The sequence below is a fragment of the Myxine glutinosa genome, chromosome 13 (assembly GCF_964187855.1).
Source record: "Myxine glutinosa chromosome 13, kmMyxGlut1.1, whole genome shotgun sequence".
NCBI classification, from domain to species: Eukaryota; Metazoa; Chordata; class Myxini; order Myxiniformes; family Myxinidae; genus Myxine; species Myxine glutinosa.
In genome coordinates this window covers 24,425,622-24,497,710 of record NC_136273.1, presented here as the reverse complement: position 1 = coordinate 24,497,710, position 72,089 = coordinate 24,425,622, and the positions used below count along the sequence as shown (strand labels likewise).

At 42.9% G+C, this 72,089-nt stretch overlaps 1 protein-coding gene across 3 annotated transcripts; it reads right to left on the bottom strand.

The window, feature by feature from the left end:
• Positions 1–14,555: 14,555 nt before the first annotated feature.
• LOC137438323 (coiled-coil domain-containing protein 180) lies at positions 14,556–60,489 on the bottom strand. Of its 3 annotated transcripts, XM_068133442.2 has the most exons (11): positions 60,425–60,489; positions 47,731–47,800; positions 42,370–42,444; positions 37,191–37,257; positions 36,112–36,253; positions 26,950–27,110; positions 26,220–26,357; positions 23,490–23,601; positions 21,008–21,113; positions 19,040–19,175; positions 14,556–15,058 (listed from the first exon to the last, which is right to left on the bottom strand). In XM_068133442.2, exons 1-11 carry the CDS (start codon positions 60,456–60,458, stop codon positions 14,858–14,860), a joined length of 1,242 nt encoding a protein of 413 aa, XP_067989543.2. In that variant the 5' UTR covers positions 60,459–60,489; the 3' UTR covers positions 14,556–14,857. The 3 variants fall into 3 exon arrangements, with proteins under 3 accessions (XP_067989543.2, XP_078623312.1, XP_078623311.1); XM_078767186.1 differs by lacking the exons at positions 42,370–42,444; positions 47,731–47,800; positions 60,425–60,489 and adding an exon at positions 41,829–41,964 and having other exon boundaries at positions 14,726–15,058; XM_078767185.1 differs by lacking the exons at positions 42,370–42,444; positions 47,731–47,800; positions 60,425–60,489 and adding an exon at positions 40,464–40,492 and having other exon boundaries at positions 14,726–15,058.
• Positions 60,490–72,089: the final 11,600 nt, after the last annotated feature.

The window sequence follows — 72,089 nt, the reverse complement described above, 5'->3', positions numbered from 1 at the left end:
GGAGAGCGCGCCCCTCTGCCTTTCATGATAAGGGCAGCGAGTCGCAAAGATGTGGAGACTTGCAAGTACACTTGAATTCAAATTCTGGCAAATCTAAGGCGTTATGAAGCTTTTGTGTCCGCACGTATAACCTTGGAAAAGGGAAGCCGCTGTCTTGGAGAGTCAATGCATTCAATTTGGGTGAAATTGAGGAGTGAGTCTGGTGAGACATAACAAGGCACTGGGAGGATTCAATAGATTGTCGTACTTTTTATCCTGGGTTTCTGTATGATGCTAGAGCTCTACACAACAATCTACACCAGCAACATTAACAACTGAAAAAGAATGTCTCCTTGAAGCAACAATACTTATTTATCCTCGGATTATGGTTCGAAACCCTCCTTTGCTTTAGAGAACATGCAATAATAAAATGTGGCATGCAGTGCACAAGTGGGTTCACAGCAGGTTTTTGTCAATATTAATTCAATCACAGTGAACAAAAGCCTGGAGGATTCCCTTTTAATAAAAAAAACCTCAAAAAAAACATGTTTCCTAGTGATCGGGGGCAATGCATACATAGATCGATCGCACAATGTCCTTTCTGGGCAAACTCTGTAATACCGACCATCACAGCTACTGTATAATAACAGACTCGCAGCAACACTAAAATACAGATTACAATTCGGTTTTAAGTGTGACTTGCCTCCATAATAACTATATAATCTTATAATCTTACTATAATTCACCAAATGTCTGTCTGTCTGTCTGTCTGTCTGTCCGTTCCCAGGTACCGCAAAAACGGCTGAACCGATCGCAACGAAATTTTGAGTGGGCAATCCTGGGACCCCCTGGAGTAAAATGGGCCATATTGTTTTTCCAATTTTTTGTTCCAATTTTCCAAACACGATGGAATAATATTTACCGACATGAACAGTGATGTGGCATTCGCGTTCGCATAACGTTCATTGTGACAATATTTTCATTGTGACGATGTTGTTTTCCCGGGTGCTGCACAAACGGCTGCACCGATCTCTGCACAGCTGCACCGTTTCAGATAAACCGGTAAAATGCCTCCCAAACAGAAAGCCTCATTAACGAAAACGTCCAAGGAAGTTGTTGCAAGACAGAAAGCGTACATTTGATATCACGATTTGAAACACTAGGGCATGCCCGTACTATATATATATCTAAAATTATATCCCCCCCCCTCTATTTACATGAAATGGTTTGGTCCATTCGCAAAGCCAAAGCGAACGGCTTGCGAGTACGGTGACAATCCCCCCCCTCTATTTACATGAAATGGTTTGGTCCATTCGCAAAGCCAAAGCGAACGGCTTGCGAGTACGGTGACAATCCCCCCCCCTCTATTTACATGAAATGGTTTGGTCCATTCGCAAAGCCAAAGCGAACGGCTTGCGGAGTTTGGTAAATAAATCGCCATAGCTCGGTAACTACTTCTCCGATTAATATGAAACCTTGAAAAGGCACATCCTCGGGTCCCCAGCAATATACCTGGCAAGTTTCAAGTATATCGGACCCGTGGTTGTCGAGAAACAGCGGTCACAGACACACAGACACACAGACACACATACACACACACATACACACAGAGATTACTGGAATTATAGATAGATGATAGAATAATATTTACTGATATGAACAGTGATGTGGCTTTTATTGAAATTCTACAGATACTGTTTAGATTTTGATGATTTGCATGTGATATGATTTAACGGATGTTTATATAAATCGTTTAAAATAAGAAAAAGCCTTAAATTTCTGATATTTTGCCTTTTCATTTGGGCCTCCCAATTGAAGCCCAGCCCATGGGGCGGGTACCGTTGCTGGTAAATATAATACACCAATTATTGCAGGTGCCGATACCGTAATGTAGCATCACAAGATTAGAGCCCAGTGCAAATGTCACACTCACCGTTCCTTGGCCAGGCTGTACTCTGGGGAGAATGAATTTTTATTACGATTTGGTGTGCACACCTGTCAGCTTTTGTGCGTAGCACGCCAAATCGGTGTTGCATTAATCCCTACATTCAAAAGCAGGAAAGAGAAAGAGTGCGAACGTACCCTTTCTCTTGGTCAGTTGCTACATTTCCTTACAGAAAACGGTACCATTTTCAGAGGAGACATGGAAAATCTGCTGCATGTTTAATCTGAATACAGTGGCGATGAAAGAAAGGTGAAGGTCAACGGCACTGCAATGTTGATGCAGGTAATGTTCCAAAACTAGGGTACTCATGGTGAAAAAGAAGTGCCTAAAATCATTGGTTTGATTAATGTTTTGTAGAACACGAAACCAGGTAAATAATAAATGATAATGTAATATTAGCTTCCGGGAAGGAGGGAGGGGTCAATTTAATATCAGATTTATCTTCACGTATATAAAATTAATTAGGAAATTGAAAAAGTTTTGGATAAGTTACGTGGATACGTGGATAAGTGAAATTTACGTGGATATTTATGTGGAAACCACAATAAAAATGACAAATTAGTGAATATGTGAAATTAGTTTTCATCACCTTGTTCTGGTGCTTGAAAGTCTATGAGTGGGTTCAGAATGGCGCCAAGGAAGCAACTTTCAACAGAACAGCGTGTGAAGATCCAAACTCTGGGAGAAGGGCACACTAAGACGAAAATAACAGAAAAGCCAAAGAGCCCCCCTTCCAATAGTGTGAGGTACATTTGCAACGCCTGAAAGAAACTGGCTCGGTACAAGACAAGGAAAGACCAGGAAGAACCTTCCCAAGGCAAGACAAGCAATTTGAAGTTGCTCACATTACGAGATTGAAGGAAATCAAGTCAGCAGCTGTCAAATGAAATGAGAGCAGGCCACAACATCAACACCTCGTTGAGCACTGTGCACAGAAGGTTGATACCACAGAATAAGGTGAAAAACTGAGATTTGCAAAAAAGGAATCGTGTATGCTGGTCTGATTAATCAGAGTTTAAACTTTTTGGATCTAAGAGACGCCAGTTCGTTCGCAGAAAACCTGGAGAATGTTCGACATGCAATGTGTATGCAGCCTACTGTTAAACACGGGGGAAGCTCTGTGGCTGGCTGGGAGTTGTATCTCAGCTTTTGGTGTAGGAAAAATTGTTGAAATCAATGGAACGCTACCAACAGAGAAGTACAAGCAGATACTGCATCACCACTTCCTATTGGAAATCGTTCATCACAGGAGGATTCATTTTCCAAAAATATAATGATCCAAAACACACTTCCAATAAAGTAAAACAATATTTTGAGAATGTTAGAATGGACCAACTGTTAGAATGGCCACTCCAGAATCCTGCCATTAGTCCCATCAAAGAATATGGGATTGCTTGGAAACAGAGAACAGGAGCGACCCAACTAACCTTACAGAACTGTGGAATGAACACAATATTTGACACAATATTCCTGCAAGAATGCTTCAGTCGTTTTCAGGAAGCATAGGTAAAAAGTCTGATGGTCCTCAAGAAGGCAAAGGGCGGACACAAAGTATTGACTGATACTATAAAATGATACTGTTCTTGTTATTTACTTTAGCAGTTTTTTCACATGCATTTGTAAAGGTTGTTAATTTACAATAATAACCACAAATGAGTGTTGTCATTTATAACACTGGTCAACAGCCAAATTGGTTCTGGCTTATTTTCAACTGTTTCTAACTAATTTGGTGCCCACGAATCCGAATCTGACCTTAAAATTTCGCTATCACGTAACCTTGACGTAGTGCATCATAAGTGTGGAAAAAATATTCAGAGCATGCGAATTTCTTGATCAAGTCTCAATAAGTCTATTTATTGTCACAAAAAAATAATATGAACTTAAAGTTTTTATTTACATCACATAAAAAAATGTAAATTTCCAAAAATAATATGAACTTAATAAAATATCACAAAAAATTATATGAACTTTAAGTTTTTATTTACATCACATAAAAAAATGTAAATCTCCAAAAATAATGTGAGCTTTATAAAATATCACAAAAAATAATATGAACTTTAAGTTTTTATTTACATCACATAAAAAAATGTAAATCTCCAAAAATAATATGAAAATAATATAAAATATCACAAAAAATAATATGAACTTAAAGTTTTTATTTACATCACATAAAAAGTGCTTCTGAACTTTACTTTTGCGTTTGTAGGAGCAATCACTTTCACGCTGTAAAGTCCAACAGTAGTCGCCCATCATGTTTGGATTGAATCGGCCTTGATATCGAGTCTCCATGATGGCAATTTATTGGTGAAACCTTTCTCCATGTTCATCACTGACATCGCCAAGATTTTGTGGAAAGAAGTCCAGATGAGAATGGAACAAATGTGTCTTGAGTGACATTCGAGTACCGAGTGCCTGGTAACTCTTCAACATCTTGTCCACAAGCTCTTCATAATTTGGTGCTCGAAAATTTCCAAGGTAATTGTTAGCAAGAGCCACAAAGCTATCCCAAGCAACGCTTTCCAGCTCAGAATATACCAGAACCATAAAACTTTAAAAAATTTGTTGACCAGTGTAATTTGATGAATTTACCCTAAATTATAAACATTATTGGAATAGCTCAAACTTTTGCACACGACTGTAAATATACACATATATGTAACAAACGCCTCTTAATTGAAATGGTTGTTGTTCTTTTTCCTATGCAGCCTGTGGCTGCTGGTTGCATCATTTCTCTTTAAAGTGCGTTTGTGCCACTGTTGCAGTGCCCCAATTACCAGTGAGCTGGTACTCAATTTGCCAACCTTGGAAGGATGACAGACTGAGTCAACCCCCCTGGCGTTAATTCAACAATCGACCGGGATTCAAACTCAGGATCCAAGGATCCCAAGCCAGCACCCTAACCGCTAAGCCAACACCAGGCTACTGTAATTGTGGCCCTGAAACGCTGTGCTACACCAGCACTTGTTGCAACACTCCTGACCAATAGCGGGTGTCGATCACACATCCACCCTGTTCACTCCACCTCGCATTGTGCAGCTATTGTCAAAATGTGGAAGTTGTTGTTAAAAAACCTGTATACGAGACCACTACCTTTACTGAGACCTTTTGTATTGTCGATATTACCAAGTGTGTCTCAAATGGTCTCATGAGTGCTTGTGGCCCCATGAACATTCATTAAAAGTGCACAGGACGTCGGTGGGAGTTCAGCGAATTAGTTATCCTTGTGTATATCATGCTTCCTCATTCCCCTTCCCCAATGCCTTTGATAGTCTGTAAACCTGCTGCCCTTTGATGTTTAGCTCCTCCATGAGCCTTGACCCTTGTATAAAAAAGTGAAATGATTGTAGCCAGGATAGATTCCATATTTGTCTTGTAACAATCTACCCATCATTCATCGAATGCGCAATTATAAAAATTAATTCCATAAATAAATAAATTCATAAAAATAAATAAAAATAAAATAAATATTATAATAACACTTTGTTATTACACCAAATATACTGTAATGTTTAGTGTTTAGCACTAAATACTGTAATAAAAATACAAAGTCAAATAAATAATATTAATAATAAATAATAATAAAAAATAACAATTAAATTAATGATAAATAAATAAATAATAAATAATATTACAAAGCACTAAATATTCAATAAATAAATTATAATAACAAGTCATAAATTATAAAACGTTTCTTTGTGTCATTGTACCCCTAAAGTTGGGGCATCTCAGTTGCCTTCATTATAATAAATCAAATAAAGAGATAATAGGCATCATGACGTTGTCATTTGTGATCCCTCTGTAGTAATCTTTGGGAAACAATCAATGTGGCAGGAACGCAACGAAATCCGTGCAACAGGGGTGTCAGAAATGCAATTACGCATTCGCAATAAAAAGGGCACGTGATGATTTATTTACATAATTTAAACAGCACAGCATAATTTCATACGATATAAATATCCCTCAATATTTTGTGGGTTTTAAGATGCCTCGTTTTTCTCTGCATGTTCGTCATAAAACAGGTAAAATTGTTATTCGGAAGATTTTGCTTCTGGGCCCAGATAATTAGGCCGTGATTCTGCAGTTGTCTGCGGGCGGATTGCAAAATTCAGATTATTTGTCTGTTTTAATAAGAACAATATGGCTGGTGCTAATTTGAGCTTTGGCTGTGTTGGGAGAGAACCTTGTTCAAACAACAGCAATAATTAGCATCACATCATATTTGGGGAGAAACAAAGAAATAAGCAAATATTGACTGCGATGTCAGTGAAGTTTGCATGTGGCTTTAGCATTCTGACCTCTACCTCGCTCCTCTTAGATAATGAAAGGGGAAGAAGAAGAACAAAGAAAGAAAGAAACTTTGCTCCTCTGACTCAAATACCCCACAGCTTCCCATTACCCCACCATAAAACATTTACATCAGCATGGTATTATACCAGGGTGTTTTAAAAAGTCTTGCTCCTGTACTATTTCAATGTTCTATTTTGAAAAGGTACACAACATTCAAAATTAACGACTACCCATGATAAAGTAGAGACTTTTGAGATTTTTTGGCACTGATAAGAGAGCTGTTGGTCTGTCTGCCTGTGTGTGTGTGGCGCCATGTAGAGAATGTGTCGCCATTTTTCTCAGAGATGGCTGAACGGGTCTTCGTCTAACTTTCAGAGGTTCATCAGTGAGTGCTTGGGAGTGTGTTAGGCAAAACCAAAAAAAATTCGGAAATTAAAAAAAGTTCGTTTTTTTGGATTAAAAAGAAAATCTCTCGATAGTGCCTAAGCCTTTTTAAAATTAATGACAGTTATATACAAGTACACATTCGCATAAATAAATACAAAACAATCACCAGACATTTGAACACAAATAAATCAAACAATTCCGGAAGTGTACGAAGTTGGTAGTACGGCTTCTTCTTCTTCTCCCTGATCGGCTTCACACTCAACTCAGAAACGTGATGAACGGCACATTCAACAGCATACAATCCCATATATTCAACGAAAAGGTGATGAACACCCTTCCACTCCCCCCACTCCCTTCCTCACCCCTCCCTCTCCTGCCTCCTCCCCTCCGCCCGGCAACGCCAGGTACTCCTGCTAGTTTACAATAAGAGAATGGCATGGATGACATGTTTGAAGTGACATCCACGGAGTGCGAGGCAAGCGTTCATTCTGACAGGGAAGCTTTGTGTCATCCTTTTGCATGTCAAAGGTGAGATGGATCTTACACACTCCCCAATAGCTCTCTTGAGCTGCTGGATGTTACGAGGGTTGTCTTTGTAAACACTGTCCTCTGCGAAGCCCCACAGAAGGAAGTCCAGCAGGTTGAGGTCTGGGAATGGGGAGACTATCTTGAAGGAGATTACCCTGTCGCCGAATTTCTCTGCTTTGTCAGTGTCGGTGAGTGTTTCATCGGCATTTGTATGGATAAAGTTTCCCCCTCTGCAGAAAGACAGAAGTGTGTGAAAGACCAAGCTCCTGTGAGTGCCAGCAAGAAGATCCTCCAAGGACTTTGAGTCCCATATTGTCTCAATGCCTCAATATTCTCTTCTGAATGTCCTGTCTTCTTTCTCGCTGAATTATTTGTGAACAGTGTCTTCTTTCTGGAACTTCTTGATATTGTGCAGAATATCGTTCTTGCTGGATGTGTCTCACACTTGAGTCTTGATCGCAGACTTTGTCTCACGGTACCAATCTATCATTTGACTTTATTGTTATGCAGTCTACGACATATTTACTCCGGTACTATTAAAGCTTGGTGGAGACAATTTCACAACTTCGTAGAACAGAACCTGAAAAATAAATAATAATTACAATTAATAATGTTCAAGAGAGACAAAAATCCAATTAGTACCAAGACTTTTGAAACACTCTGTATAGGACAGCAAAGGTGCGTCCATTCTCAATAGAAAGAGAGAGAACTGTATACCTCAACATGTGAGAAGAGGATTTAGAAAATGAAGAGTGGATTCGTCTGTTGGCATTCCCATCTGAGCACACAGCTTGAAATGTTGGGATGTTGCCTTTGTAATCCATGTAAAATTATACCGACATCTCTTGATGTTCTTGCCCTACATGTAAGTATACGTATGATGTGCCAGCTCCTCGATGACCTTTAGTTAATGTGGGAACAGAATAAAATAATTCAGGTGAGGGAATGAAGGAGGGCAGGGTGGTGTGGCTTTGTGTATATATTTGTAGATGGCTACAAATCCCTTTTAAAAATAAACTATAGCAGAAGCCCATGGCAAAAATAACACGATAGAAAACTAGAGCTTCCAAGGAAGCAGAACTCAACTGAACTGACTGGACAACTTTAAAGTAGGTCAGTTGGCGTACTAGATTTGACTTAAGGTTAATTTTCCAAGATGGCGCCCATACCACGTGACCTATGACGTCATAATTATCATAAAAAAATTATACAGGTGGAGTTGCACCTATGGTGGAAATTTCTTGTCAATTCGACCAACGGTTGCAGAGAAAATCATATTTATTCTGTGTGGACAGACAGACAAACGGACCCAAATGCAATATCCTCTCCTCCTGCGAGGGTAACAAGCTAGGCCCTTCTATATGTTCCAGGTAATGTCACCAAGGTGGTTGCCATTTCCGCCATAGCCGTTTTAGTGTCAAAAAACGAGAAAACAAAATGGCGGCCAAAACGACCCATTTGAAATGAATGGGTGTTAATTTTCCCCTTAAACAATTTTGTTTTTCGTGATAATTGTGTCATGTAGGTATTCCTGGTCTCTGATGACAATGGGTACACACTGGAAGGTCTGCAGTCAAAATTGTAGAACTATATCCTACATATCACATTATTCTACTAAAAATAACTTTAAAAAATATGGCGGACTAGGTAATGCCACATTTATTCAGTTATCCCACGCATCATTCGTGTTCATTTATTCATTCATCTATAATCTGTCTACCAACATGGTATTTATAAATTCAATGCATTTCCATATTTTCTGTCATAAGATAAAGGTGCATTCCAATTTCACGACGATTTATTTTCTCTTTTACAGAATGTCTACATGCATACCTGACTGACGGGCAACCATGAAACCTGTTGCTGTATTGAAACGTAAATGGAAATCATCTTTCCCATCTGAAAATGTATGCTTGTTCTGTGAGAAAAGGACCCGCGGACGAGAAACTCCACTACGGAAGGGTACAGAACAGTACATACAGGAAAAGGAATGAGTTCGACAATTTGTAGATGGACGCATATGATTAGGAGAAATATAGTCAACAGACCTTTTGCAAAAGCCAGTAGAACTGACTGGAGATGACTGGTCCGAGGGTGTGTTTGTCTGGCATAGATCAAGTTATGAGAATTTCAGCACGGAAAATAGACGAACGATTGCGTCAGAAATCAAATACGGATTCATCACAAGCTGGAGATTCAGCCATTGAACAGGACCAAGCAGCAATGAGACAATCAAGATCATCTTCCATGTCAGTGATGAACTGGGAACTATGCATGTTCTGCCAGAAACCTGAAAAAAAGATGCAATTCAAAATGTGTCTAGGTTCAGCATGTCCAATAAAGTACTCGATCTGGCATTAAATGATGTCACTATGCGTATCAGATTGGCAGGAGTTGTTGGAGACCTTTGCGCAGCAGAAGGTATATAATCACTTGGAGTGTTAGGTTAGGTTTTAGCGAGGCATTGGAAAACTCCAAGGAACCAACACTGACATTGATGACATTTGCTTGGATGAGAAGTGGCATCGCAAACAGCCTCCACCTGTTTTTGAGTGTTATATTCAGAGGGGATGTCCCACTAGAGGCACGGGATAAGCAAGAAACGACTGACGACTTACAAACGAAGATCTGCAGCATTGCCCAAGATATTATTTTCGTAGCATCTAAGGAGCAGAAAGCTGACACCGACCGAAGCACATTGGTCTTGGTTTAGGCCCTGCATCAAGCGACTCGCTCAGAGAGTTTGGTGAACCTCTTCCATGCTGCTGTACACACCATAGGGATAGATACAGTTCGTCAAATCGACACGACCATCGCCAGTGAAAACTAAGAAAGTATGAACAGGTTTGCTTCATATACAGTCGTGGCCAAAAATATTGGTACCCTTATGCACTTTTTTCAAATAACTCACAATTTTCTCTAAAAATAAGTTGAAATTGACAAAAGTATTTGGTCTCAACAATTCTTTATTTCACTGTTAATATTACAGAACCTTTGTTTTTTGATTCAGAACTTATATATCCTTTTAAATAAAAAAATAAAAAGAAATGGCATTGACAAAATTATTGACACCCGAGACTTAATATTTGGTAGCACGGCCTTTGGACAAAATAACTGCAGTCAAGCGCTTCCTACAAACATGAATGAGCTTCCTAAACATCTCCACTGGCAGTTTGACCCACTCTTCTTGTGCAAACTGCTCCAGTTCTCCCAGATTTGAAGGGTGCCTTCTCCCAACTGCTGTTTTCAGATCTCCCCACAGGTGTTCAATGGGATTTAAATCTGGACTCATTGCTGGCCACTTCAGAACAGTCCAGCGTTTTGTATTGAACCATTCCTGGGTACTTTTTGAAGTGTGTTTGGGGTCATTGTCCTGCTGCAGGACCCATGCCCTTCAACAGAGACCCAGCTTTCTGACACTGGGTTGAACATTGCGCTCCAAAATGCCTTGGTAATCTCCTCATTTTGTGATGCCATGCACACATTCAAGGCACTCAGTGCCAGAGGCAGCACAGCAACCCCAAAACATCACTTAACCTCCTCCATGTTTGACTGGAGGGAAGGTGTTCTTTTCTTTGAAGCTTAATTTTGTTTTCTGTAAACATAGAGATGATGTGCTTTACAAAAAGCTCTAATTTGTTCTCATCTCTAAAAGCTCTAAAAAGCTATAAGTGGGGTCCTCCTGGGTCTCCTACCATAGAGCCCCCTTTCATTGAGTTGGCGGCAGATGGTGCGAGTTGAAACTGTCATACCTTGTGTCTGAATGTCAGCTTGAATCTGTTTGGCAGTTGATTGAGGTGCTTTCTCCACCATTCGAACAATCCTTCACTGCAATCTACGATCAAGTTTTCTCTTGCGGCCACGTCCAGGGAGGTTGGCTGCAGTGTCATGGGCTTTAAACTTCCTGATAACATTGCGTGTAGTGGACACAGGAACATCAAGGTCTCTGGAGATGGACTTATATCCTTGAGATTGTCCATGCTGAGCTACAATCTTGTGTCTGACCTCCTCAGACAATTCTCTGGTTTTCTTTCTTTTCTCCATGCTCATTGCGGTGCACACAGACACAAAACAGCAGAATGACTCCTTTTCTCTATTCAAACTGGTTGAATGAGTGATTTTTATATTTCAGGCACCTGCCACTCACCACAGGCGAGTTCATTATCTATGTAATTCCAAAGTAAAGGAGAATCACCTTCCTGAAATTTTATTATTTCTAACAACTTCTAAAAGGTGCCAATAATATTGTCCGGGCCATTTTCGGATTTCAATAAGCTAAGATTTAGTAATTTATTCAGCTTTTTTGTTTTGTTCCACTGCAAACCAAATAAATATATATGTGGATACGAAAATATTTTTTATTTCAACAATTTTCTGGATGAAACGGTGCATTATTTGAAAGAAGTGCAAGGGTGCCAATATTATTGGCCACGACTGTATATTCCCAGTAGAATAGTTCCCTTTCAACCTGATCGCATTGTCTTGGCAAGCAGAGATGGGAAAAAGAAACAGAAAATGGACTGGAAGTTGTTTGGATGACTCTGCCTGCTGTGCCCACGATCATGCAGTTGCAAGAAGTGCAAAACTGCTGCCTGCAAATGTACAAAATCACAGCAAATATGCACCTCCTATCTGTGGATGCAATGCAGAAGAATGCTGCAATCTTGCAGCAAGTTGTTGATACACCTTGAAGTGGTACTCAGAGACTCGAATAGGGCCAATATTATGGATGAGAACATTCATACTGAGACATTTTTGCAAATCTAAGATATAAGAGAGCCGTTGGTCTGTGTGTCGCCATTTTTCTCAGTGATGGCTGAACAGATCTTCATCAAACTTTCAGAGGTTCATCAGTGAGTGCCTGGGAGTGTTCTAGGGGGAAAAAACCGATTTTGGAAAAAAAAAGTTGTTGTTTTTGGGGATAAAAGAAAAATCGCTCTATAGTGCCTAAGCCTTTTTGATTAAAGACAGTTATATACAAGTAGTACACATTTGCATAAATAAATACAAAACAATCACCAGACATTTGAACACAAATAATAAAACAATTCCGGAAGAGGTCGAAGTTGGTGGAAAGGCTTTTTCTTCTTCCTGAACGTCATCATACTTAATGCAGAAACATGATGAACGGCACATGCAGCAGCATATATTCAACGAAAAGGTAAAATGATGATTTGACATTTGTGATGGATTCTGATTTGGATGTAATTGCTTTTCCATTATATTTGCCCTCATTTCAAATATGTTAATGTTTTGCTTGAGTAATGCTGGGTACTCCAGCTATAAACACTTATATACTTTACTTGGGGTACGAATACAAATAAAACTTTGTCTGGGGGGTAACATAGGCTATGTGGTCTCTCCGAAAAGACCGACTGGACAACCCTCCCATCTACTTTCTGAATAATCCTCTCCAAGAAATTCTGTCATTTAAGCTTTTGGGTCTCACTATCTGCCATGATCTTTTCTGGGAAAACCACATTCCCAAGCTGGCCTCCAAAGCCAGTCACTGGCCAAGCCAAAGCCAAAACTGGGCATCCTCCGTCGTGTGAAGTCCTTCCTTGGCACACCTGAGCTCCTCACCACAAACAAGGCTTTCATCCGCAGCTCAATGGAATACTGCTCTCCCCTCTGGGTGGGTGCTCCTGCCTCACACCTAGCTCGTCTTCACGCTGTTGAAACCAAAGCGTTCAGAATCATTGGAATCTCCCGCGATGAAGCTATATCCGAGGGCCTTTCACTTACTCACCGCAGGCAGGTTGGTGGTCTTTCCGTCTTCTACCGACTCCTCTCCGGCCTTGCTCCCCCAGCTCTCTCTGGGCTCTGTCCCCCAAATATCCCTACAGGTCGCACAAGATCTGCCTGCAACCCTCTGATGGTTAAACTGTCAAAATCAAGACTCTCTGCTCACCTTCACTCCTCTATTCCCCTTTTTTCCCACCTCTGGAACAAACTCCCTCACTCTCTTCAATCCCACTCCTCCCTCCAGTTCTTTAAAACAGCTGTTCACCACCATCTCTTATCTTCCCCCATCCAAAACCTTGATCTTTTCTACCCCTGCTAATTTCACCCCAAATCCACTTTTTTGAAATACCAACTACTTTCCTGGAAGTCCTTGGTGTCCTTGTGTTTTATACCTCTCCCACCCCCCCCCCTCCCCCTTCCCATGCCTCCTCCCCACAAGCCCTCTCCCTCCCACACATCTCCCGATGTCCCTGCTCTCAAATGTCGTGTTTGTGTGCTTCCCCTTCTCTCCCCATCTTGTCTACCGCTCCCTCTTTTTATATATTTTGTTTGTCTGTTTGATTTTTTTTTTTGTGATGAATGTTAGCTCTTTCACGAGCCTCGATTCTGTATACAAAAAAAAAGAAAAAAAAAAGTGTGTTTGATAAATGTTATTCACATTGCAGAACTAGAACTAGAAGGGCCCTTGGTAGAGTGCATCCCTCCGCCAGGCTGAACAGTTTATGGTTTCTATCCCATTGAGAGGCCGAATCTGGATTCGGACCTGAATCAAAATGGAATCGGATTCTTCTTGTCACTTAACCAACTCGTCCACCAAGTTTTGTCATAACTCGTCCACAACTTTTAAAAACTATGTTATATATCACTTTTCGCCCGATCTCTCAATGGTGAAGAATCACTTCAGAAATTAAATAATTCTCACATCTGAATCCGTCCACAACTTTTTGAGATATCTTGTTCAAAAACAAACAGACAAACAGACAGGGGTGAAAACATAATCCACCTTGGGTGGCGGAGGTAATACATTTTTGAACATTTTTATCCCAAAGGGCCGTTTAATATCAGAGGCATTATTGAGGAATATTCACGTTAAGCTTGCGAAAGACTGTGCAAAATGAAGCCTAAATGTAGTGCTGGAGGAGATTAAGATCCATGTTCAGTATCCAAAAGAAGTTCAGCTTAAAGTTCACATTAACCGGAACACAAACCAAGGCTGGCAACTGGTGGATGAAGGAGGCTCCACTTGCTTCCAAAACAGCTCCACAATGACGATAGGAAACGGCATCGCTTATGCGGCCATATTTTTAGAGCAACATTTAAGTACAACACGCAGCTGCATGCTGGGGCATCCTGTTTAGATTGTTCAATACGCAACGGAACAACATTAAAAGTGCAGTGTCATTTCCTCAACAGCATAATAGGCCATCTATTATTATAGAAAGGACACTGTGGATGCTAAATTGAGAAAAGAAAGAGGAGGGAGAATGATGGGAGAGAGAAAGGATGGTGGGTTGTTTGGGAAGAGTGTACGAGTGAGGGGATGGACGAGGAAGGGCACGGATGGAGCATATAAGGAGGTGAGGCAAAATGTCCGCCATATTTGCTGACAAACTATAGATATGCCTCCAATCACCAGATTAATTCCACTACAAGATATTATTTATAACTAAAAACAACAACTGCATTAGGTTATGGATTTATTTTGCAATTGTTAATTCAAATACAGTGTTCTATATAAATTAGAAGGAACACACCTTCACAAGGAATTATTAACTATTGTATCGAATCAGAACTGTAGCTTTGTGCCTGCATATTAAACACTGAGAAAACAAATAAAAGCAGCAAACATTAGACTGTAGTTAGCAATTTGACAGGGTCTAGGTATTTGGCAAGCAATTTATTACTCCTTTCACAGCCCTGGCATGAACATCTCACAAGTGAGGAACATTTCATGCTCGAATCGCCACGGGTCCCTGCCTGGTCTCCTCATGGTTCCTGGGCACTATGAGGATGGTCTTGTGTGCTGTGTGGATGGACAATGGGACCCGCAGGCTCTCGGTTGTGCAAGTTCTTTATAAGTCGGGCTCGGTCATTCCATCGAGTGGCCCAGTGCTGCCCGTCCACCAGCAGTGCTCTATCCTCTTCTACGCAGCCCTCACGGGTACGCTCTAACTCCTCGATGTACTCCTGTCACCAAAATAACATGACGAATAACGGCATGATAATCCCACTGGACAGGAGACCATCCTTTGCAATGTTTTGCCTCATTTCATGTAAAATTTGGTGGGTTTTGTACACTTCGGATAACAGGAAGTGTTTCGGGTCCATAGAGATCTACCAAAGCGATTTCTTTGCTTCAAAATTCCAAACATGAGTCGGCGGATCAAACATCGTACAATTTGCATCGTGGACCTCATCTTGAACTTCAAGCGAGATTATTTTAATCTGCGAAATAAATAAATAAACATCGCATCGCTATGAACCACAGCACGCAGGCATGCTCGTTTTCATTTACATCATTCCCAGTTTTGTTTTCTGGAAAAAGCCAATAATATTTCGAATTCCTTTTACAAGTTCCACATTACGCAATCAAAGCCTTTTGATTTAATTAAATCAATCTCGCTTTGATTTCTAACTATATCCTCTCCCTATAAAATATACAAATGATTAATGATAAAATAAGATGAAAACAACAGATTTATTGAAGTGAGAGGGAGAACAAGTGCTGAGCTTAACTCATCCAAATAAATTAATCAAATTGCTAATTGAAAACTGGTCTTTCTGTGGAATAGAGTACGTCTGCATTGGCAGAAAAAATAAGGACGATGAACCATCTCAACCGAATGTTGACATACAGTCACGTGAAAAAGTAAGTACACCCCATGTAAAGTTTTGACTTTTTCAACATATTTCAACATACAGCTATTTGATCTTCATTTCAGCAATATTGATAGATAAAGGTGATATAATATAACAAATATCATGAAACATTTACATTTTGTCGTCCATTGTATAATTTAAATAAACAATGCAAATTTCGCATGTGGAAAAAGTAAGTACACCCTTGGCTCTAATAGGTGGTATTGCCCCCTTTGGCAGAAACAACTTGAGGTAGCGTTTCTTACAACTGTCTACCAGTCTCTGACATAGACTGGGAGAAATTTTTGCCCACTCCTCCATGAAGAATTCTTTCAGCTGTGCGATGTTTGAGGGGTTTCTTGCATGCACAGCTCGTTTCAAATCCCCCCACAACATCTCGATGGGATTTAGATCCGGGCTTTGACTTGGCCATTCCAGAACCCTCCATTTCTTTCTTTTCAGCCATTCCTTGGTGGATTTACTGGTATGTTTAGGGTCATTGTCATGTTGCAAGGTCCACCTTTGGTTGAGCTTCAACTTTCTGACAGATGGCCTCATATTATCCTCAAGCACCCTCTGGTACAATGAAGAATTCATCGTGGATTCTATGATGGTGAGCTGCCCAGGCCCTGATGCAGCAAAGCTGCCCCAAACCATAATATTTCCGCCACCATGCTTTACAGTTGGTATTAGGTTCTTGTGGTCAAATGCTGTCTTTGGTTTTCACCAAACATGTCTTCTGGTACTGTGGCCAAATAGCTCTACCTTTGACTCATCTGTCCAGAGCACATTGCTCCAGAAGTGCTGGTCTTTGCTGAGGTGTTCATTGGCAAACTTTAGTGTTGCCTTGATGTTCTTTCTGGACAGCAAAGGTCCTCCTGGCACACCTCCTATGTAGATCAAATTTGTGCAGCCTCTTTCTAATGGTAGACTCGTGCACTTTGACATCAACAGCGGCAAGAGCTACCTGTAGGTCCCGTGATGACATTCTGGGGTTCTTAGAGACTTCTTTCAGCATCTTGCGGTCTGCTCTCGGGCTGAACTTGCTGGGGCGGCCTGGCCTGAACAAGTTGGCAGTTGTTTGGAATCTTCTCCACTTGTAGATGATCTTCCGGACAGTCAAATGATTGATTTCAAATTGTTTGGAGATCTTTTTAAATCCCTTCCCAGACTCGTAGGCATCTACAACCTTCTTTCTGAAGGCCTCAGAGAGCTCTTTTGATCTAGGCATGGTGATGCCGCACACTTTTTTTTTTTTTTTTTTTTTTTGTATACAAGATCGAGGCTCGTGAAAGAGCGAAAATTAATCACACAGAAAGACAAACAGACACATAAAACAAATAACATCGGGAGCGGTAGACAAGATGGGGAGAGAGGGGGAAGGACACAAACACAACATTTGAGAGCAGGGACCGAGAGACATGGAGACATCGAGAGATCTGTGGGAGGGAGAGGGCTTTGGGGGGGAGGAATGTGAAGGGGGGGGGGGTGGGAGAGGTATAAACATATGGACACTGCCAGGATATCCAGGAAATAAGTTGGAATTTCAAACAAGGTGGATCTGGGGTGAATTAGTGGGGGTAGAAAAGATCAAGGTTATGGATGGGGGAAGATAAGAGATGGTGGTGAACAGCTGTTTTAAAGACCTGGAGGGAGGAGAGGGATTGAAGGGAGTGTGGGAGTTTGTTCCACAGGCGGGAGAAAAGAGGAATGAAAGAGTGAAGGTGAGCAGAGAGCCGAGATTTCGGCAGTTTAACCATCAGAGGGTTGCTGGCAGATCTTGTGCGACCTGTAGGAATATTTGGGGGACAGAGCACGGAGAGAGCTGGGGGAGCAAGGCCGGAGAGGAGTCGGTAGAAGACAGAAAGACCACCTACCTGCCTGCGGTGAGTGAGTGAAAGGCCCTCAGAGATAGCTTCATCGCGGGAGATTCCAATGATTTTGAAAGCTTTGGATTCAACAGCGTGAAGCCGAGCCAGGTGTGAGGCAGGAGCACCAGCCCATAGGGGAGAACAGTATTCCATTGAGCTGCGGATGAAAGCCTTGTATGTGGTGAGGAGCTCAGGTGTGCCGAGGAAGGACTTCGCACGACGGAGGATGCCCAGTCGGCGACTGGCTTTGGAGGCCAGCTTGGAAATGTGGTTTTCCCAAGAAAGATCATGGCAGATAGTGAGACCCAAAAGCTTGAGTGACAGAACTTCTTGGAGAGGATTGTTGAGAAAGTAGATGGGAGGGTTGTCCAGTCGATCTTTTCGGAGAGACATAGTAAGAGAGTGAGATTTGGCAGGATTGAAAGACATGTTCCACTTGTTCCACTTCAACAACAAAGAGCAAACCAAACGAAATGTCTGAGGTTTAAATAAGACAGGTTCCTCCAAGATCCTCTCTAACGATGTTCTAATCATTTGCACCTGAGCTGGTGCACCTGATTCTAATTTTAAGTATTTGAAGGAGTGATAAATGTAGGGGTGTACTTACTTTTTCCACATGCGAAATTTGCATTTATGTTTATTTAAATTATACAATGGATTACAAAATGTAAATGTTTCATGATATTTGTTATATTATATCACCTTTATCTATCAATATTGTTGAAATGAAGATCAAATAGCTGTATGTTGAAATATGTTGAAAATGTCAAAACTTTACATGGGGTGTACTTACTTTTTCACGTGACTGTAGGTGTGCTAACCACAGTGAGGAAGAGAAGCAACATTTCCGGCATAAGTCCTTCTTCAAACCAGAACATCTGTTGCTGTGAATGAAGAAGGCCTCAGGCCCAAAACACATCCCTTCCACCTAGATATATAGTTCTTTAAATATACCTATGTGTTGTAAAAAAAAATTGGGATTTGGGATTTTGGGGAGTAAAAATTTTTTGGGATCCATTGGCATCTTTTTTGGACTATTGAAAGTACCAGGTTCTGACAACATTTTGAACATGCTTTGTATTTCCAACGGTTTTTCAATGTTTTAGCCTTCATTGCTGCAAAACATTCATTCAAGTTGGTCTCGCATTTGATGATGTCTGCAAATGCCCATGGAGAAACCTAATCTATAACATGATTCGATTTTCAAGCCATAGCATGGGATCTGCGTTCCGTGAGGCAAGTTCAGTGACGGCAGGACAAATCTCACCGTCAGGGTTCAGGGAATTTATGATGAATTGCAAATTCTATGGAATCTCCATGCACATGCTGGATATGTCTTTAACCTTTTCTTGTATTTTTTGTTACTGCCTCTCCAGAAACTGCAGCGGGTAATGGCGCAAAATGCTCCATCGAACGCTCCCCCGTAAATATTGCGCACCTGATAGGACCGATCTCGAGCGGCGATGATGCGTAGGTGAGGCTGTGTCGTCTGGGTCGTCACAACAGATGGCGTCATCTCATTGGAAGGCTTGGAAGGGTTCCGGTAGTTTTCAAGAGGTAGACCCGGCCAAACACTGCACGCAGGTTTTTCCCCAGAGGAGTAAAAGAGCAAATGAAATTAATAACGGACAATTAAACCTTTTCACAAGAACATCATCAAATGACACTTGCGACGAGATTGGAAACCACAAGGCCAAGGCAAACCACAAGGATGCACAGACTGTACCCAACATGACCCCAAGTGCCAGGTGATAAGTCTTGGTACCTTGTTTAAAAAATGTGCAACGTTTCAGCTGCAGTTGAAAGTGTTAAACCACTACCGAAAGGTCCAATGGACCAGGGGTCGTTGGGAATAGTCAGAAGGACATGCCAAGTGCTTATGCTTCCTTATGATCTCCACATCCTTAATAAGCGGATGATGCTTTAAACAGCTTTATGGTGATCAACCTTTACGTGTGGGGTCCATGTGAGTTAATGGAACAGGGGGTCTAGCCAGGTTTACAAAGGATAGGAATCCCGGGTTTATCCTCCTATTAAATCTATAAACTCAGGCAATGAATATTTATTGAAAATAACAATTCAGGATGACATTCTCAGCAGGTTGGTAAGGATGGAATATCCATTAACGAGGCATTCAAATTCCAATTGGACACAAACACAAGTAACCAGATGGGAATCCAAATCCAGAGATAATGAATTGTATCAAGGTGTAAACACAGAGGAAATCTGACGAGGTGTGTGTATGGTGCTCGCTTAGCTTACACACATCATCTACACAACAAGGAATCTTACAGTGGGCAGGGATTGAATGAATGAACATTTGCAATTCAGGAATCTAGAGTACGAACGTTCAGCTGCAGCACATTATTTAAATTCTACCGATGATCACAAAACATGGGGAGACTCACAATTACACTCAAACACGGAGAGGAAAAAGGTGAAGCAATTCGTACCAGTTTGCTCAAATGAATTTTATTCAACGCTTCATCAGGAGCTTCAATGTCTACCAATGTAAAGGTGGTTTCTGTGTGCAGAAGAGGAAGAGTTTGGAAATTTTGTCTCAAAGTTTGTACGGAGTACAGAAAGTGTGCCTGGAGGGACAGCAAAAACGATGGACCACCGAGTCCTTCGGGAACTAGGGGCCACAACAGCCCCGAGACACAATGTACACCTGCAGGGACTGTAAATGAGAGAGGTCTGCCAAGGGTGCTTACGCAGTGGCATTCCAACACCCAGCAGGTGGGCAGGCAAGAGTGTGCGCGGTGTACACAGCTAATTCGAACCAGCACAGGCCCAGCGGCGCAAAACACAACCTGAGCAAAACTTGGGGATTTAGAAGCTGCTCTGAAGCAGCAGCCGCTGAACACGAAGGTCGTGCCCAACATTACAACCAGTGCAACGTTCCTCCAGCTGCCCATCCACTCCAACAAAATGCCTCATACAGTACACCTGTTCTAGTTCTAGCCTTATTATACCGTTCCAGCACAAACACTCGCTTCCTTCTCCATCAATCAGATCCATTCGCCAGCACATTGGTGGTGGATCAGAGCTTCGAGGACCACCGGTCTTTCACACCACCAGCCACCTCAACGTGCCTCTAACCGGTGTCCAAAGTATTAGTTGTCGGTCTCTGTTCAGGTGCCTGGATGTCTGGATTTTAAAAATTCAGAAGGCCTCGGATATTGGTTCACGAATTATGTCTAATGTCCATGGCACAACTCCACTCCCAAGGGGTAAAACAGACAAGAAGAAAAGACAGACACACGAGACATCAATAGTGAAAAAGCACAGCAACATCACTGTCAGGTAAGTAAAACAATATTAAATATACAAACTTGGTAAACGTAGTGTGCACTCAATGATGCAACACCTACCTTGCTCTTAGTATTAAGAACCCCATTCTCACCTGCCTCCTGTATCGGACGAGACCTTTAGGTCTGATCTGTCCAAGCCATGAGTTGCACTGTGTTTTTGAAGCAACGAGGTGGTACTCTTTGCTGCCTTTGTCTGCACTGTGAGACGCACAAGGACAGCGGCATATTATGATGATTCAGGCCACAAGGTAGTTGAGAAACATTATATGATGCATGGTTTTTCATAACACCATAAACCTGGGTGCCTCAGCTTTACATAAAAGCTGCCGTACAAGTGAAATTAACTTTACCTTTTTGAAGTGCCATGAGATCAACGAGGCACAAGGACAGGTGTACATGTACAAGGAGTGCCTGTGATTCTGATTTGATTACTCCCTGGATTATTGTGTTTTATGAAATTCTGTTCATTATGAGAGTGATGTAATATAATTATTAATATAATCAGTGAGCACTTAAATGCTGTTTTCCCACTGAGAGATCGGTTTGATTGTCATGACCTGAAAGATTTGACAGAGAGGGAGAGAGGGACAGAGGGAGAGAGTGAGTAAAACAAGAATACCAAGAATGGAGTAATCAGAGATTGCAGACCATCGCCAGGATGTTTTTATGTGGTTTTGTCCTTTGGGTCCTTATGGTCCTTTGGGTCCTTGGGGTATTTTGGATCCTTGGGGTCTTATGGGTCTTTTGGGTCCTTGGAGTCTTTTGAGACCTCTGCGTCCTCTTGGCCTTTTGGTCTTCAGGATCTTTAAGAATCTTTGGGGTCTTTCAGAGTCTTTGGGGTCCTCTGGGCCTTTAAGTGTCTTTTGGATCTTCGGGGTCTTTAGGGTATTTTGGGTCTTCAGGGTCTTTAAGGTTATTTGGGGTATTTTGGATATTCTACTTATTTTGGGTCCTCTGAATCTTTTCAGGTCTTCGGGGTTTTTTTGGGCCTTCTGGGTCTTTTGGGTTATTTGGCTATTTTGAGTCTTCGGGGTCTTGACGGGTCTTTTGTATCTTCAGGGTCTTAGGGTTTCAGAGGATCTTAGGGTTATCAAGGGTCTAAATGGTCTTCTGGGTCTCAAAGGGTCTTTGGGTTAGAAAAGCTCGATCGGTTTTTATGGGTCTTACGAGGTCGAGAGTTTTAGGGATCTTTGTGGTCTTTAGGATCATCGTGGTATTCATGGACCTCAGGGTTGTAAAGGGTCTAAAGGGATTTAGGGTTTTAAGGTGTATTAAAGGGTCTTAGGTTCTCAAGGGTCTAATGTAATTAATAAACATACTCTCGTTTCGTGTGGACAAACAAACAGACCCAAATGCATACCCTCTCCTCTGGCGAAGGTAATAATAGAATTATGATGTTGATGATGCTGATGGTGGTGATGTCATTCCCATCGCCATAGATACATCATGAAGCTTTTCCCTAGCTAACAATTTAGCTTGGACATGTCATTACTCCATTGCATGGTCCTTGCGAAGCAGGCCTCGACCAGGATATGAATTTGGATGGGGTACCAGCACACAATGGCTTGGTCCTTTATAAATGCAGCGTGGAGTATCAATGTGCACAAAGAAATGTTATGGGACAGCCGGCTTAACCTCCCATCCAAGGATTGGTTCATCCGTTTGCGGGATATAATCGGTCATGGCACTGGTCACTTTCACAATTGTATTTCATGCAATCTTAACATGATGACTGCATGTGGGACAGCCATATTTAAGTCTCTTCCCAAGTCACGATGAATGCTCCCACCAAACATTCACAAGAGGTTCAAAAGGTGCACATTGTCTGTACAAAAATAATATCTACAATTCAAATTACTGCCTTCATTGCAGGAAAAGTAAATGGTTAATTATCCGAGTCGTGACAAACGGCCTAATGAATTCCCTCCCAGTTTGTTGCTGCCATGAGTTGATACACCATGGCTGGTGGCATCAGGGCAGAGACATCTGGGGCCATCTATTTAATTACATATGCAAATTAGCAGAATGTGGAAAACCTTCCCTCTCCTCTCCTTACTCTTATAATCAATAGTGCATTCTTTATAGTGCATTCTGCGAGGCTTCTAATGCTACTCTACCCTCATTTCTATCCCATCCATCTCTCCCTTCTTTCCCCACTCTTCTAATGCTACTCTACCCTCATTTCTATTTCCTATGCCCCCTTCCTCCTCTTCCCTTTCCCAATTTTGAATTTATTAATTCAGCCCTCCAACTCCCTGTGGTTCCTTAATGAATAGATGGCACTGATGGCATAAAAACAAAAATAGTTCATTTTGCTCCTCACTCCATCACTATCCTCTGAAATGTTCTTCCTCTTTCCCAAGCCAAACCCTCCCCAATCTCCTTTTCCTTGCACTCTCTCCTCCACTCCTTTAGTGTAAATATTTTCAAGAAAGCAGCAGGGAGTTGTTAGGGTTAGGGTTAGGGTTAGGGCTGTCAGGGTTAGGGACGAGGTGGGTTCGGGACTTCTCTGTCAACCAGGGACGAGGTGGGTAATAACTGCCCCAAACCCCCCCGTGAACATTAGAGACTCACGGCCGGCCTGAAAGTCGTTACGGATGATTAGCTTGTCGCAATCATGTAGCAAGAATTCTGCGAGGCTTGCAAGCTCGTGCACATACGCCTGTGCATGCTTCGTGCAGCACGCCTGTGGGAGGTGTAAGGGGGGGGGGGGGCAGGGGGTGCTTTTAGCATTTTATGGTTCGCAACAACCACATTGAGGCACACAGAGAAAAATAAAATCATGCAGGACATGGAATGACCACCTTTATAGTGCAGCCGATTTTGCCTGAGCGAACTAGTGGCCAGGTAAAACTGGACTGTAATGGTAATCAAGAGGTAATATTTCCCAATAAACAATCAATGTTCACCTTTCAGGCAATCGGTCCAGTAGGAAAAGACCCACACACATTGACCTGCTCTTCATGAGCAATGCAGGAATTGCGTACCACTAACTTGGTCAAATCTTCGGAGATTTTAACCAAAGATGAGACAATTGGATTACAAGCAGAATTGAACGGCACTCGGTAGAGTGCACACCTCCACCAGGCGGAACAGTTTACGTTTTGTATCCCACCGATAGGCCCGATCTGGATTCGGACCTGAACCAAAATCGATTGAACCAATCAAAATGTTGTTGTCACCTTACCAACTCATCCACCAAATTTTGTCATAACTTGTCCACAACCTTTTGAGATATGGTGTATTTATCATTTTTGGCCCCATCACTCAATAGTGAAGAATCACAAAAAAAAAATTTCGTCCTTGTCACACACCCAACCTGTCGACCAAGTTTCGTCTGAATCCGTCCATAACTTTTTGAGATATCCTGCTCGCAGACAAACAGACAGATGAAAAATTACTCACAGAGCGACACTTGGCAAAAGAGAACAAAGCAGAATGGCACTCAGTAGAGCATCCTTTTGACCTCTTAAATAATTGGTGGTTGAATTCAGTTAGCTGACATACAACAACAACAACAACAGGCATTTTAAGGCCATTTTCCCTGCAAGAGCGGGGGTTAGCCTTGCGGTCCCCATGACAATGTTCTCCATTTTGCCCTATTTTCTGCATCTCCCCTTGTTAACCCCCTTGCCCGCATTTCTTCTTCGACCATCTTTAGCCAAGTCTTTCTCGGTCTTCCCCGTCCACTACTTCCTTCTACATTCATTCCCATCACTCTTTTCAACCAGTCATTTTCATCCTTCCTCAACACATGACAAAACCATCTCAACCTGTTCCTCTTCACAGCATCAATCACAGGCTCTATTCCCATCATCTTTCGCAATTCATCATTTGTCTTCCTCTCTCTCAACGATACTCCACACATCCACCGAACCATTCGCATTTCCATTTCCAGTTAGCTGACATGAAATTCCTATTCAAATTTCAAGTCAATCGGATGAAAATTGAGTCTTTTAGAAATTTGAAAAAAGTGGTTGACCGTTGGCCTATTTTGACCTTTTGGCCTATTCTGATCTCAAAAATAGTTGTTGGTTGAATTCAGTTAACTGATATGTAAATCCCATTCAAATTTCAAGTGAATCGGATGAAAATTGAGGTATTTAGAAATTTGAAATTGTTGTTGACCTTTGACCTATGGTGATCTTAAAAATAGTTGGTGGTTGAATTCAGTTAGCTGATATGTAAATCCTCTTCAAATTTCAAGTCAATTGGATGAAAATTGAGGATTTTAAAAATTAAAAAAAAAGTGGTTGACCTTTGGCCTACGTTGACCTTTTGTCCTACGCTGATCTAAAAAATAGTTGGTGGTTGAATTCAGTAAACCGATATGTAAATCCTATTCAAATTTCAAGTCAATCGGATGAAAATTGAGGATTTTAGAAATTCGAAAAAAGTGGTTGACCTTTGGCCTATGTTGACCTTTTGGCCGAAGCTGATATAAAAAAATAGTTGGTGGTTGAATTCATTTCGCCGATATGTAAATCCTATTCAAATTTCAAGTCAATCGGATGAAAATTGAGGATTTTAAAAATTCAAAAAAAAGTGGTTGACCTTTGGCCTACGTTGACCTTTTGTCCTACGCTGATCTAAAAAATAGTTGGTGGTTGAATTCAGTAAACCGATATGTAAATCCTATTCAAATTTCAAGTCAATCGGATGAAAATTGAGGATTTTAAAAATTCAAAAAAAAGTGGTTGACCTTTGGCCTACGTTGACCTTTTGTCCTACGCTGATCTAAAAAATAGTTGGTGGTTGAATTCGGTAAACCGATATGTAAATCCTATTCAAATTTCAAGTCAATCGGATGAAAATTGAGGATTTTAGAAATTAGAACAAAAGTGGTTGACCGTTGGCCTATGTTGACCTTTTGACCTCAAAAATATATAGGATTTTGTCGGATCACGAACTCTACCTACCTTTTGGTGAAGTTTTGTGAAGATCAGTTTAAAATTGTGTCCTGTAGGCAAGTATAAGTGAGCGGGCGGACGGACGGACGCACGCAACGCACCGCACACACACACACACACACACACACACACACACACACACACACACACACACACACACACACACACACACACACACACACACACACAGTGATCAACATACTTGCAATTTTTTTTTTTTTTTTTTTTGCCAAGTAACAAACGGATGAAAACATACCCACCATCTAGCTTCAGTGGTGTAGGCAATTAGGGTTGGCAATTCTAAAGCTGGTGCTGTAGTTGTTTAATGAACAAAGATTTCGTTGTGAGGATGGGTAAAGGAGGCAAGTTTTGTATGTTTACTACAAAGTCCTACCTCAAACGTGCAATAGTGATCTGCCACTGCAACTCTCCAGGACTTCTGACGCTCTTCCTCTTCACTGCACAAGGATGCCAGGCTCTGCACTCTCTCCGGCCGCCCCAGTACAGGTTTCAACAACTTGCTGTGCCTCTCCTATGCAAATTAGGTCACCGAGGGAGGAGGATGTTTGGTGTGATGAGGGAAGGAAGGGGTTATGAAACTGAAACCCCGACATGATATTGCAGAACGAGCACATGGAATTTCAGGGATAAGTGGATCAGCTTTGGACAAAAGTATGACCTGCAGAGTAATGCGTGGCAAGGTGCCTATTTTAGTAAAGGTGGGTCACAGTACACCACCACCATCCCAACCTCAACCCCCCCCTCCAACCCCACCTTTCTTCCTCCAGTATATTGTTCTGTAACCTGAACATCAACACCAGACGGCCCATTGGGTAATCATATAGCAGGCAGTGTGTAATTTAAATGCACAATATCCTGAAAAAAATGACTGACGAGGATGTGTACACGGTCTGAAAGGGAGAGACGAGGGGTGGAAGGCATCTTACCGCAAATGGGCATATTGTCCTGTCTCACTCTCTCTACAACTGTAGTGAAAGATCAAATGTAAAATAAAAAAATAAAAGACATGCAGTTTTTAGAGGAAAGGTGAGAAACACCAACTGCTGAAGAAAGCTAGCACAGGTGGAACAGCATGCAGGAGATGACAATTGGACTGCACACACCTTTTGCTTCTCAAAGGTTTTCAAAACTGTAGAGAAGTTTTTCTTCATTGTGTGCACCATTTGCTGGAGCGTGCTCATATGCTGCCGATGCACCTGCTGGATCAGGAGCTCGGGTAACACTGTGGCGAACTCCTCCATCTTGGCCAGTTGTTCGTAAAAGCCTGCAATTTATGGTGGAGTGTGAATGTAACATTTCATACTGTGTCCTTCTTCACGGTGTACTACACGGAAGCTGTGTTGAGAGAGTCCGTTTGTAACAAATGTATATAAACAGTACATCAAGAAAGACAATTAAAAACTGAACCATAGTTTTGCTGTTCTGGAGCTTATCTGGACTGACTGAAGGATCCTCTGCCTTAAAACTGTCCTTTTTATTTTATTTTTGTATACAAGATCGAGGCTCGTGTAAGAGCTAACACCAATCACAAAAAAAACAAATGGACACACAAAATATACAATAAAAGGAGCGGGAGACAAGATGGGGAGAGAGAGGGAAGCACAGAAGTAAACAGCAGAGAACAGAGACATCGGGAGATCTGTGGGAGGGAGGGGGCAGGGGAAGGGGGATGGGGGGTGGGAGAAGTATAAAACACATGGACACAGCTAGGACCTCCAGGAAAGAAGTCGGTATTTCAAAAAAGTGGATCTGGCGTGAATTAACGGGGGTTGAAAAGATCAAGGTTTTGAATGGGGGAAGATGAGAGATGGTGGTGAACAGCTGTTTTAAAGACCTGGAGGGAGGAGTGGGATTGAAGAGAGTGAGGGAGTTTGTTCCAGAGGCGGGAGTAAAGAGGAATGAAGGAGTGAAGGTGAGCAGAGAGTCTTGATTTTGGCAGTTTAACCATAAGAGGGTTGCAGGCAGATCTTGTGCGACCTGTAGGAATATTTGGGGGACAGAGCACAGAGAGAGCTGGGGGAGCAAAGCCGGAGAGGAGTCGGTAGAAGACGGAAAGACCACCAACCTGCCTGCGGTGAGTGAGTGAAAGGCCCTCGGAGTTAACTTCATCGCGGGAGATTCCAATGATTCTGAAAGCTTTGGTTTCTACAACGTGAACCCGAGCTAGGTGAGAGGCAGGAGCACCAGCCCAGGGGGATAACTTATTATCTTCTTATCTTCTATATTAGTCTCTCATCTTCTTTACCCTCAAGCTATGGCCCCTGCTCATAACACTGTCCACTCTACTGAAAAACTCCACTTCACCTATCTTGTCCGCACTCTTCGTTATTTTAAACATCTCTATCAGATCCCCTCGCAATCGCCTTCTTTCCATGAATGTATAAAGTCCCCGTATCTATATTACCAACCCCAGATCCCTCTCCTGTGTGACACGCTCCAAGATTTCCCCTTGCATCATGTATCCTCTATTTTCATTATTCTTACCCATCCCGAGCACATTATATTTGTTTAGGTTAAACTTCATTTGCCAATCTATATTAAGGTATCTAGTTCTAGACTTTCGTGAATCTCATCACCACCATCTCTGCTATCTACCTTACCTCCAAGTTTTGTGTCATCTGCAAATTTAGAAAGCTGAATCCTAACCCCATTATCCAAATCATTATTGTCAATTATCAATAATATTGGGCCCTGAGTTACCCCACTACTTACATTCTCCCACTCAGTCACTCTTTGTTTGCTCTCACTAAGTTAGTTTCCAATGCAGTCCACAAGCCCGCACCTTGGCTAACAACCTACTATGTGTTACCTTATCAAATGCATAGATAAACTATAACGGCACTTAGTAGAGAACATACCTCCACCTGGTTGGCCATATCACTCAATGGTGAAGAATCACTTAAATAATTATACTGGCTGGATCCGGATCTCCAACAAAATTGAATAGATTCTTCCTTGTCACAAACACAAGTTTCGTCCAAATCCGTCCATAACTTTTTGAGATATCCTGATATGTATCGTTTTTGGCCCAATCTCCCAATGGTGAAGAATCACTCAAAAAATTAAATAATTATCATATCCGAATCCATATTCAGATCTTCACCAAAATCGAATCGTCCTTGTGAGACACCCAACCGGTCCACTAAGTTTTGTCCAAATCCGTCCACATCTTTGAGATATCCTGCAATGTATCGTTTTTGGCCCAATCTCCCAATAGTGAAGAATCACTTTAAAAATTCTCCGAGCCGGATCCGAATCCGGATCTTCACCAAAATGTAATCATTTCGTCCTTGTCACATTCGCTACATCTCTGCCAAATTTCGTTCGAATCCGTCCACAACTTTCTGAGATATTTTGTTCACAAACAAACGGACAGACAGACAGGGGTGAAAACATAATCTCCACCCACCTTTGGTGGCGGAGGTAACTATCTATATCCCATCTGCACTTTCCTCATCTACCCAATCAGAAACTACTTCATAGAACAACACTAAAGTTGTTAAACATGATCTCCCTTTGGCGACTTCCCATGCTGACTGCCTTTAATTAGTTTGGAATTATTCAAATGTTTCCCTATCCGTTCCTCAATTAATGTCTCCAACACCCTTCCCACAACTGAAGTCAAGCTAACACGCCTATACTTCCAGTTCTACAATTCTTCTCTAAATCCTTTTTAAAATAACGGTTTAACATTTGCTACTCTTCAATCCTCTGGTACCCGTCCTGACTCCAACGAGCTATTGAAGATTTCTGCTCACACCACGCTCATCTGCTCTGAGACCTCCCACAATACATTAGGATGCATATTATCTGGCCCTGGAGCTTTATCATCCCTTAATTATTATAGATGCTTCTAGACCTCTTCTGCTTCTGCTTGGATCTCTTCTAAAATCCCTTAATAGATACTCTCTGTTATTGGAAGTTCCTCTGATTGCACATGTGTAAATCTAGAAGCAAATTTTTTTCAATGCCATCTCACCCTCATCATCCACCAGCTTTTCTTGTGCTATTCCTAAATAGAGACATGAATTGTCGTGTCGGAGTAAATTCCATTCAATGTACAATGTGCGCTGAGTGGGTTCATCAAAAATGTAGTGGTTTGAGAGGGTCTTTAACCAGTGTGGCAGCTACATTCAAGTGTAAGGTGTGCACAGAGGGAGCTGCAGATGGAGGAAATGTTGAGTTGGATCTTGGAGATGGCGTGAAGCTGGAAGCTGTGAAAACATTTTGTTACCTAGGAGACATGCTGAATGGAGGTGGATCAGACTCGGCAACGGTTGCTCAAGTGAGATGTGCATGGAAGAAGTTTCGGGAACTGAGTGGCGTGCTGATGAGGAGGGGAGTGTCGTTGAAGCTGAAGGGAAAGGTGCATGTGTGAGAAGTGTTATGATTTATGGGAGCGAGACATGGGTAATGAACGTAGAGCAGCAACGAAGGCTGGAAAGGGTGGAAAGGCGAATGGTTCGGTGGATGTGTGGAGTATCGTTGAGAGAGAGAGAAAGAAAAAAAAACACCTTCAGAGGCCATTTTTCCCCGCAAAGCGGGGGTTGGCCTTTTTCGGGCACCGTGGTTGTTGTTGTTTTTGTTGGTCCCCTTTTTAGAGGAAGACAAATGTGATGAATTGCAAAAGATGATGGGAATAGAGCCTGTGATTGATGCTGTGAAGAGGAACAGGTTGAGATGGTTTGGTCATGTGTTGAGGAAGGATGAAAGTGACTAGTTGAGAAGAGTGATGCAAATGAATGCAGAAGGAAGTAGAGGATGGGGAAGACCAAGAAAGACTTGGCTAAAGATGGTGGAAGAAGAAATGCGGGCAAGGGGGTTAACAAGGGGAGATGCAGAAAATAGGGCAAATGGAGAAGATTGTCATGGGGACCACAAGGCTAACCCCCGCTCTTGCAGGGAAAATGGCCTTAAAATGCATGTTGTTTTGTTGTGTATTCCTAAATGGACCCACTCTCCTATAAGACCTTTCCTTATCCCTGATATCCTCACTATAGTTTGTAACTTGCGAAAATCGAAAAATTTCAAGTTTATTGGTTCGTCTTGTGAGTTATTCTTTGTGTGTATGTCAATCGTCTATAGGTCAAAATATGTTGTTTTTTTTTTTTTAGGTCTAAAGGTCAAAAGGTCAACATAGACGAGATTTCTAAAATTGTCAATTTTCATCTGATTGACTCGAAATTTGAAGAGGATTTGCATGTCAGCTCACTGAATTCAACCACCAATTATGTTTAGGGTCAACATAGACCAAAAGGTAAACATAGCTCAAATGTCAACAACTTAGGTGTAATTTCTACAATCCTCAATTTTCATCTGATTGACTTGAAATGTGAACAGGATTTGCATATTTGGTCTTTGAATTAAACTGCCAATTATTTTTAAGGTCAACATTTTTTTGTGATTTCGCAAGTATCATCTTCATTGTTTGTTTGTTTGTTTGTCACTCTACACCTCCTATAGTTCTGGGCCGATTACATCCAGACTTGCTACATCAGATCAGCATGACCCCAACTAGTGTATAGGAGTGTTTTTATTTTTGTCGGTGGTCTATGGGGGACGGGTGGTGGAGGGGGTGGGGGAGAGGGGGGTGAAAGCAAATTCTCTATGGAGGTGTGTATCGTGCAGTGCCACCTCCAGGTGGGAGAGGGTATTACAAGTCCCTATCTTTACAGTACAGCATTCCTATCCCCACGTTTTCCAGTCCAGTGAGATGATTTGAATTGTATGCAATGGGCATGTTTTTGCTTCAGCTTCATGCACGTAAACCGGGTTATACACCGGGTATAAACCGTAAACCGGGTTATATTTATTTTATTTTCGGGAGCGATAGAGGCAGCTATCAGTTGCCTGCATACCACCCAAATCAAGGTATTCATCAAGGAACGTGTTGCATGCTTGAAACACGATTGCCGGTAGGGCGGGTACTCTGCTAGTACTTAAAGAATGTCTTGCTGGTTATTTTTTTAAGCTCACCTGGAATGAAGTTCAGGGGAGCTTATGCGATGGCGCGTCATCCGTCCGTCCGTCAGTCCGTAAACACTTGAAACTTCTTCTCCGAAACCGCTGATGGGATTGCGACTAAATTTGTCACAAATTATATTTGTTGTGTTGTGACTAAGGTTGGTTCACGGCATTAAAAGTCTCAGGGGGTATACCGGGGGTCAAATTGCATCGAGGTTTGACAACCCAAAATACGAATTTGCTTTTTCCTCTGAAACTACACACACAATTTTGATGACACTTTACCACAACCTTCATCACCCGTGATGTACCAAAGTTTGTTCACGGCATTAAAAAAATCTGCTCCATTGGGGGTCTACCGGGGGTCAAAGAGGGTCCAGGTTTGAACCCCCAAAATAGATATTTGATTTCTTCTCTGAAACTACACACACGATTTCGATGAAACTTCACCACAACCTTCACCACCCTTGATGTACCAAAGGTTGTTCACGGCATTAAAAAAATCTCCCCCCTTCGGGAGTCTACGAGGAGGGTGGGGTTCCCCCCAAAATCAGTTTGCTTTCTTCTCAGAAACTACGCACGCAATTCCGATGAAACTTGACCAAAACCTTAATTACCCGTGTTGTACCAGAGTTTGTTCCTGGCATTAAAAAAAAATCGCGGTCTAAGGTGGTCTATGGGGGGAAGGGGCATGCCCCCAAAAATAGGTATTTGCTTTTTTCTCAGAACCCACACACACACAATTTTGATGAAACTTCACCACAACCTTCATCATCCGTGATGTAGCAATATTTGTTCAAGGCATTGGAAAAATTGTGGTCTGAGGAGGTACACGAGGTGGACAGGGGGGAGGGGGTGGGTTGCCCCCCAAAATGGGTGTTTTTTGTTTATTTGTTTAAAGTCTTATGATTTTGTTAGTATGATGCTACATGCTGCCCTGTCTTCTAGCAACCATCCGACCGTCCGTCAGTCCGTATAAAAAATCAGCTCTTTCACGAGCCTCGATTTAGTATACCAAAAAAAAACAAAAAAAACAAAAAAAAAAACTAAAATTGGTTTAAAATACCTTTAGTCAGTGCAGTATACTCTTTATTTTACCAGGTGAGCGCGAGGGGTATTGCCCCTATGATTTTATATACATGGTCTTGTCTCATGGAAGAGCGAGTGTTATGTTATGTTTCTTTGATGAGTGTTATGTTATGTTTCTTTGGTATGTTTGGTATTCGTGGAATTCATGTTTCACATTCTTGGTTATCTTTTTCTCCTCCTCTTCTACTAATAAGGAGTGAGGTACAGTGGTACCAAGATTCTGCCCTGCCTTGACCACAATACCCACACCCCCCCCCCTCACTCCGTTATGTTCTCAGCCAACTATCTCCACTCTCCAACCACGCCACCTTACTGATATCTCTCCTCACACAATCCTCCCATCTCAATGGAACTCAATGCATTATCTCCACCACCCTCCCCCTATTGATCCCGCATTCGAACTACCTAGCCGGACCTTGCTTCTGACCGCTGACCGCCTGACAGAGATGGTACCATCTTGAATAATTTGGGGCGTATGTCATTTTTCTATTCCCTTTTTGGCCTGTGGAGCTATTTTATTAACTCGTCTCTGTTTTCTCCAAAACTGATTAGTGTCAGACTCGAGTCTGGTTATTTTGTACTGAATATATGCCTTATGCATATCCTTAATTACACTGAGTACTTCTGTGCTCAACCAACCTTGTCTTTTTCTGCCTCTACCTTTACACCTCACTGGAATATGCCTACTCTGCACCGTACACATTTGCTCCTTCAAGGTTGCCCATTTCTCCGATGCAGACCACTCCCTCATTAACTTTACCCAGTCTTAAGCTCCCAAATCACTTCTCTTACTTCTTAGTTTCAGAGAAAAAAGCAAATTACTATTTTTTTTGGGGGGGGGGGGGGGGGGGTCAAACCTGGATGCACTTTGACCCCCAGTAGACCCCCTTAGACCCCGATTCTTTTTCATGCCGTGAACAAACTTGAGTGGCAACATAGCAAATATCATTTGTGCCAAGTTTGGTCACAATCCCTTCAGCAGTTTTGGAGAAGAAGTTGCAAGTGTTTACGGATGAACTGACAGACGGATGACGCGCCATCACATAAGCTCCACGTAACTATATTCCAGGTGAGTTAAAAACTAGTCTTTCGTGCTGATTCTGACACAACGATAAAGCTCACTCTGTATTCTGTGGTGTAAAATTGTTGGTTTTGCGAAGTCACAAATGGGGTATACACTATTAAGAGCAACAACAGGTCATCAGCAGCAGCAGCACTAATCCACATCCACACCTGCATCATCAATCAAAGTAATCCTTAATGCAAAGGGTTAGGGGTGAAAGTAATATCCTCTAGGTCTAGACGACAGTACATCTCACACTCATGGAAAATGATCCGAATTTGAATTAATGCAATAAAAATGCAAAAATGGAAGACGCAAGGATAGAAGCGGTGTATAATTACATTGCGTAAAATGGTATGAATTAAAATGTATGATAAAACAGGATGGTGAAAAATGGTTGTGAGATATTACTATATCGTAGAGCAATATGTAATGAACAATCGAAGTTTAAAAGAAGAATCATTGCACAATAATGTAATTTAAGTAAGATTTTATGAGTTATATCTAGCCTGAATAATCATGCAGCTACTTGTTAAGTATGCATGGAGTTTGGAACGGGAGGATGGGGGTCAGTCGCTTACTTCTGAAATGAGAACTAAAATTGAGAAACCTCACCTGCACACCCTCCCCAAGTCTAGACTGGTTGCCCACCTGCATTCATCCGTCCACTTATTCTCCCGAATGTGCAATCAACGACTGCATATATGGATCCACCGTCTCGTCTTCACTTCAGTCTTTCAAATGTGTTGCCCATCACGACCTCATGTGCTCACCCATGCACATCTTCCATCATTCCAACATATGCTTTCTTCATCATCATATACCATCATCTTCCATCATATACACATTTCCAAGCTGGTTTTTAAAGCCAGTCGCCGACTGGGCATCCTCCGTCGTGCGAAGCCCTTCCTTGGCACACCTGAGCTCCTCACCACATACAAGGCTTTCATCCGCAGCTCAATGGAATACTGCTCTCCCCTCTGGGCTGGTGCTCCTACCTCACACCTAGCTCGTCTTCACGCTGTTGAAACCAAAGCTTTCAGAAACATTGGAATCTCCCGCGATGAAGCGGATTCTGAGGGCCTTTCACTCACTCACCGCAAGCAGGTTGGTGGTATTTCTGTCTTCTACCGACTCCTCTCCGGCCTAGCTCCCCCAGCCCTGTCTGTGCTCTGTCCCCCAAATATTCCTACAGGTCGCACAAGATCTGCCAGCAACCCTCTTAGTCTTATGGTTAAACTGCCAAAATCAAGACTCTCTGCTCACCTTCACTCTTTCATTCCTCTTTACTCCCACCTCTGGAACAAACTCCCTCACTCTATTCAATCCCACTCCTCCCTCCAGATCTTTAAAACAGCTGTTCACCACCATCTCTTATCTTCCCCCATCCAAAACCTTGATCTTTTCTTCCCCTGTTAATTCACCCCAGATCCATTTTTATGAAACACCGACTTCTTTCCTGGAAGTCCTAGCAATGTCCATGTGTTTTTTACCTCTCACACCCCCCACCCCACTTCCCACGCCTCCTCCCCCCCAAGCCCTCTACCTCCCACAGATCTCCCGATGTCCCTGCTCTCAAATGTTGTACTTGTGTGCTTCTCCCTCTCTCCCCATCTTGTCTCCCGCTCCCTTTATTTCGTCTTATGTGTCAGTTTGTCTTTTTGTGATTAATGTTGACTCTTACACACGAGCCTCGATCTTGTATATAAAAAATAAAAAAAAGAAGCTCATTCTTTCCCATTCTGTTCCTCTGTGGGATGTTTTTTACTCGTTTTTGTGATCCATTGCGCCTTTTCCTGCTTCTGTATGCTTCCTTCTCCCCCATACCATTCGGTAGATTGTGAACCTGCTACCCTTCGTTGTTTAGCTTCTCCATGAGCCTCGAGACTCTGAGAGAAAGGAGGTGAGGAGTGTGTGTTCGGAGTGGGGAGAGAAGGGAAAGAAAGGAAAGGGAAGGAGCACGTATGCAGCATAGGAGGGTGGGGTCAAAATTTCCACCGCATTTGCATAATTACCAGATGGCTCTTTATATGTAAAGATGCATCGGAATGTTATATCAAATGAACAGAAGTGGTTAAAAAAAATCAGGAAGTTCGCTCAAGATCCCAAATATAAAATTTCAAATCCTAAGAGAATGAGCTATCCTCACTTTGTGTGACGATTGTGTTGCTCTCCAAAGCCTTTGCTTGATAGTCCAACAGAGTGTCCAGGATCATGTTCGCACATTGGTTGAATGTGCTCCCCACTTTCAACTTCAACAACACTTGCCTTGACTTTGTCTGGTAGAAATCCTTGGTGGAGAATTGAGATAGACAATCACAAACATCCCAAATGTTAAAAAAATGGTTGTCGATTCAAGATTTTATATTTTAAATGAATAATCATGAAACTACAAACTGTCTAGCCTGAGTTCAAATGTCGGCACAACTATAAACTGTCATCCCGGTGTTCCGCAGGCATTGTGTGTGCTGTCCCTTGTATGTATATGTATATGTATATATGTATGTATATATATATATATATATATATATATATATATATATATATATATATGTGTGTGTGTGTGTGTGTGTGTGTGTGTGTGTATGTATGTATGTATGTATGTATGTATGTGTATATATATATATATATATATATATATATATATATATATATATATATATATATATATATATATATATATATAGATATATATATACATATATATATATACATATTTTGTATACAAGATGGAGGCTCGTGTAAGAGCTAACATTAATCACAAAAAGACAAATTGACACATAAAACATAAGACAAAGGGAGCGCGAGACAAGATGGGGAGAGAGAGAGGGAAGCACACAAGTACAACATTTGAGAGCAGAGACATCGGGAGATCTGTGGGAGGGAGAGGGCTTGGGGGGGGGGAGGAGGCGTGGGAAGTGGGGTGGGGGTGGGAGAGGTCAAAACCATATGGACACTGCTAGGACTTCCAGGAAAGAAGTCGGTATTTCATAAAAATGGATCTGGGGTGAATTAACAGGGGTAGAAAAGATCAAGGTTTTGGGTGGGGAAAGATGAGAGATGGTGGTGAACAGCTGTTTTAAAGAAATGTTAAATGAGAGAGAGATGGATGGATGTTAAATGGCTGTCTCGTCTGCTGGCATTAGTTGGTGGGTACAGAAAAACTGTAAGGAATTCCCCCAGAACTTCCTCTGTGTATGTATGCCCCCTCGTGAAATGAGCACGTACCTTGGCCATCTGGAATAATTCATCTCTGGTGTCCTTCAGTATCACTCTTACAAATGACTTGAAATTACTGCAAAACAGCAAAACAAGCAGCTCATTGTAAAAGGCTTCACGTCCGATTTAGTGCAATTGTTGAATGATGTATGACTGGTTAATCATTGCAATCCAACAGAGAACAACTATGTGTTACCCTCCCAGCGGAAAGGTACTTGTCCTGGGGTCAACTGGTACGGTATTTAAAGCAACCGAAGGTGCAGCTACTAAACAATTATCTGAGAGTCTCCACATCTTGTTTGCACAGCTAGGAAACATGGCAGGATTGGAAACGAGCGTCGTCACAGACCTCAAGGCACGAGTTATGGCACATTCGGGGAGCACAATAAAATGGCAATTAAGTAACTCATTATTATGCAATGCTGTTCAGATGGCAGGCGTTTGGAAAGCTTGTGTTTCGGCTTGCAGTCTGTGCCCTGGCCTTACCACCTGCAGCAGCATCAGCAGGTATGGTGCGGAGTTCCACTTGTCCTTAATTTCTTGCCACCGAAATTTTACCAACTTCCTTCAACATGGCCCAAAACGACTTCTTCTCTGTTGCCTTGGAAATGGCAAAAGATCAGGTGGTACTGTAAAATACCTTCACTTTCACGTCTATGTGAGGGTAACAGATGGTGCAGCATACTGTATATCTAATAGGCTTTTGTGTCCAAGAAAGAACAAAGGCCTGATCTGTGAATTTTTGTAAAATGAACCATATTGTTTGTTCCGAGCCTTTTGGCTTTTCTCCATGACATGTGCTGCGTTACTACCCTTGCCAGAACAGAGGGTATTGCATTTGAATTCGTTTGTCTGTTTGTCCGCACAGAATCTTCTATATAATAATAGCGTAAGGACTCGACTTTGTTATCCCTTTTACGCCGCACCCAGTGACCCGATGCCCACGGCACGAATGGATTTACGATCTACGAACCGCGCTCTTTGTTTATCACGTACAGACATACTCGAAAAATCTGAATTAGCCGACGTTGGGGCCCAAAAGCATCCGATTAACTGCCGATACGACGCCATCTTACGACGCCATCGTATTGGCGTCTGCTGGGCGAAGGCGAAGCAAGCCGTCCGCTGATTGGACAGGCGAAGGCGAAAGCAAGCCGTCCACTGAGTGGACAATCCAGAGCATGCATTTGTGTCAGCGATCGTTGTTCATATACGCACTCTTCATTCTCATCTTTCTTCCTAACGCTTACTCGGACAAGCAAATCCCCTATGCCATCCATAATGGTACACTCTATCCATGCACCACATCCTCCCTTCCGTGGATGTTCCACGGGTTTCGGCTAGTAAATATGATTTTCTCTGCAACCGTTGGTCCGATTGACAGGAAATTTTCACCATAGGTGCACCTCCACCTGTAGAATTTTAAAAATAATTATGACGTCATAGGTCCCGTGGTACGGGTGCCATCTTGGAAAAACCGAAAAACGTCGCACCTCTATATCTCCGAAAGCGCTGAATAGAAAAAATGGAGACATGGCTCATTGTAAAGAACTCTCCATGGGAAATAAAATGTCAATGCTGATGTCATAGGTGCCTCCATTATGACGTCATAATTCAACAAGTACAAAACTTCATCCTATCATGATGAAATTTATTGAGCGTCATCTAGGGATAAATTGGTGGAGACAAAAGATAATGATGATGTCATCGGTCACATGGTTCGGCCGCCATGTTTATTTTAACACAAAAGCCTTAAGAACCACTAAAAACATGTCCTGACGAGGGTCTGCAATCTCCGATTGCTCTTTCTTGTAACTGTTGTGTCTTTTCTTTTCTTTATCTCTTACCTTATCCCTGATTACCTATCCATGTTTATATACCGTCCATTAAGTTGCATCTTTATAATTACAGTCGCACCCCACTATTTGCGGGTTCCGCGTATTCACGGTTGATAAAATGTTTCCCTATTTGCAGAAAAGTGTCCCGTGTATTCACGTTTTTTTTTCTATTCGCAGCTGTGTTCCACCAAATCAGGGGGTTTTTTTTTTTTTTTGCTGTTTGCGGCTGTTTTTTTTTCAGGGGCGCAAAAAAAAATGAACGAGCTGCTAGCTTGACACATTTATAAAACCCATTCTTTTATATTGAAACAATATAAAACCCATCTTTCACCAGCCATGCATAAAGCAGGTGGACATACACAAAAAAAATCTTCTACGAGCCACGACCATGACCTGCTTCTACATTCACTGCTGTGTACTTTGCGTTCTCATGGCTTTTGTGGCCGCAAATTTTAGCCGCACTATAATGGAGAGCTTCGCGGGATGTTCCACCAGCTGCATAACACATCATCCACGCGAGTTACTGTACAGAATGAAAACACTCCACAGTATCTATTAGTGCAATTAGCTGTCTCACTTTTCCCCATTGAAACTGGCACGGCATGCATTTACGGATTTTCATCGATATTTGCGGGATTTGCCTCGCCATTTCCGGGATTATCGCCGACATTCGCGGCATTATCGCCGAAGTTCGTTGGATTTGCCTCGCCATTTCCGGGATTATCACTGGCATTCACGGGATTTGCCTCACCATTTCCGGGATTATCACCGACATTCGCGGGTTTTGTCTCGCCATTTCCAGGACTTTCATCGACCTTCGCGGATTACCGTCGACATTCTCGGATTTGTCTCACCATTCGTGGATTTTGCCTCGCCATTCGCGGTTTGGACCTCTCAATTCGTGGATTTTCGCAAATCGGGAACCTATCCCCCCTTTTCTATTGAAACAATGCCCCGCTATTCGCGGTTTCACAATTCGCGGCTTTTCCAGGAATGTATCCCCAGCGAATTGCGGGGTCCCACTGTATTAGGTTCACCCTCTTGGTGGCAGAAGTAAATAAAGTGATTTGTGCTTGCAACTGTTTGTGGCCATTGTTTCCTTCTGTTTGTCTTGTTTGCCATTTCGCTTAACTGCATGCTCTAAGTGTCAATGCTTTTGGATGGTACCATGGCCTCCCATTTTGCCTTCTTGGCGATTGAGACAAACGTTCTCAGACTCACTTGTATGCATCTTGGTCAGAAAGATACCAAGGGCCTTGGTCATAGAACTACTCCTTGCTCACTGCAGACAGGTTAGTGCATGGTCTTGTGGTCCAACACCACGTTTATTCCAGTCTTGCTCCTAACACTCTTTCCTCTCTTCATCTCAACACAGCTCCCATAGGTACATTCAGAAAACAATTTCCTCTGTGCTAACCTCTCCAAGTCTAAGCTTTTTACTTACCTCATCAACTTCATCTCCCTCTTCTCTCACATGTGCAGTCATCTAACCTCGTCTGTCTTCTTGGATTCTTCCAATCAGTCCATAAAATAACTGCAGCCCATCACTGCTCCACAGCCTTTCCCATCCCAATAGATAAGTTCTTATACTCCTATTGAATTCCTTATTTATTTAATTTAAAATAATTAATAATAAAATAATAAAATAATTTAAAAGACCGACTGGAAAACCCTCCCATCGACTTTCTCAACAATCCTCTCCAAGAAGTTCTGTCGCTCAAGCTTTTGGGTCTCACTATCTGCCATGATCTTTCTTGGGAAAACCACATTTCCAAGGTGGCCTCCAAAGCCAGTCGCCGACTTGTGCATCCTCCGTCGTGCGAAGTCCTTCCTTGGCACACCTGAGCTCCTCACCACATACAAGCCTTTCATCCACAGCTCAATGGAAGATTTCAGAATCATTGGAATCTCCTGCGATGAAGCTAACTCCGAGGGCCTTTCACTCACTCACCGCAGGCAGGTTGGTGGTCTTTCTGTCTTCTACCCACTCCTCTCCGGCCATGCTCCCCCAGCTCTCTCTGTGCTCTGCCCCCCAAATATTCCTACAGGTCGCACAATATCTGCCAGCAACCCTCTTATGGTTAAACTGCCAAAATCTAGGCTCTCTGCTCACCTTCACTCATTTATTCCCCCTTTTTCCCACCTATGGAACAAACTCCCCCACTCCCTTCAATCCCACTCCTCCCTCCAGGTCTTTAAAACAGCTGTTCACCACCATCTCTTATCTTCCCCCATCCAAAACCTTGAACTTTTCTACCCCCACTATTTCACCCCAGATACACTTTTTCGAAATTCCAACTTTTTTCCTGGAAGTCCTTGCAGTGTCCATATGTTTTATACCTCTCCCACCTCCCCCCAAGCCCTCTCCCTCCCACAGTTCTCTCTATGTCCCTGCTCTCAAATGTGGTGTTTGTGTCCTTCGCCCTCTCTCCCCATCTTGTCTACCGCTCCCCTTATTTTGTGTTTTATGTGTTGGTTTGTGTCGGTTTGACTTTTTGTGTGATTAATGGATTAATGTGCGATTACTCTTACACGAGCCTCGATCTTGTATCCCCCCCCCCCCCCCCCAAAAAAAAAAATTCCTTGCGACCCCTCCAGACTAAAAACACCTCTGGGCAAGGATCTGTTGCTTGATGAATGAAATGAATTTGACTCCAAGTGGGTTTGAAAATTTGAGCTTATGCTTTGGTGGAAAACAATACTCATCAATAGTACTTGCATCACTTCCAAAGTGATAAATAGTGGTGGAGTTCCACAGAATGACTTGAAAAACAATAAGAACCATTACGGCACTCAGTAGAGCACATACCTCCACCAGGCTGAACAGTTTTTATTTTTTGTATCCCACTGATAGGTCGAATCTGGATTCAGACCTGAAGCAAAATCGAATCGGCTTGTTCTTGTCGACTAACTAACTCATCCACCTAGTTTTGTCATAATCGTTCCACAACTTTTTGAAAAGTCAGCTATATATCGTTTTGGACCTATCATCCAATGGTGAAGAAACAATGATTTTTTAAATTTTAATTCTCGTATCTGGATTCAGATCTTCACCAAAATCGAATTTAATTCGTCCTTGTCACACACCCAACCTGTCCATCAAGTTTCTTTTTATCCGTCCAAAACATTTTGAGATATCCCGTTCACAAATAAACAAAACAGACAAACAAACAAGCAGACAGGGGTGAAAACATAACTTTCATCCACCTTCGGTAACTTTCATCCACACAAAAAAAAGCAAGAAAAAAAAGCACACTGTATGAACCTTTGATGCAAAATATGCACCGTTCTGTTCCTGTGATGGGGTTAAGCGAGTGTTTAAGTGAACAAAAGACAACAGAGGCACCCACTTGGATTCAGTATCTGGATCTGAAAGGAGCTGGTACTTTGTTTTCATGATGTCGTGGTCCTTTTGTCGGGCGATCCTGCAGTCAGGCCATAAATAATGCAGAGTGGTTAGTAAGGAATAAAATGGTCTCTCCATGGAGTTACCTACAAAAAGGACAATAGACAGAGAGAGGTAAACACCAATAGCACAGCTGAAAGATAAAATAGGGGAAGACTTGGCTAAAAATGGGTGTGAGGAAGAATGAGGGGTAAGAGGGATGCCTGGGGCGGACAAGATGGATACAGAAGCAAACTCTCAGGAAGGAAGAACTGGAAATTTGGAAGGGGGTGTGGTTAGGGGTGGGGGCTAACGAGGGTAGAAAAGATAATGGATTGGGGATGATCTGAGATGGTGGTAACAGCTGTTTTTGAAGACTTGGATGGAAGAATGTCATTGGAGAGGATGTGGAAGTTGATTCCACAGGCAGGAACAAAAAGGGACGAATGAGTGGAGATGAGCAGTGATCCTGGATGTAGGTAGTTTCACAAGAAGTGGGTTTATGGTGAACTGTGTGCACCCTGCAGAAACATGGTGGGGCCAAAGCACAGAAAGAGCAGAGGATGGTGTTGGCTTAACGGTGAGGGTGGAGGGTTTCACGGTTAGGGTGGAGGGTTTCACGGTTAGGGTGGAGGGTTTCACGGTGAGGGTGGAGGGTTTCACGGTTAGGGTGGAGGGTTTCACGGTGAGGGTGGAGGGTTTCATGGTTAGGGTGGAGGGTTTCACGGTGAGGGTGGAGGGTTTCACGGTTAGGGTGGAGGGTTTCACGGTTAGGTTGGAGGGTTTCACGGTTAGGGTGGAGGGTTTCACGGTTAGGGTGGAGGGTTTCACGGTTAGGGTGGAGGGTTTCACGGTTAGGGTGGAGGGTTTCACGGTTAGGGTGGAGGGTTTCACGGCTAGGGTGGAGGGTTTCACGGCTAGGGTGGAGGGTTTCACGGTTAGGGTGGAGGGTTTCACGGTTAGGGTGGAGGGTTTCACGGTTAGGGTGGAGAGTTTCACGGTTAGGGTGGAGAGTTTCACGGTTAGGGTGGAGGGTTTCACGGTTAGGGTGGAGGGTTTCACGGTTAGGGTGGAGGGTTTCACGGCTAGGGTGGAGGGTTTCACGGCTAGGGTGGAGGGTTTCACGGTTAGGGTGGAGGGTTTCACGGCTAGGGTGGAGGGTTTCACGGTTAGGGTGGAGGGTTTCACGGTTAGGGTGGAGGGTTTCACGGCTAGGGTGGAGGGTTTCACGGTTAGGGTGGAGGGTTTCACGGTTAGGGTGGAGGGTTTCACGGCTAGGGTGGAGGGTTTCACGGCTAGGGTGGAGGGTTTCACGGTTAGGGTGGAGGGTTTCACGGTTAGGGTGGAGGGTTTCACGGTTAGGGTGGAGAGTTTCACGGTTAGGGTGGAGAGTTTCACGGTTAGGGTGGAGGGTTTCACGGTTAGGGTGGAGGGTTTCACGGTTAGGGTGGAGGGTTTCACGGTTAGGGTGGAGGGTTTCACGGTTAGGGTGGAGGGTTTCACGGCTAGGGTGGAGGGTTTCACGGCTAGGGTGGAGGGTTTCACGGTTAGGGTGGAGGGTTTCACGGTTAGGGTGGAGGGTTTCACGGTTAGGGTGGAGAGTTTCACGGTTAGGGTGGAGAGTTTCACGGTTAGGGTGGAGGGTTTCATGGTTAGGGTGGAGGGTTTCACGGTTAGGGTGGAGCTGCCTCACATCTAACTCTGCTTCACATGGTTGAAACGAAAGCATTCAGAATCATTGGAATCTCCCACGATGAAGCTGATTCTGAGGGCCTTTCACTCACTCACCGCAGGCAGGTTGGTGGTCTTTCTGTCTTCTACCGACTCCTCTCCGGCCTTGCTCCCCCAGCTCTCTCCGTGCTCTGCCCCCCAAATATTCCTACAGGTCGCACAAGATCTGCCAGCAACCCTCTGATGGTTAAACTGCCGAAATCTAGGCTCTCTGCTCACCTTCACTCTTTCATTCCTCTTTTCTCCCTCCTCTAGAGCAATCTCCCACACTCTCTTCAATCCCTCTCCCCCCTCCAGGTGTTTAAAACAGCTGTTCACCACCATCTCTTATCTTCCTCCATCTAAAACCTTGATCTTTTCTACCCCCGTTAAAACACCCCAAATCCGCCTCTTTCAATCCCCAACTTCTTTCCTGAAATTCCTAGTAGTGTTCATTTGCTTTATACTGTGTAACCCTCCCTCCTCCTTCAACAGATCTACCGACATCCATGTTCTCTACTGTTGTTGTGCTTGTGTGCTTCCCTCTCTCCCCCTCTCGTCTCCCGCTCCCTTCATTGTATGTTTTATGTGTCTGTGCATGTTTTCATGTTCAATGTGTTCGCTCTTACACGAGCCTCGATTCTGTATAGAAAAAAAAAAAAAAAAAAAAAAAGAGGATGCAAGACCACAATGGAGGCGGTAGAAGACGGATACCACCGATCTGTCTGTGATTGGAAAGTGATAGTTCCATAGACTCAGCTTCATCTCAGGAGTCTCCAATGAACTTGGAGGCCTTGATTTTGACGGCATTAGGCTGAGCAAGGTGAGAGGCCAGCTCAGCAGGGAAAGCAGTACTCCATCAAGCTGCAGATTAAGGCCTCGTCGGTGGATAGAAGTTCAGGTGAGCCAAGGAAGGATTTTATATGACGCAGGATGTCCAGTCGGTGGCTGTCTTTGGAAGCCAACTTTGAAATGTGGTTTGCCCAAGAGACATCATGGCTGATAGTGAGACCCAGGAGTTTGAGTGACAATTGACAAAATTTCGCTAACAAAATCGAAAGACATATTCCAAGTGTTTGACGAGTTTGTGATTTTCTTCCCAAGGTCTGAAGAGAGGGAAGAGGCTGCAGCCTGCCCGTCTGAAGGATGAGGGACTTCATGGCAAAGGGTGGAGTCACCAGCTAATATGTAAAGTGGATTTTCCAGAGAGTCAGAGAGATCATTGATGAAGATTAGGAATAGGACTGGGCCACTGCCATGCACTGCCTTGGAGCACTCCAGCTTTGATCGGGAGAGGAGATGAAAGGATTCCGTTAAGAGCCACACGTTGGCTACGAGAGTAGAGGAAGTCAGTAAGCCATGTATGGAGTTGGCTTTGGATGTCATAGGCAGAAAATTTGAAGAGAAAATGCAGGATGCCAGACTACATCAACAGTACGTCAAATGGATGATGCTGCACACAAAAGCACGCTTGTATGTGGGAAATCACAACACTTAACAATAAAGGTTGGTATAACTTGTCTAACTACCAGATTCCACCATATTGGTTGGTTAAACTTGTTGGTCGTTGGTTGGTTGTATTGGTCGTTGGTTAAAGTGAATAGTATAACAGCAAAATATTCAGGAAATTGCAAACTTAATATTGCAAAGCTTGGTCGTAAACCGAGATAGACAGTGTCCGAAGCAGAACAATGGCTGATGTGGTTTCGGCAGTAATGGCAAGAGGCCCAAGTCACATTCTACTGCACTTTGTTCCATCAACTGTACTGGAGGTATTTTAAATTCTGGGATAACTTTGAACAAGCTTTCAAAAAATATTTTTGTTCTCCCCAATGTCAAGTAGAGAATACAGTACTTTTTTCAATCCTTTATTCCTTTTAATATTCATTGCACGTCCTTGCGTTTAAATTGGTCAAGGTATTGCTTCAGTGCATGCTCTCGTGATCCCTCAGTAATGTTCAAAGTTACTCAGGCATTCTTAGTAGCTCCCAGATGATGGTATATAAACTGACTGCAGATGTCTATGTTCAGTCTGACAATGATATCAGTTTATAATGGCGTCTTCTAATTTAAAATGCTCTTGATTAATTTGGGAAATCAAATTCACTTTACGAAGCTACACATACTTTTGCGTGAATTGAGATAATCGCAATAAAGGTGAAGATCGGCTTGCAAAATGAATCTGGTGTGCCCACCCTCCTGAAAGGAAAGAGCCTGACGCCTGAGGATATCAGTATACGAGACAAGCATTATGGGCCAAGCACGAGAATGTCACACAAGAATGATGGGCCAATCATGAGGATGTCACACAAGTATTATGGGCCAATCATGAGGATGTCATGCACGCATGATGGGCCAAGTATGAGGATGTCACACAAGTATTATGCGCCAATTATGAGGATGTCACGCACGCATGATAGGCCAAGCATGAGGATGTCACACAAGCATGATGGGCCAAGCATGAGGATGTCACACAAGCATTATGGGCCAATCATGAGGATGTCACACAAGAATGATGGGCCAATCATGAGGATGTCACACAAGTATTATGGGCCAATCATGAGGATGTCATGCACGCATGATGGGCCAAGTATGAGTATGTCACACAAGCATCATGGGCCAAGCATGAGGATGTCCCCCAAACATGACGGGCCATGCATGAGGATGTCACACAAGCATGATGGGCCAAGCATGAGGATGTCCCCCGAGCATGAGGATGTCACACTAGCATGATGAGCCAAGCATGAGGATGTCACACAAACATGATGGGCCAATAATGAGGGCATGTCACACAGGCATGATGGGCCATGCATGAGGATGTCACACAAGCATGATTTTCTAAACATGAGATGTCACACAAGCATGATGGGCCATTGGGCCAAGCATGAGGATGTCACACAAGCATGATGAGCCAAGCATGAGGATGTCACGCATGCATGATGGGCCAAGCATGAGTATGTCACACAAGCATGATGGGCCAATAATGAGGGCATGTCACACAGGCATGATGGGCCAAGCATGAGGATGTCACACAAGCATGATGGGCCAAGCATGAGGATGTCACACAAGCATCATGGGCCAAGCATGAGGATGTCACACAAGCATGATGGGCCAAGTATGAGGATGTCACACAAGCATGATGGGCCAAGCATGAGGATGTCACACAAACATGATGGGCCAAGCATGAGGATGTCACACAAGCATGATGGGCCAAGCATGAGGATGTCACACAAGCAAGTTGGGCCAAGCATGAGTGGATGTCACACAAGCATGATGTCTCGCAAGACATATAGGTATCGATCTCTCCAGAATGTCCCTGTCAAGGCTTTATGCTCTATGGGATCTTTATTTTGTAGGTGTGCAGGTAAAGTGAGTACAATTTAGTTTCTCAATAGATTTTTCGGGACGTGTGGGTGAATGATGAACAAACCTTATATTTTGCTTAATTTAGCAACTACAAAAAAAGACACCAAAGTTATATCACAGATACCATTTGGCTCTATTATGGGATTTGATCTACACTTCGTTTGCAATAATGTACAGCACACAACCAGCTATTTGACCACCTGTAGGTGAGGCATTGGCCATTCCCATACATGGAAGGTGTGCAACCCACATTGCTTTTGATGGTTTCCTTGGTTGATGCTGTTTGGCGATTCCAGGTGCTGGAATCAACGGTTTGTTTCCTATGGAAGAGAAAACCATGTGCAGCTTCTTTAAAATACAACACAGTATTTTGGAATATCGTGGACACGCAAGCATAATGCAGATTGAGCTGGTTAGGTGATAGTGATAGGACCTACTAGTTTCACTTCACCTCTATTAATATTAAACGTGTATGGTATAGTTACCACTTATGTTGTTATCTGTTTGCTAAAAGCGGGTTGTAGTTGGGAAGGTCCACATTAAAAATGAAGGTGCCACCAACTAGAATAGCTGCACAATACCAACTAGCAAAGCCATGCCAAGACACTAGGTGTCTTCAGTTCCAACTCGCGATACTAGTTGGTGGTGTCTTCAGTTCTGAATTTAGTATCTGTTGTTGAAAAGAAAATTATAAGGCATAAAATAATTTTCCTTGTTAAATATTGAACTGTTTGGCCACCTGTCTGTGCAATCGCACATTACCTAAAATGGGAAGTGTCCATCTGCGTGTGTGTATCCTTGTGTCGTTGGTTGTTATTTCCATTTGTGGGTTTCAGAAGGTGGAACAGAGTCCTCCCAGGACCCAAAGTTTCCATCTCCACTTTGGTAAGGGATCATGGTTCATGGACCAAGCTGTTCAACTTTTTCAGAGTTTTGTTCCAAGGGCTCTTTTCAGAATCATCCACCAAACCCCGGATTGCTTCCAGTTGTAGTTCATTTGGGGTCATATTTCCGGGGATGGTTTTTAAAATCACAATGAGGTTCTTCTTTATCATTCCTGTTGCTCCAATTAACACTGGTACAATTTCGATGCTCTTCAGCTTCCAAGATCTCTTGACCTCATTTTTGAGGTCCTGGTATTTGGTCATTTTCTTGATTTAAGCATTGTTTAGGCCAAAATTGCTGGGTACTGATATCTCAATCATCAATGATGTCTTTTCCTTTTTGTTCCTGAGTACAATGTCCGGACGCAATGCTTTGTTTTCTATGCTCGATGGAATCGTCAGATCGTACGTGAGCATGACGTCCTCATTTTCAATGATTGCCTTTGGTTCCTGTTCCATGGGTTTTCTGGTACTACGATGTTAAAATTTTTGCAGCTATGCCAATGTATCACTTTGCATACTTTGTTGTGCCGTTGTGTGTAAAGTTGTTCTGATAATAGTTTTTTGCATCCCGAGAGCAGGTGACTATTACTTTCTGTTTCTGTCTTGCAGAATCTACACTTGTCTGTTTGGCTCAGTCCTGCCATCTTTTTTAATCCATTGGTGAAGTGTCCTCGATCTTGGGCATTTATTATGATTCGTTCTCCATCCCACTTGAACTCACCTCTTCTTAGACATTCCAACGGACATTCTTTGTCTATCCCCGCTCTGTCCAATTCTTTTTTGTATTTTTCTCTTCTTTTGTCATTCTCCCAGTTGTTGGTGTATACAACACAACACACAACATGCATTTTAAGGCCATTTTCCCTGCTAGAACTGAGAAGGAAGTTGAGGAAGCGATAAAAGCAATGAAGGGTAGAAAAGCGGGAGGGCCGACGGGAGTTGTGGGAGATATGTTGAAGGCAGCAGGAAGTTGGGGTGTGAAGAGAATGACAGAGATCTGTAATCTGGTGGTGGAAGAAGGCCGCATTCCAGTGGGTTGGGAACTGAGTACCCTCGTCCCTCTATACAAGGGGAAAGGTGACCCTCTGGAGTGTGGCTCGTACCGAGCGATAAAGTTATTGGAGCATGGAATGAAGGTAATGGAAAGGGTGTTGGAGAGGAGGATAAGGAAGAAAGTGAAGATCGAGGAAATGCAGTTTGGATTCATGCCAGGAAGAGGAACGACAGACGCACTTTTCATTGTGAGGCAGTTGCAGGAGAAGTACATGGAGAAGAGGCAGAAGTTGTTTCTTGGGTTTGTTGATCTGGAGAAAGCATTCGATAGGGTTCCACGCAAAGTATTGACATGGGCATTGAGGAAGTTAGGAGTGGAGGAATGGTTGATCAGAGTAGTGATGGCAATGTACAAAAGAGCGCGCACAGCTGTAAGGACGAAGGACGGGAACAGTGGTGAGTTTGAGGTAAAGGTGGGAGTGCATCAGGGGTCGGTACTAAGTCCACTACTATTTGTAGCTGTGATGGAGGTGCTGGCTCAGAACGTAAAGGAGGGTTTACCGTGGGAGTTGTTGTATGCAGATGATCTGGTGTTGATTGCGGAAAGTATGGATGGACTGAAGGAAAAGATGAACACGTGGAAGGAATGTATGGAGACAAAAGGTCTGAAGGTGAATATCGGAAAGACGCAGGTGATGGCAAGTGGTAAAGCATGTGGTGAGGTGGAAAGAACTGGGAAGTGGCCCTGTGCTGTGTGTAGGAAGGGTGTCGGAGTGAACTCCATTCAATGTACAATGTGCGCTGAGTGGGTTCATCAAAAACGTAGTGGTCTGAGAGGGTCATTAACCAGTGTGGCAGCTACATTCAAATGTAAGGTGTGCACAGAGGGAGCTGCAGATGGAGGAAATGTTGAGTTGGATCTTGGAGACGGCGTGAAGCTGGAAGGTGTGAAAACATTTTGCTACCTCGGAGACATGCTGAATGGAGAAGGTGGATCAGACTCGGCAACGGTTGCTCGAGTGAGATGTGCATGGAAGAAGTTTCGGGAACTGAGTGGCGTGCTGATGATGAGGGGAGTGTCGTTGAAGCTGAAGGGAAAGGTGTATGCTGCATGTGTGAGAAGTGTTATGATTTATGGGAGCGAGACATGGGTAATGAACGTAGAGCAGCAACGAAGGTTGGAAAGGGTGGAAATGCGAATGGTTCGGTGGATGTGTGGAGTATCGTTGAGAGAGAGGAAGACAAATGATGAATTGCGAAAGATGATGGGAATATTGCCTGTGATTGATGCTGTGAAGAGGAACAGGTTGAGACGGTTTGGTCATGTGTTGAGGAAGGATGAAAATGACTGGTTGAGAAGAGTGATGGAAATGAATGTAGAAGGAAGCAGAGGACGGGGAAGACCGAGAAAGACTTGGCTAAAGATGGTGGAAGAAGAAATGCGGGCAAGGGGGTTAACAAGGAGAGATGCAGAAAATAGGGCAAAATGGAGAAGATTGTCATGGGGACCGCAAGGCTAACCCCCGCTCTAGCAGGGAAAATGGCCTTTAAAATGCATGTTGTTGTGTTGTTGTGTTTCCCTGCTAGAGCGGGGGTTAGCCTTGCGGTCCCCATGACATATTTCTTGGTGTATATTTCTTGATATTTCTTTTTATATATTTATTTTGTCTTTTTGCAATTGTTGGGGCTATATTTGTTGCCGTTTCATTTTCCTGTGCCACATCTTCTATTCGCACCTGTTTTTGGAAATTATTTGCAAGGTAGGTTAGGGATACTTTTTCAGGTTTGTTGTGTTTATGTTTGTTTACAAATTGCATCCGATAGTCTGTTGAGCATTTCATATACTCAGCTAGTCCTACACTCGTTGCTCTCTGCACCTGGTTGAGTTCCATCAGGCCACTCCCACCATCTCGTCTCAGCAGGTATATTCTCGGGATGCACTCGTTTTTGTTAAGCATTTTGTGGATGGTAAGGAGTTTTCTTGTATTGATGTCTAACTTGATGATTTCTGATTGGGGCCAGTTTATTATTCCGCAGCTATATTGGAGCACTGGTACTGCGAGCTGGTTTATGGCTTTGATTTTGTTTCTTGGGGAGAGGTATTTTCAGGATCAGCTTCGTTCTACGTAGGTATTCTTTGGCAATTGTTTTGCGCATTTGTTCGTGACATATTTGGGTGCCCTCTTCTACTCCGAGGTATTTGTATGATGCTTCGTTTTCTAACTGCTGTATTGTTGTTTCAACGTCAATTCTTATGTTGTCTGTTTTTGTTGGTTTACCCTGTACAAATGTGCACCTGGCACACTTGTCTAGCCCAAATTCCATTTCGATGTCCTCGGAAAACCATTTTACTAGTTTAAGTTGTTCTGTTAATTTTTTGTCATTTGGTGCAAAGAGCTTTAAATCATCGATGAATAGTACATGTGTCACCTTTACTATTTCTTTGGATGTTTTTCTATTGGCTGTTAGGGTGTATCTGTGTCCTTGTTCATTGATGAGGTTACTTAGTGGGTCCAGAGCCAGACAAAACAAAAGGAGGAAAGACTGTCTCCCTGGAAGATTCCATGCCGTATCTTCACATGTGGTATTTTGATTTTTCTTTCCGAGTGCTGTAATATCAATGTGGTATTCCAGAGCTCCATTGCTTTCTCAATCAGTATGATTATTTGGGGATTGATTTTGTATATTTGCAAGCATTTTATCATCCACGAATGTGGGACACTGTCAAAAGTTTGCTTATAGTCTATCCAGGCGGTGGACAAATTAGTTATTTGCATTTTGCAATTTTCAAGTATGGCCTTGTTCAGTAGTAGGAGGTGAATTGTTCCATAACAACCTCTCTTGCGTCCCATTTGTTCTGTCTCTAAACCTCCTTGCTGTGTGAGATGATGGTACATAATTTCTGGGATGATTGCTGTCAGCAGTTTTCATGTGGCTGGTAGGCAGGTTATCGACCGGTATTTGTGGCGGAGTTGGGTTTCCTCCGATTTTGGTATGACAAATATGCTCCCTTCTATGAACGACTCATCCACTGCCTTCTCCTCTTGGATCTGTTCATTAAATGTCCTGGCGTAGTGATTGTGAAGAGCATCAAGTTGTTTTTGCCAGAAATTTGGAATTCCATCTGGCCCTGTGCTTTTGTAGTTTGGCATTTTTTGAAGTTGTTTTCTAATTTTCTCTTCATCAATAATTAATCAATGGCATCAATAAATCAATAATCAAATTTCCTCGAGATGTTGCTTCTTCTTTTCCAAGTTTGGGATCCATTCTTTTTCCTTGTTATGTTCTTTTTGATCTTCAAAAATTTCTTTCCAGAATTTTTCCAGTTTTTCTTTTCAGGGAAACGACACATTTCAGGGGGACGCTTTTGTTTCCCCAATTAATGGTAAAATCTATTTGGGTTACTTTCAAACATGTGGTTTTGTTTCCTCCAGGAACCATGATTGTCATGGGGCCCGCAAGGCTAACCCCCGCTCTAGCGGGGAAAAATGGCCTTAAAACGATCATTCATTCTTGTTACCATTTCTATTTTGAGTTAGTTTTCAGCACCCAAGCACTTGAGGTCTTTGTCTTCGACTTTGTATTTGTTTTTTATTCTTTGGATTCTCTTTTTTAGTTTTGGGTGTCTGTTTCCTTTCCTGAACTATTTAATTTGTCCGACTTCCTTCTGCAGTTGCTTTATTTGTGTGTCTAATCTCTGTCTCCAATGTGGAATTTGGTTTCTATTTGTAGGCCCTGGTTTTTAGCTCACAGGGAATGAAGTTCAGGGGAGCTTATGTGATGGCGCGTCGTCCATCCGTCAGTCCCTCAGTTCATCCGTCCATCAGTCCGTAAACACTTGCAACTTCTTCTCCGAAACCACTGAAGGGATTGTGACAAAACTTGGCACAAATTATATTTGTTGTGTTGTGACTAAAGTTTGTTCACGGCATTAAAAAATAAATAAATCGGGGTCTAAGGGGGTTTACCGGGGTTAAAAATGGGTCCAGGTTTGACCCCCCACCCCCTCACCCCTCCCTCCCCCCAAATAGGTATTTGCTTTCTTCTCTGAAACTACACATACAATTCTGATGAAACTTCACCACAACCTCACTGCCCGTGATGTACCATGTTTGTTCACAGCATAAATAAAAATCTGCCCATTTGGGCGTCTATGGGGGGAGGGGGGGATTGCCCACCAGAATAGGTATCTTTAGTCAGTGCAGTATACTGTTTATTCTACCAGGTGCATGCCAGGGTTATTGCCCCTATGTTTTCTTCTTCTGGTGTTGTTTGCCCATTACTTTTTCTTGAATAAATAGTGCCGCTGCGAAACAGATGACATTTATTTCCTTCAAGGTGGATGATTTTGAAATCATCTTTCTAATTGAATGGTTGATTCACCTCACGAAGATTTTTTCGGTTTATTGTTACCCTCACCAGAGGAGGGTATTGCATTTGAGTCAGGATGTCTGTTTGTTTGTCTGCTTGTCCGTCTGTTTGTTTGTCCACACAGAATAAATATGATATTCTCTGCAACCGTTGGTACGATTGACAGGAAATTTTCACTATAGGTGCAACACCTCCTGTAGAATTTTTACGGCATAGCCCATAGGGAAAAGCCGTCTAGAACAGTGTTTGTCCGTCTGTATGTATGTATGTATGTATGTATGTATGTATGTATGTATGTCCCCTCAAACGTATACCAATCAGAGCTGAGGATCTAGTCACATGACAGGGTGATGTGATTACGTCTGTCGTCATTACGGCGGTACGGAGGCTGACTCTCCACACACCGCCATTTTGATTTATATGCCATTCATGCCGAACATATCGTTGAACCTGTCATATATCACAATTGCCATGCTCTACCGTTACGTTTTTCATTCAGTGTGAAACACAAACAAACCACTTGTTTAAATGAACATCAAATATTGAAAGCATCGGCGTTACGTCTCTTCCAACAAAACTGTATGTACCCAACCCTTGTGGGGTATAATCTAGATTACAGCAGATCTTCTCTCAGTTCTGTAAGTAAAACTTACCTCATGGATGTCTAGATTCCTCCCAATTTCTTTGTTTAATGTTATAAACAGCATTAGCGACTGTTTAAAAAGCTAATCATGTGTGTTTGTGGTTTATAATATTTTACAAGCCCGACAATGCCGCTGTTAGACTTTAGGTCTTGTTTAATGATAAGCATGACGTCATACGTCACGTGGTACGGGTGCCATCTTGGAAAAAACAAAAAACTTTGCACCTCTATATCTCTGAAAGCGCTGCATAGAAGAAATTGAAACATGGCTCATTGTCGAGAACTCTCCATGGGGAATAACATATGTTAATGATGATGTCACCGGTGCCTCCATTATGACGTCATAATTCGACAAGTACAAAACTTCATCCGATCAAGATGAAATTTCTTGAGCGTCATCTATGGATAAATTGGTGGAGGAAAAAAAATTAATAATAATGACGTCATCGGTCACGTGGTTCGGCCGCTATATTTATATCTGTTTTAACACAAAAGCCTTAAAAACCACTAAAACACATTCTGGCAATGGTCTGCAATCTCTGATTGCTCTTTCTTGTTTTCTATGTGATTAAGTTTTGGTCTTTCTCTGGGTTTTATCAATTTCATCTCTTCTATTTTGTTGATACCTCTTCTTCCAGTCTATGCTGCTCTTATAATAATAATAATAATTCATTTATTTTGTATAGCGCTTTTCCAGAAGCCCAAAGGCGCTTTGACAGAGTGGAAAACATAATGCATAACAATACATGAAAACAACAATTGCAAAAAGACAAGAATCAATAGGGAAATATTTAAAGCAAAAGGAGGGAGAAGGAGAAGAGATAGTCAGGGGTTAAATGCTGTGGGTTGAATGTTGAATGCAGTGTTGAACAGGTAGGTCTTTAGTGATGTTTTGAATGTGGTGAGTGAGGAGGAGTCTCTGATGGTGTGAGGTAGTGAGTTCCAGAGGGTGGGAGCAGCGATGGAGAAGGCCCTGTCCCCCCAGGATCTTAATTTGGTCCGGATGGAGGGGGTCAGGAGGTTGGTACCAGCAGAGCGGAGGTTGCGGGTGGGAGTGTGTCTGGAGAGGAGGTCAGCCAGGTAGGATGGGGCCAGGTTATGGAGGGCTTTGTATGTCAAGAGGAGGATTTTGTACTGGATTCTCTGGGGGATGGGGAGCCAGTGAAGCTTGTAAAGGACGGGGGTGATGTGGGCACGGGTCCGGGAATGGGTGAGTAGACGGGCAGCGGAGTTCTGAATGTATTGGAGTTTATTGGTGATTTTTTAGGGTGAACCATAGAGGAGGCTATTGCAGTAGTCCAGACGGGAGGTGATGAAGGCGTGGATGAGGGTTTCTGCAGCCGTGGAGGAGAGGGATGAGCGGAGACGGGCAATGTTTTTCAGGTGAAAGAAGGCTGACTTTGTGATCTGTTTAGTGTATTTGTCGAAGGAAAGGGTTTGGTCAAAGATGACGCCAAGATTCCGGATGTGAGGGGAGGTGGATACTCTTCATCATCTTCACCATCCACTTCTCCCTCAAACTGTGTGTGTGTGTGTGTGTGTGTGTGTCATTGGTTGTTACCCCCAAATGCAGGTTTGAGAAGGTGAAACGGAGCCCTACTAGGTCTCGATGTGTGTGTGTGTGTGTGTGTGTGTGTGTGTGTGTGTGTGTGTGTGTGTGTGTGTGTGTGTGTGTGTGTGTGTGTGTGTGTGTGTTCAATATTTAAAGATACACATCATAAACACATTATCACAAGTGATCGTAGGATATTGAAAGGTAGACAATTACGTGCATTACTTAAAAAAAGGACCCAGTTATAGAGAAAATGAAAGGATTAACTGGAATAAGGCAACGGAACATACAATACTGAGGGAATGGATGAGAGAACAAATCGGCAAACACAATGCACCAAACACACAAATAGCTCTATGGTTGGAGGAGGTAGAGAAACATGTGAAAAGGAGAGTTGTTGACTTTAAAACAAAAGTTTGAATCAATAATCCGAAGGTAATTTTAAACAATCCAGAGACACGCAATTAGTTAAGGCAGCTTCAAACACAATATGTCATTGTACCAATTGACAAAGCAAATAAAAATATTGCATTTATCTGCAAAACATTATACATTCAAACACTTTTGAAAGAATTGGGCTTCGAGACGGGAATTTCGAAGACCTACAAAATAAGTAGCGACAATAAAATAGACTTAACACGACACTTAAATCACTCAAAAGCAGGAAAGGAAGACTGTTGGTTCCAGATAAACACCATAAATTACCGTTCATTTACTGGATCCCAAAAATGCACAAAAACCCTTGAAAGATGAAGTTCATCATCGCAAGTACAGAATGTAGTTTGAAACCTTTGTCAGGTGAGGATGAAATTAATTTATAAGTGCTTAAAAAAACTACCATGAAAAGGTGAAGATTTATTCTGATATTAAGAAATTCTGGATCATTGATAATTCCAAACCTGCAATCGACAGTATTCACAACATTAATAACAAGGGTAAGGTTAAATGTTTATCAACTTTAGATTTTTCCACATTGTACACAAACATTCCACATGATAAGCTCGTAACAGCATTGGACAGAGCAATAGATAAAGCATTTGCAGGAGGAAATAAAGTATACATTAATGTATATCAACAAAGAGCACACTGGTCTGTAAAGTTCTGTCACTTCAGTTTGTCAAAGTTTGTCAATTGCAGTTCTGTCACTCAAGCTTTTGGGTCTCACTATCTGCCATGATCTTTCTTGGGAATACCACATTTCCAAGCTGGCCTCCAAAGCCAGTCGCCGACTGGGCATCCTCCGTCGTGTGAAGTCCTTCCTCGGCACACCTGAGCTCCTCACCACATACAAGGCTTTCATCCGCAGCTCAATGGAATACTGTTCTCCCCTATGGGCTGGTGCTCCTGCCTCACACCTGGCTCGGCTTCACGCTGTTGAATCCAAAGCTTTCAAAATCATTGGAATCTCCCGCGATGAAGCTATCTCTGAGGGCCTTTCACTCACTCACCGCAGGCAGGTAGGTGGCCTTTCTGTCTTCTACCGACTCCTCTCCGGCCTTGCTCCCCCAGCTCTCTCTGTGCTCTGTCCCCCAAATATTCCTACAGGTCGCACAAGATCTGCCTGCAACCCTCTGATGGTTAAACTGCCGAAATCTCGGCTCTCTGCTCACCTTCACTCTTTCATTCCTCTTTTCTCCCGCCTGTGGAACAAACTCCCACACTCCCTTCAATCCCTCTCCTCCCTCCAGGTCTTTAAAACAGCTGTTCACCTCCATCTCTTATCTTCCCCCATCCATAACCTTGATCTTTTCTACCCCCACTAATTCACCCCAGATCCACCTTGTTTGAAATTCCAACTTCTTTCCTGGAAATCCTGGCAGTGTCCATATGTTTATACCTCTCCCACCCCCCCCCCCCCCTTCACATGCCTCCCCCCCAAAGCCCTCTCCCTCCCACAGATCTCTCGATGTCTCCATGTCTCTCGGTCCCTGCTCTCAAATGTTGTGTTTGTGTCCTTCCCCCTCTCTCCCCATCTTGTCTACCACTCCCGATGTTATTTGTTTTATGTGTCTGTTTGTCTTTCTGTGTGATTAATGTTCGCTCTTTCACGAGCCTCAATCTTGTATACAAAAAAAAAAAAGAAAAAAAAAAAGGAAAATCGATGTGCATGTAGTTTTTCAAAAAGTAAACAAAGTATTCGATTTATCCTGAACAAGTTTCTTTAAATTTGGCAGCAAGATACTTCAACAGGCAGTGGGGATAGCCATGGGTTCAGATCCCAAGATACTCCAGCAGACAGTGGGGATACCCATGGGTTCAGATCCCAAGATACTCCAGCAGACAGTGGGGATACCCATGGGTTTAGATACCAAGATACTCCAGCAGACAGTGGGAATACCCATGGGTTCAGATCCCAAGATACTCCAGCAGACAGTGGGGATAGCCATGGGTTCAGATCCCAAGATACTCCAGCAGACAGTGGGGATACCCATGGGTTCAGATCCCAAGATATTCCAACAGACAGTGGGGATACCCATGGGTTCAGATGAGGCCCCATTCTTTGCAAATTTGTTCCTGCACATGTATGATTCTAATTGGGTTCAGAACATGTGTAGAAATAAACTAACAACCGTATGGAGATGTTGAAACATCTTCAGGTTCATTGATGATTTATTGGCAATTAATGATGGATTTATATTTGATCAGCTTCATCATGATATACATCCAAAATAACTTGAATTAAAAAAGGAAAACCAAACTTCCACTTCAGTTTCCATTTTCGAATTACAAATCGATATCCATAACAATATATTTCATACAAATTTATTTGATAAACGAGATGCTTTTTTTCCATTCCACATTGTACGAATGCCTTTCTGAGACAGCAGCATTCCGAAAAAGCTATTCTATGGTACGGTTGCAGGTGAAACTAGAACGGCACTCCGCCTACCTCTAGTAGAGGTCGGCGGAGTCTATAATAGAGAGCATACCTCCGCCTGGTTAGCCATATCACTCAATGGTAAAGAATCACTTAAAAAATCAAATAATTCTCATGTCCGAATCCATATTTAGATCTTCACCAAAATCGAATCTATTTGTCCTTGTCAGACACCCAACCGGTCCACCAAGTTTCGTCCAAATCCGTCCACAACTTTTGGAGATATCCTGCTATGTATCGTTTTTGGCCCAATCTCCCAATGGTGAAGAATCACTTAAAAAATTCTAGTAGCCGGATCCAAATCCGGATCTTCAACAAAATCTATTTATTTAGTACTTGTGAGATATGCTACATCTCTGCCAAATTTCGTCTGAATCAGTCCACAACCTTTTGAGATATTTTGTTCACAAACAGACAAACAGACAGACAAAAACAGACAAATGAAAAATCGGTCTGAGACCGAGGACTTGCTGGAATGTACTTTTTTTATCGGCCATTTTGGATAATGTTTTTCGTTTTTTTCCAAGATGGCGGCCGAACCACGTGACCGATGAGCGATGACATCATCATTATTTGTTTTCTAAATTAATTTATTCCTAGATTATGCTCAAGAAATTTCATCTTGATCGGATGAAGTTTTGTACTTGTCGAATTATGACGTCATAATGGAGGCACCTATGACATCATCATTAACATATTTTATTCCCCGTGGAGAGTTCTTTACAATGAGCTATGTCTCAATGTTTTCTATTCAGCACTTTCAGAGATATAGAGGTACAAAGTTTTTCGGTTTTTCCAAGATGGCGGCCGAACCACGTGACCGATGACGTCATCATTATTTGTTTTCTCCACAAGTTTATGCCGACATCGCGTTCAAGAAATTGCATCTTGATTGGATGAAGTTTTGTACTTGTCGAATTGTCGAATTATGACGTCATAATGGAGGCCTTGGGCCGAGAGAGTTAAAAATTGGGCACAATCTATTCCAGGGCAAGACAAATGTGTGTGTAAAGTTTGGTGATTCTACGTGCAATGGTGTAGACGTAGTACTTCGCACAAACAGACAAACAGGCAGACAGACAGACAAACAGACAAACCAAACAACCAACATACTTGCCGGAATCTTTTCCGGCAAGTAACAAACAGGGGTGAAAACATAACCTCCATCCACCTTTGGTGGCGGAGGTCTATCAACTGATAGGCCGAATCCAGACTTGGCCGATCGGTGGCATAGAAACCATAAACTGTTCAACCTGGTGGAGGCATGCACTCTATCGAGTGCCCTTCTAGTCATGTAATGGAATGTGTAAGGAGAGTTATAAATATGTGATAATATAATATATTAAATCCTCGAGCGAGTAAAGTTGGAAAAAGTGATGTTACATTGATTGATGGGTTGACTGACTGCCTGGATGCGAATGAGGTTGTGGATCTACTGATGTACAATATATAGTGATGTGGATTCATGGCCGAGGTTGTGGATCCGCTGTTTGGAGAGGTAATTCATTTTTATAATTTTTAAATTCAGGCAATATATTTCAAAATCTTCTCAGAAAACATGAGGAAATAACCATCAGTCTCCTGCGGGGCTATTTTTTTTTTCAATGGACATACGCTGACCTGAATGTACAGCAGCTTCTCCCGATGTCTGCATGCCAACTTTTTCCGCATCAAATTTAGTCCGAGATTTGCTGCAAGCAGGAAGAATCAACATAATTATCCAATCCAATCGTTGATGCTGTCTCCTGTCCGCATACAAGACTTGTGGTCCCTCGCTCACCCCAAGATGTTTTGGTCGAGGGAAACGCCAGGGTCCACGCATTTGTCAGTGCAGCCATGATGCGGGCTGCTGTGTGGGTTTGGTGGTTGAGCTTCATCCAGGGGAAGAGGTTGCGTTGAACGGGGTTCTATGGCCAAGGTGGCTGAGACTTTGTGGTTTGTCTGCAATGAGTCCAAAGTGAGTTCTGATGGAGACTTTGAGGTGCACACACATACAGCAAAGAATACAATTTGTTATTTTATTTTTTACAGAAATCCAGACGAAAGAAAGCTACAATTACTGGCCTCCTGCTTCCTTATCATAAGATCAGGGAAAGCATGAAGCAGCTTTTACCACAAACATGCCTAAGCAGAATCCATTTGAAAACGAAATGTGTTTGAAAAGCCAACTTGTCGCTCAAAGCAGCAAATTTCGGTATAAATGTTTGCCTTATATGTACTTGTTCATTCACAGTTTGGTACAAATAAAAACTAAAAAGACTATATAGATTAAAGGTCATAGATGGTCTAAAGGTCTCAAGGGTACGTTCCAATAGTACTAAGTGTCGAAGCAGTCGACACTCATAAAAAGGTCCAAAAAGGTCCACGTGGTCTAAATGTCTAAATGGTCAAGCTGTCTCATCTGTCTGAAGGGTGTAAGGGGTCTAAATGGTGTTGAGGTCTAAGGGGTCAAAAGGGACTTAAGGGGTGTAAAGGTTTAAAGGTTCGAGGGATCTAAAGTGTATAGGGATATAAAAGTGTCGAAAGGGGTCTTAAGGGTCCTTAAGAATATTGGTCTTATGAGTGTATGTGGCCTCGACGATCTTAGGGATCATGAGGGTCGAAAGGGTCTTATGAGTCTTTGGGAGTTTTGAAGTTTGAAGAAAAGGAAGAAAAGTTTCTCATTGAGTTTGAAGAAGATCTGGGTGGTGCATTTTGCCAAAAATGAAGGGAGCAATAAAATGATCGTTTATGTTGATGTTTTGCCAATCTCATTAGTAGCTGAGTTTCTCCGTCATGCTTTGAAGAATTGTCATGTTATGCTAATGTCTGAAATTTTTAAGATTTCACTCCAGATTTCGATACTTATTTAGTGTATGTATTCCGATCCTCAAATCTGAATCCAGATTTTGATGATATATATATATAATAATAACCACCTTTAGAGGCCATTTTTCCCCGCAAGCGGGGGTTGGCCTTTTTCGGGCACCGTGGTTGTTGTTGTTTTTTTGGTCCCCTTTTTGAAGCAATGTTTTACGGCCGGATGCCCTTCCTGACGCCAACCCTTTTTGCCACCTTTAACGACAAACAGGGAATTACCAGTGAACTGGTACTCAAATTTGCCGACCTCGGAAGGATGACAGGCTGAGTCAACCCCCCTGGCGTTAATTCAGCAATCGACCGGGATTCGAACCCAGGATCCTAGGATCCTAAGCTGGCACCCTAGCCGCTAGCCCAACACCAGGATTTGGTAATGGTAACCCAACACCAGGATGATAGGCTTTAATTAATACGTGAAGTACACGTAGTTATAAGAATCACTAATGTCTTGAATTTTTCAGATTTCACTCCAGATTTTGATAATTATTTAGGATCTGATCCTCAAATTCCGATCTGATCTTCAAATCTGAATCCAGATTTCGATTACATACTTAAAATAGTCCATGAAAGGAGACAATGTGCCCAAGCCAAGGCACATTTGAATGAGCTTGAATAAGCCGAAAGAAAATGGCAGCGTAAGAACCCAGCGATGTGATCGAGGGCTGGCCAAGGTGGTGCACCACCATTTTGGTAACGCTTATTTTTCTTTTTTTGTTATGATCAACCCGTTAAGCATCTTCAACAGCGGTGTTTAAACACACCTAAACACCCAGTTTTCATTCGTGCACTCCCTTTGAGTTAGATAAGTATGCATGCAAAGTTTGGGACCGCTAGATTTCATGCTTTTTGGGTTATGGACACACAGACACACGGACACACACACACACACACACAACTGCCTTTTATTCTTGTAGATAGATATGTCTAGGGTTTGAGGCCATCTCTCTGGGCATCTCTCAAGCTTTTGACACTGTCTGGAATCCAGCCTTGATTTCTAAGTTGTCGTCTTTTGGTAAAATCAGAGCACACCCCCCCCCCCCCCCCCCCCCACACTCCTGCTCAAGTGGTTGTCTGATTTGCTATGTGTGTGGAAACAGAGGACCGCCCTTGATAGTTTCCTTTCTGATGATATTTCCCTTGAGGCTGGGGTTCCACAGGGTAGTGTGTTAAGACCTGCATTATTCTTGATCTATATCGATGATGTATCTGATTACCTTGAAAACAAACTTTTCCTTTTTGCCAATGATTCCACCGTGTGTAGAATGATACATCACTCTTGTGCAGGGCTGCTGCTGAATCTATCTTTTTCAGATCTGAGCAAGGTAAGCTACATAGAACATCATGTAGTCCAGCTCACAGGACACCCCAAAGTGAGCCTGAATGCTTCCAACATTAGTATGATTAAAATAAAAAATGCTTCCAACATGAGTAATTATTTGAACAGAGGCTCCAACACTTACATTTATAGTCTCCTCGACAGATGTCAGTGATATATATACACAAAGAATTAAGTTAAGCACCCCTACACAACGAATTAAGGTAAGCACCCCCTAATATATATTCTTTGTGTATATGTATACATTGGCATATATTCTAAGGTATGTGAGATCAAATAATGATTGGTATGACATTAGCAATTATCCATTGATGAAATTGAGTGATCAAAGTGAAAAAAAGTGATTGGTTGAGTCAGTGATCCGATCACGTGGGTCCTACACACGTTATTGACGCAAAGATCGCTAGAGGTCTTCTCAGAACAATGACTGTACGTTAGAAAACATAAACGTCATCCACACTGTCCGTGATGGACCTATAGCTCCATACTTAAATTGAGGTGAAAATATGCCTAAAATTTCCAAAAAATTTCACCTTAAATTATTCAGAATAAAATATTGAAAACGGCATGATTGTTATGTTTTTATGTGACCATAATATCACTTCTCCAGAAAATATAGCAATATCATGGGTATATTACACTGTTTTGACGACAACAAACTTGTAATGTGCGAGGTTGTAAAAAAACGGGGGGGGTGCTTAACTTAATTCTTTGTGTATATATCAGTAGATTTAGAATTTTAATTCCCCACTGCTGAAGTCCACTTGTTTACTTGTGTAATTTAATAAACAATTCATTCAGTTTTTTGACGACCCTCCCAAAAATTTTGCCGCTCTGGGCGAGCACCTAGCTTGCCTAGTGGTTGCACCGGACTTGCCAATGTGCCACTCTTGAGGTGATCAAAACCAAGGCAGTCAACTCTCAAGACATCATCTCAATCAGCTTCATATTCAAGAGAAAAGGTTGATTTCCAGGCTTTGCCATTCTCCTAATGGTGGTATGTTGGTGGGCACTCCATTGCATAGAAGCTTACATATATGGTCTTGCTCCTCCTGTCCTCTCCTACCTTTGCCTTCCTTGAGCCACCCCAAGTGACACATATTCCTCAAGAAACCTCACCTGCTCAATTTCCCAGAGTCCAGGCTGGTTGCCCATCTGCATTCAATAGCCCCTTTATTTTATTTTTTTTGGGGAAACCGAATCGAGGCTCACATTGAACATGAACACATGCACAGACACATATAACATACAATGAAAGGAGCGGGAGACAAGAGAGGGGGGGGGGGGGGGGGGGGGGGAGGAGGGTGGAGAGAGGGAAGCACACACGCACAACAACAGTGGACAACAGGGACATCGGTGATCTGTGGAAGGGGGAGGGATGGGGGAGGAGGGAGGGGTACACTGTATAAAGCAAATGAACACATGTATGAATTTCAGGAAAGAGGTTGGGGTTTGAAAGAAGCGGCTTTGGGGTGTTTTAAAGGGGTAGAAAAACATCAAGATTTTGGATGGGAGAAGATAAGAGATGGTGGTGAACAGCTGTTTTAAACACCTGGAGGGAGGAGAGGGATTGAAGAGAGTGAGGGAGTTTGTTCCAAAGGTGGGAGAAAAGAGGAATGAAAGAGTGAAGGTGAGCAGAGAGTCTTGATTTTGGCAGTTTCACCAGAAGAGGGTTGCTGGCAGATCTTATGGGTCCTGCAGGAATATTGAGGGGGTGGGGGTGGGGCAGAGCACAGACAGAGCAGGGGGAGCGAGGCCGGAGAGGAGTCAGAAGAAGACAGAAAGACCACCAATCTGCCTGTGGTGACAGAGAGAGAAAGGCCCTCAAAATCAGCTTCATCGCGGGAGATACCAATGATTCTGAATGCTTTTGTTTCAACTGCGTGAAGCCGAGCTTCGAGGCAGGAGCACCAGCCCAAAGGGGAGAGCAGTATTCCATGAAGCTGCAGATGAAAACTATATATATATATGTGGTGAGGAGCTCGGTAGTGCCAAGGATGGAAATTTGCACGACGGAGGATGCCCAGATGGCGACAGGCTTTGGAGGCCAGCTTGGAAATGTGGTTTTCCCAGGAAGGATCATGGCAGATAGTGAGACCCAAAAGCTTGAGTGACAGAACTTCTTCAAGAGGATTGTTCAGAAACTAGATGGGAGGGTTGTCCAGATGGTCTTTTTGGAGAGACAAAGTGAGTGTGAGATTTGTCTCGATTGAAAGACATGTTCCACTTGTTTGACCAGTTTGTGATGTTATCCAGGTCTTCGGAGAATGAAGAGGCTGCTGCCTGCCAATCTGAGGGTTGAGATATGGAGTGGCAGAGAGTCATCAGCAAAGAGATAGAGGATTTTCCAGAGAGTCGGAGAGATCATTAATGAAGATCAGAAAAAGCGCAGTGCCCAGAACACTGCCTTGAGGAACTCCAGCCTGAACAGGAAGGGGAGATGAGAGAATTCCATTCAGGGCCACTCGTTTGACTGTGACCAGAGAGGAGGTCTGCAAGCCATGCGTGGAGGTTTCCATGGATACCATAGGAGGAGAGTCTGGTGAGCAGGTTGTGCATTGGACGGAATAAAAGCAGAAGAAGAGCAGCAAACATTTGGAAGGAAGTTTGTCATAACCAAGTCTCGAAGAGAAGATGCTCCGTTGACTGAGATCCGGGTCGGGAAATTGACAGATTGTGTCAGTTCCAGTTGGTCAAATAAGTCCTTTGCTGAGGTGCCGTGGCTGGTGAGAGAGGTACCCACACCAAGCCAGATGGCATGATGACAGTTGAAGTCTCCACATATGAGGAAGAGAGAGTTGGGATGAGTGGATAGAAGTTGGTCCATTTTGTCAAACAGCGAGATGTAAATGGAGTCATCACTGTTTGGAGGATGGTACAGAACACATATGAACAAAAGGTGAGAGCGAAGGGGAAGCCGTAGCGAGAGGTACTCCTGGGGGTGGGGTGGAGAGAGGGCAGTGCAAGGAGAGTGAGGAAGAGAGTTTTTGATAAAGATAGCAACCCCACCACCAGGACGAGGCTCAGGTCTATCATACCGGAGGAGGGAGTAACCTGGGAGAGATACCAAGGAATCAGAGACATCATGAAGGAGGAAAGTTTCTGTTAAGCACATCACGTCTGGTTTGTCAGAAGCAACCTGTATGGAGAGATCAATCAGGTTTGAGTGAAGGCCCCGGATGTTTGAGGTCCATACCATTAAGGAAGAGGGAGGGGGAGCATCGGGTACAGGACAGGGGAGTGTGGAGGGTAGGGTAAGATGATGGGTGAGAAGGGTAGGTAGGGAGAGCTGTTGATAGTGTGTCAGAGATTGCAGAAGAGTGAGAAGAAAGGGAAGGATGAGGAGGACAAAAGGTTTGATGGTGATCGGATGAGGCACAGTGAGGTGTTGTTTGAGAGGGGGCAGAGCAAAGTAGAAGGTTGGAGGAGGTGGAGGTATGAAATGGAAGGGAGAGGAAGTGGGGAGGAGGCAGCTTTGAGGAGGAGTAGGGAGAGGAGAGAATTGGAGAAAGATGGTAGGGTGGGAGATTAGAAGGGAAGGGGTGGGGGGAGGGGAGGGAGTTTTGAAGGGGAGGAGGGAGGGGGGAATTTTGAAGGGGAGGGGTGAGGAGGGAATTTTGAAGGGGAGGGGTGAAGGGGGAATTTTGAAGGGGAAGGGTGAGAATTGAAGGGGAGGATTGAGGGGGGCGATTTGAAGGGGAGGGGTGAGGGGGAGATTTGAAGGGGAGAGGGGAGGAGGAAGATTAGAAGGGGAGGGGCAAGGGGGAGATTTGGAGGGGAGGGGCAAGGAGGGAGTTTAGGAGGGGAGGGGCAAGGGGGAGTTTATGAGGGGAGAGGTGAGGGGGGAGTGTATGAGGGGAGGGGTGATGGGGGAGATTTGAAGAGGAGGGGTGAGGGGGGACAATTGAAGAGGAGGGGTGAGGGGGGAGAATTGAAGGAGCACAGACGGCACTCGAGACGGAGCAACAACACCCAACAACAATCAACTAGAACGGCACTCTGTAGAGAGCATAGCTCCACCAGGCTGAACAGAGGAGATACATTTTGTATCCCACTGATAGGTCGGATCTGGATCCGGACCTTAACCTAAATCATATCAGCTTGTTCTTGTCACTTCCCCAACTCATCCAGCAAGTTTTGCCATAAATCATCCACAACGTTTTCAAATATCATGCCACATATCGTTTTTGCCCTGTCACTCAAAGGGTGAAGATTCACTTAAAATGTTTTAAAATAGTCATATCCAGATCCGGATTCAGATCTTCCCCAAATTCGAATTGATTAGTCTTTATCACACACACAAATGGTCCACCAAGTTTCGTCCAAATCCGTCCATAACCTTTGAGATATCATGCTATGTATCGGTTTTTAGCCCTATCACTCAATGGTGAAGAGTCACTTACAAAATTCTAATAGCCGGATCCGAATCCGGATCTTCACCAAAATCTAATCATTTCGTCTTTGTCACATACACTAAATCACTTTGTACTTTGTCATCTCTGCCAAATTTCGTTCATATCCGTCCACAACCTTATTGAGATATCTTGTTCACAGACAAACAGACAAACAGACAGTGGTGAAAACATAACCTCCATCCACCATAGCTGGTGGGGGTAATTAAACATTCTATTAACCTCTAGGAGTCATATCCACAACAATATATTCAAAACTGTAACATGAGATTGTTTATTTTTCAGCAGAGAAAAGGAAATGTCTTCTGACTGACTGACCTGCAAACAATCCAGGTACTGAGCTCTGATTTGAGCTTTCTTCAAGATATCTTTCAGGCACAACCACAAAGAATCAGAAACCACTTCCTACAATCGTGCATGTGTGACATACAGACACAAGCACACACACAAATGCACATACATATCGAAATCACTTCTGTGGCATCACCATGTCAAACTTGTGAAATCCAGAAAAACAAAACATTGGTCGGATCTCCCAATCATTCCGAAGATATAACATTTATCTTGAGTGCTGTTGTGGATACAGCTCACCTGCGACCCAGTGTCAGGATCAGTGAAAACGTCAAATTTCTGTTCAAACACCTCTAGAGCAGACACAAGGTCTCGTGACTGGGTTTCACTCTTCAGCACCTGCCAAAGCAGAGGAGATAAAGCAAATTTTGCAGAGTATCACATCCAGATACAATGATGAGACAATGGAATCATTCAAGCAGCCTGTTCGTTTTGTTCCTCTGTATGATGCATAACATAATCATTCTGGGGAAAAATGCCAGAGACATAGAAAAGGCCCCTGTATATGGTACGTGCCATGTGGCAAACAATAGAAAAGAAGGGACATTCCATAGCTTGTGGAAAGTGCCCGAAGATAGAAAAGAAGGGACATTCAAAAATCTCATGTGCATGCTGTACTACCCTTGTGTTCTTAGGATGAACCAAGTAATGCTCTAGGAAAGTAAAATATAAAAGGGCGCCAATTTGATTCACACAGCTGCATGAAGTAGTAAATGTATTTTCAATGCAGTTACAGTCTCTTCTTTTCAAAGGGACCACTTCATGGTCCTTCATTTTTCTGTAAACAAGACCGAAAGTCTAACAGCGGCGTAGCCGGGCTTGTAAAATATTATAAACCACAAACACCAAGATTAGCTTTTTAAACAGTCGCTAATGCTTTGGCATTAAACAAAGAAATATGGAGGAATCCCGACATCCGTGAGGTAAGTTTTACTTACAGAACTGAGGGAATATATACTGTAATCTATATACCCCAAAAGGATTGGGTTAATAACATGCTATAAACAAAACCGAAGCTATTTCCTTACTTCCGCAGTTGTTAGTACCGCACACCGCTTATCATCGATTCATGAACCATACAGCACGTCAATCCATTAACTTTGTATTCATGACATTGGGATTAAAGTGTTATGGTCATATTTACAACATTATCATCATTACTATAACTAGGGCATGCCCGTACTATATATAAGCTAGGACGTGCCCGTACGTGGGTGCCCGTTCCTTGCCAAAAAAAAAAAAAAAAAAAAATTTGTGTAGGGGTGTGTGTGTGTAAACATCCTAGGGCGTGCCCGTACGTGGGTGCAAAAAAACATGCGTGCAAACAACAACAAAAAAAAACTTTGAAACCACGTGGCAGTAACGACCACAGAACCCCCCCCCCCCCCTCTATTTACATGAATGGTTTGGTCCATTCGCAACGACCACAGAACCCCCCCCTCTATTTACATGCAATGGTTTGGTCCATTCGCAACGCCAAAGCGAACGGCGAACGGCTAAATCGCCATAGCTCGGTAAGTACTTGTCCGATTAATATGAAACCTTGAAAAGGCACATCCTCGGGTCCCCAGCAATATACCTGGCAAGTTTAAAGTATATCGGACCCGTGGTTGTCAAGAAACAGCGGTCACAGACAAACACACACACACACAGACACACACACACACACACACACACACACACACACACAGAGATTAGTGGAATTATAGATAGACTAGGGCATGCCCGTACTATATATATATCTAAAATTATATCCCCCCCCTCTATTTACATGAAATGGTTTGGTCCATTCGCAAAGCCAAAGCGAACGGCTTGCGAGTACGGTAGAACCCCCCCCCCCTCTATTTACATGAAATGGTTTGGCCCATTCGCAAAGCCAAAGCGAACGGCGAACGGCTAAATCGCCATAGCTCGGTAGCTCGCTGCTCTCTGATTGGTCGAATCGTTTTTTGGACATAGCTCGGTAACTACTTGTCCGATTAATATGAAACCTTGAAAAGGCACATCCTCAGGTCCCCAGCAGTATATCTGGCAAGTTTCAAGTATATCGGACCCGTGGTTGTCGAGAAACAGCGGTCGCATACACACAGAGATTACTGGAATTATAGATAGATGACATCGGTCGGATCGGGTGTCTGACAAGGACAAAACGATACACGACTGTATTAAGAAACCTAGGCTTAATTTGTCCAAAACGGCCCGAAGGTGAGGCATGAAGCGTAAGGCCGATACGTACCATTGCGTTAGAAGAGACGTAACGCCGATGCTTTTGATATTTGATGGTCATTTCAACAATCGGTTTGTTTGTGTTTCACACTGAATGAAAAACGTACAGGTAGAGCATGGCGATTGTGATATATGACAGGTTCGACGATATGTTCGGCCTGAACAAAATTGGAATCGAAATGCCGGTGTGGAGAGTCAACCGCTGTACCGCCGTAATGACATCAGACGTAATCACATCACCCTGTCATGTGACCAGATAATCAGCTCCGATTGTTATACGTTTGAGGTGACATACATACAGACGGACAAACACTGTTCCAGACGGCTTTGCCCTATGGGCCACGCCGTAAAAATTCAAATGCCATACATGTTATTAGTTTTCTATTCTATTGCAGAAGTAAGTGTACATCTACAATTCATCCATCATCTCTAATTACCTCCGCCACCAAAGGTGGATGGAGGTTATGTTTTCACCCCTGTCTGTTTGTTTGTTTGTGAACAAAATATCTCAAAAAGTTGTGGACAGATTCTGACGAAATTTGGCAGAGATGTAGCGTATGTCACAAGGACTAAATGATTAGATTTTGGTGAAGATCTGAATATGGATTCGAATATGAGAAGTATTTAATTTTTAAATGATTCTTCACCATACAGTGATATGGCCAACCAGGCGAGGTATGCTCTTTACTGAGTGCGGTTCTAGTTATCATCAGTATTCATCATGTACATGTCATGTTTGTCCAATATGTCTGCAATGTCAACACTTGCAAGTTTATGTAATGTGCAATTATTGTACAAAAGGGACTGGTAAAATAGGCTGCATTGCACATGTGTACAATTCTTTCATCTCATCCAATTGTTGCCTTTTTCCAATTCAATTGCGTATAATCGGACACCAAACGTCAAAAAAGTCACACTGCCCATCAGTTATTAGTACCGTACACCGCACCTGTACTTGTTAGTACCATGAACAAGGATGCTGGAGCGGTAGAAGGGCAAGGGGACATAATTTATTCGAGGGCAAAAAAAAGAACATCATATCCTATCCTTTTTTGAATTAGAGTAGAAAAAAGATCTGGAGAACAGCAAGTTGCTAATTGAAGAAGGAATCGAGGCCTCACATCAAGCTAAGAAGTGGCACAGGAATTTTTACACATATATCAGGACACTCGCGATCAAAACAGAAGGACACCAGAAGTACACCAGTCAGCTGTTGTACACCAATTTTTTTTGCCCCCAACAGGCAAGGGCAAATTGAATAAAACATAAAATCTAGGGTTTAGGAGAATTTTAGTGACACTGCCTTTTCATAGGTAGCATTGCAGAGCATTTCATGTTGAATGGAATCACATGTAAGCTGGAACAGGTTGGGCAGGCAGATTGAACCCTCCTTGAAGGACATTTACTGAACCAGCAATTATTAGGGTTCTTACCAACAATCCTAGAGCAATACTGCAATGCTCCTGATATAAGGTTGATATCCAATATCTAGAGTCAGGTAGATCTGAATAGGTAACATGCTTCATCTGTCGCGATAGGGAATCTACCTTGTAATAAGTTCTGTGTGTTTAGTCCGGTTTGTCGGGTAAGAGTATACCTGTGAACATACCAGGATGTTCGTGTGCTAGGTAGTGATAGGGATTAAAGATAACAGCCCCTGTGTGTCACACCTGGTAATCAAACCTTTGTCCCTTATGGCAATGCATACCCATATAAACACTTAGACAGGCCCTGTAGTGCACACAGTAATTAAATTCCCTTCCCTGACAATGACCGGAAGAAAACAGGCAAGCGGCCAGTTCAGGGCACCACCGCCAGCTACACCTCTGGCAGGCCTAGTAAAATAGAGTGACACGAGCTATCACCACGCTACAGGGAACGAGTGATTGGTTGGCGCGGAAGGCACGAACCTCCAGCCAATCATGGCGAGCAATACCAGGTGGGCGGGACTCGGCCAATGAGAGGGCACCAGCAAGAGGGAACATTGGAGGAGAGTGGACGCAAGGTAATAAAAGGGGCGGCACGGCATCTTCAGCAGCTCTAGTGTTTGGGTTCTTCGCTGCCTCTTGTGCTGCACGTCCCTCTCTGGCTGTCTTGACGC

What these genes read in the sequence shown, in the direction of transcription:
- LOC137438323 (XM_068133442.2), bottom strand. Translation starts at nt 60,458, where the DNA reads ATGCAGACATCGGGAGAAGCTGCTGTACATTCAG. An exon ending in AGGAAACCATCAAAAGCAAT is followed by an intron (nt 42,445 to 47,730) that starts GTGGGTTGCACA and finishes GCCTGACTGCAG; the next exon opens with GATCGCCCGACAAAAGGACC. An exon ending in CAACACAATCGTCACACAAA is followed by an intron (nt 27,111 to 36,111) that starts GTGAGGATAGCT and finishes CATAAATTGCAG; the next exon opens with GCTTTTACGAACAACTGGCC.